Source organism: Antedon bifida, chromosome 7 (assembly GCF_963402885.1).
Source record: "Antedon bifida chromosome 7, ecAntBifi1.1, whole genome shotgun sequence".
Lineage (NCBI taxonomy): Eukaryota > Metazoa > Echinodermata > Crinoidea > Comatulida > Antedonidae > Antedon > Antedon bifida.
Window position 1 is genome coordinate 10,094,204 of NC_136232.1, and position 72,089 is coordinate 10,166,292.

The 72,089-nt window shown below is 32.6% G+C and overlaps 1 protein-coding gene across 1 annotated transcript; it reads left to right on the forward strand.

The window, feature by feature from the left end:
- Window positions 1-17,603: 17,603 nt before the first annotated feature.
- LOC144847487 (transmembrane 7 superfamily member 3-like) lies at window positions 17,604-24,876 on the forward strand. Its single transcript, XM_078703881.1, has 11 exons — window positions 17,604-17,757; window positions 18,080-18,385; window positions 18,687-18,870; window positions 19,486-19,600; window positions 19,752-19,941; window positions 20,230-20,316; window positions 20,864-20,944; window positions 21,603-21,758; window positions 21,961-22,058; window positions 23,073-23,235; window positions 24,170-24,876. Exons 1-11 carry the CDS (start codon window positions 17,691-17,693, stop codon window positions 24,397-24,399), a joined length of 1,677 nt encoding a protein of 558 aa, XP_078560007.1. The 5' UTR covers window positions 17,604-17,690; the 3' UTR covers window positions 24,400-24,876.
- The last annotated feature ends 47,213 nt before the right edge of the window (window positions 24,877-72,089 follow it).

Below are 72,089 nucleotides of genomic sequence, written 5' to 3' on the forward strand. Positions count from 1 at the left end.
TCAATCGCTCCATAAGAATTAGGTTTGTGATTTCTGATTTTATTTATTCGTTTAATGTCCATATTTTATCTATGAGAATGTCACAGCTGGGATATATAAAAATTGTCTTTCATATGAGAGTTAGGTATTTAAATTTACACAAAAGATACATGCAACAAACACAGACATATTAATGTTTAGTAGTCTATAAATAATTTTCTATACTTTTTAAAGGTTCCCACTTAAGGACGCGCGACGTAAGCGCGATTGAACGCAAGAGGTAATTTGACCAATCACGACGCGCGATGAATAATCAAAGACTTAATAAATGAAGTTGTGCTGCCCCCAATGTTTGGTAAGGATACTAACTTTGAATAAGTTTTCGGTAAGATTTCAGATCTTTATAATATAAGTCTGTTGTTTGAACATGAAAAGGTAAATATATAATATTTAGTGTTTACGATATTCATTGTAGAGCTTATCGAAGTATATTCGTTTCGATGTGGCTAGACAGTACTTCATCTCAAAATATGTACTTTTTACAACATTTAAATGACATTATAATGCTGTTGCTACTTACTTCAATTGATCATCAAAATTGTGCTATTTACAAAGCAAGCAAATGTCGTGTTACGTGGTTGACTATATAAAACGCGTGTACACGTGTAGTAACGAGTGTACACGTGTCGCTCTTTGTACGAGTAAACATATATTTGAAGAGCTGTGACCCGTTGATACATCCACTGTTTGCGTGTGCAAATAGAAAGCATCCGTTACTAAACGCTCTTTAGTATTACATCACGGTATTATAGTCCGGGAACCAAAAAAGGTATCTTGTTTGACGACGGCGGCCTTTTGCTTAATTAGTAAGGATATTGAAATTGAGAGACTGATTCGTGGGATTTCCTTTTTTGTGCTGTCACTATCTTATTTGCACTACTACTAGTTTAACACATATCTATGAGAAGCTGAACACTTGGAGTACGTTCACAGTTCAGGAAGGGTTCGTCAATTTTCAACAACCCGAACACTTTTTGACACTGGGGACACACACTTTGCTTAATTACCAAATTCGTCTAAAGCTCTGTCCACACTATCAAACTTTATGTGACAAAAAAAATGTGATGTGCCCATATATGGACATGATGATGTCATATCACTACTATATTTGGGCATATCACTACCAAATTTGGGCACATCACACTTTTTTTGTTAATGAATGGATCATACACACAAGATGAGTACCACACTTATTCATGTTACTTCAGGGATTCAGTTTATTATAGTTTATTATAGATATAAATTATGCATATTTTTTAAGTACCGTTGAATACATTGTTATTATTATACTGGGTAGCCTCTTCACCCAAAGACTGTTCTCCCAGAGTGCCCAGTGTATAGTATAGTAGTATGATGAGTTCGTGACAGTGGCTGTGTGTGAACTAGTACACTGGTGTAACCCCCTACTCGTCTCGAAAGGTTCTTTAAAGTGCACATGAACCTACACCGAACCTACAGTTTATAATCCATATCCGAAAAGACTTGTTCTTCCCCCAGAACCATTGATTTTCAATCTAGACCTCTGCCTCTCACAAATTGCACATGGAAGCTAAAACCCCATATCCATAACAAGTGTCATAATATAGCAATAATCATGTCCTCATTGTTCGGGGCAATTGGATAACAAAAGCACATAGGTATATCTTTCAATAACGGGTAACACAGATGTAATGGTTCCCTGCTAGGACGAAATCGATTGCCGAATTGACGCCTGGCTATTTAGCTCTTTATAAGGTCTATTTGCTTATTATTCATGCTAAATAGACGTGAATTATGTCGCCTATATCACGTTTCAATGAATTGATTTCTACCTTATATTGGATTGTTTTTCCCGGGAAGTGATTTTAACTGTACAGCTTACGGAAACTAAACATAATACTAAGTAAGCAATACTCTGATTGGATTGCTCTAATTAAGTTGCCATGACTTTAAAGTGGTTTATAACAAGCGTTTTCATTAGCCACGCATGTTCGTAAACGCGAGGTTTACGCGCTGCTTATTAACCAATCATTTCTTCATTTTTTTTACAATACAGTATTGGCTTATTACGGAATTCGGGAAGAAGAAACTATCCCCCTTTTGACTTTAAAGAGGAATCAACTTGTTGACTGTTACTGCAATCAATTATTCACACGAGGTACAGTTCCGTTGTTAATTGATACTACAAACACAAATTGCTTTTGATTTACATGTATCGCATCTGATCGATGATGTGACGTCGTCTACATGTTAGTTTAGTGACGCCATTGAAATAAGTATGTGTCCACACGGGCACACGTGATATCGTTGCATCAACTCAGTCTATTGGTTAAAAGTTTATTATAAGGACAAGGCAATGTTAACAAATGCCTTGGTAAGCTTTTTAAAGAATAAATTGTCGTATTCTATTGGGACGTTTACCGTTGAGTATAGTTTTGTCCGTTGAGTACATATTTAACGGAGTATTTTGAGCGTTAAATTGTTCTTCACGAAAAAGCTTGCGTTGTCAACGTTTTCTATTCGAAGACTTTCTGTTGAGCACAATCCGTTAACAAATTTTCGAATACAAAATGTACTCAACGAATTTTTATGTTGACAACGAAATTTCCCATTCGAATACGACAAATGTTGTATTAAACATTCTCAAATAAGGCTGTGTGCATATTAATAATGTAATGTCGCCATATATATTGGGGACAGTTATCACCAAACAATATTGGGGACATTTCAATTTGTGACGACATAGGAACTGGTTAGAATGAATAAAATGTAAATGGCGTTTCATGCTAAAATGGTATGTCTTATAAGTTGCAAGAAAGAACATTTTCTATTACGTTTGGCTTCATATTTATAGATACTGGAATTACGGTACGCGCGCGTATAAAGCCCGTACCGCTTTTATCAAAATGTGAACGCGCTCGGAAGATGTTTTCCTTTTTTGCATGTTCATAATGTTCAGAATTATTAAACGCATTCTCACTATATATTTATTATGAAACAAAATCACACACTGCTATCTTTTATTGACATATTAGAAATAAAAAGGTTATACCCTTGACAGAATTAATATAGTAAGAACAAGTATTTAAAACCTATATCGCTTACGTTAATTGTATTCTCTTTGTTGATGCTGTTACATATTAGCCTGTAACGCGGTAACCATAGCTTGTAACGCTGAACTAACACAATCTGGATGTGTTACAGTAACACCCGGGCTTTATCTTGAACAAAGATGTGATGAAAAGGCGAATTGTTGTGGAACTAACATTATTACTAAAACACTTTAGTCCATTCACGTTTAAGTAATCGCATTTATGAAAAATCACTTAAGTTTTATACGAGTCAATCATGCATAAACGGCAGAATTAATTATTGTTTGCGCATTTACGCTAAATTGTAGAAAATTAGCAATACGAATAAGAAAGCATTTATTGTCATATAATTTACTATAAAAAGAAATGATGAGGTGGGGCCAAGGAAACCGGAAAGGTTTGTATGAACTAGCCCCTGATACTATGAAGTTGATGACATGAAGTTGATAACATGAAGTTAATAACATGAAGCTGATAACATGAAGTTGATAATGAAGTTGATAACATGAAGTTGATAAAAAGAAGTTGATAACATGAAGTTGATAACATGAAGTTGATAACATGAAGTTGATCAAATAAAGTTGATAACATGAAGTTGATAAAATGAAGTTGATAACATGAAGTTGATAACATGAAGTTGATAAAATAAAGTTGATAACATGAAGTTGATACCATGAAGTTGATAACAATAATGATGTAGCATTATTGATAGTGGTAACATATTGATATGGTAACGTTATTGATATGGTAAAATTATGATATGATAACGTTCATAGTTGATAATGTGGTGTTTGTGATAGCTATGATGGACGAGTCGAGGATAATAAAGTTTATAAGTAGGCCTACGATGACAATGACAAGACAGTGACGTGAATACGAACATTAATGATACTGTTAATAACACTCTCAATGAACTCTGTCTACCACAACTTTTTTACTTTTCCGTGTGAAAATGCTTGTTCTTAATTTTCGCATCGTCTCACTAACAAACATAGTAACGTATCCGATTATCTGCATAACATAACTTTCTTTGTTTTTACTGTTCACTTGGTGTTTAAAGATTATAATTACTAATTAAATCATACTAAGTGTATCAGCCTATACTTACGCTCATTAAAGCGTGCCACATACTTAGATTAATTACAGATCCTTAATTAGTTGATCATGATACTATTAATCTAATTTTAAAATACATGGTATTAAGTAGAAGGAAAGTGTTATGGTTGAAAGATTACTGAACCCGAGACGCGTGTATTTCACTCCGGGATGGATAGACGCAGACTGCGCGTCCCACTATTTCGAGTTATCGTTCGCGCGTGCGTACATTAAAGTGTACGCGTGCTTATCAACATATATACGCGCGCGTCATTTTGTGTCTAATTGTGGTTGAATTGGTTGAAAAAAAGCACGATGATGAGATAATAAAGAATACCGCACCAATAAACTTTTAATTGCCTTTATTTATGTAATTGGATTACTTAGAAAGTTAATACAATTAAATAACCCATGTGAATGTTGCACTCTTTTTTATATACTGTAATAACATTCTAATCTTAAATAATCTAATCATAAATACAAATCAATTGTGATTGTACTTTTAACATTGGCCTTCATATGTTTATTGTGTAAGTATATGCGCTTAATTATAGTTGATACAAATTCACTGTTTTATGTGCATTCAGCTGTCTGGGTGCTCTCAACTATTTTATGTAATTTTGTCTGCTTCAAAGTACCGCTTGAACAAAAGACACGACTCACAAAAGTACGCGCGCGTATAAACGTTGATAAGCATGTCGATGACTATTCGTACGTGCGCGTTAATGTTTTGACACCATAAAAGCGTAATTAGCACAAATATCTATGACAATATGTTGTTGGTCACATGTTTGATTCAGTTTATAATTTAAACATACGATTTTGTTTTCATTTTGTTTTCATTTTGTTCACGTGACCATAAAGAGTAACATTACAAATGTCCTATAATTATGACACGTATATTATTACGTTTACAATAATTAGTTCAGGTCAATGAAGTACATTACAAATCAATACGCTATGATTGCAATTATATTGGCTTATATTTCACTTATTTAATCTCAACAGTTGCTCTGACTTTAAATAAAAGCGATGTGAAAAATGCCAGGCCATTGAAGTGGTCGATTTATTTGACTGATAGTCGACGAAAGAAATCCATAACGTGCACAAATACTAAAACTAGTGAGTATAATTGAGTGTGGGAAAAAACAGATTGAACTGTTTCAACTCAACAGGTTGGTAGCTTGCAGGTTTACAATTGGAATATAGAAGTCACGGATCTAATCCTTTCCGATAAAATATGATGATAGGTCAATCTGGTGTGATCATTGATTTAATTTTTATTCAGTTTATTCACTTTATTTATAAAAATAAAGACAAAACTAAGCATAATTATGAGAGTGTGTAACCGTGCGTGGCAATTATCTTGAACAATTGGCAATGACAATAACGAAACACAAAGTGGACGCGCGCGTACAAAAGCCGTACCATTTTGTGATATTGTCATATTAGTAAAAGTGACATAACCTATATTTTATTGACCTTGGCCAAAATATCAAATTAAGAGATAATAGACATATTAATGGCTTAACAGTGACCAATTGCATGGTGTTACATTATATCAAGTAACACGTTGAAGATGCCCTAATTATTTATAATTTCTTTAGATAGTTTTGCATACTAATTAGGCTATTTAAATCTGTAACAATAATATTTTTGGTTGACTTGCACTAGATTTATTTACTAGATTGTAATAACGAATTAGGCCAACCAAACCAAACAAAAGAAATCGAAGAAAAAAGATTTAATCACAAAACAAACACAGATAATATACAAATAATCAGTTCGAAAAAACCCCAAACGAACTTGCGAGAGATTTACATATAAAATTGGTACAAGCTTTTAAACGTCAAAGTTCACAACGAGAGTCAAACAGAAAAGGTAACTATTGCATGATGCATGAAGAGAGTAAAATCGCTGAATATTAAAAAAAAAACTTAAGTAGGCGTATTGGAATGGATGACAATTATTATGGAAGAGTATAAAAATGGAACCAAATTAATCATAAGGAATAGTCCAGCTCAGCAAAATAATCATACCATAGATCCAAATGTTCTACAATACAATCAGTAATTCAATTCGAAAAAAAAACCAATTAACTATTGATAAAAGCACTTATCACCAAAGAGGTTTTACAACTTGTTACATACTCGTAGTGTACGCAAATAAAATGGCGCGTGGTTATAACAGTAAAATAAATATAGCTGTTTAGGTCTCACTTAGGCCGACATGTGTTGAGGTGTACTGATTTGTCAAATCATCGATTTTTGCTGTTCTTAAAAGAGATCGTGGTAGCGCCATTACGAGCAGTGCGTACGTCAGCTGGCCCCCGTGGGACATTTCTGTATGCTCAAAGTAATAATATTATACTGATTTGTTCTGGTATTGTTTGATCACTTTAACTTGTTCAATTAATTATTCCATAAGCATAGGAAGTTATTTTATTTACAGCTAAAAGTGCTTTACAACAAGAGTTGCCAAAACGTGGTATCACTGTACAAACATACGTCAATTGATGTGACGGTAACATTTTTGTACGCGCCCATGACATCCCTCTCTTAAGCTCAGTCTACACTATCAAACTTTATGTGACAAAAAAATGTGATGTGGCCATATATGGACACAATGATGTCATATCACTACCATATTTGGGCATATCACTACCATTGGGCACATCACACTTTTTTTTCAAACTAGTTTGATAGTGTAGACAGAGCTTAAATTATGGTGTAAATTATACTTTTCTGTATCGCAACTAACGCCCTACGCTATACGACATGGAAACTTGACTGTTAAAAACTTATCAAAGTTATGTTTGCTGTCTACGTGTGAACAAACACTGAATTTGTTCGCTGTCGTAATGCAAACACACTGTACATTGACTTTCTCTTGTTCGCATACGAGATGGAACAAAAAAGAAAAATAAATATAAAAACCCACGAGAACAATGACGTATCGTTTATAGGCTCCTTCGTTAATCTCCTTCTGTTTTTGATAATACGCGTCCGTTCACCAGCGCGCGTAACAAGTTTCACGCGTGCCACGCACACTTTGTACGTTCGAGCCGCCGCTATGGGTTTCAAATACCTGGGGATACATTTTAATATGAAATAATAGCAATGTTTTAGTCGGATAAATTCCAGTGAGGTTTATTATTTAATAATATTATATTAATAATATTTAGTTGATCCAAATATTATTTCGTTGTAATCAAATGGGAATAAATCTCAATTACCAATATGGTAGCCTTGAGATCAACACATAATGCTAAGTATGGCAATAAACCTACCATGGTTCGATTACATAAACGGAAACTTTACATGCATCTGTGAGTTTCTATAGGCAGTGTTCGTATAGTGGAATTATAACAGTGATTTGTAAAAACAATCGGAAACAATGCGTTAAACGATCTATACTGATGAACACAACGCTGCAATTATTACACCAATAACTATTGTTCTTTCTTTGTCTTTGCAAATTCGATAAAACTGAATCATCCTGGATTTGATTATATGATTTGACGCCTCTGGATTCGAACAGCGAACGTGTGGTATTGACCGTATAGTGCATAAACTGGTCTCCGCGGGTAAATAGTCGATATGTTTTAAATCATAGCTGTGACGTTTAGCGCGTTTCGTAACGCGTGATAAGTGACATCATCGCGCGTAGATTAAGACAAAGATTTATATTATTTATTTTATTTATTCGATCAACAATGATGCTAATTAATTAGTCATGTGATGATAATTATGATTATATCAATTTTGATATTGTGCTTCATAACAAACAAATTATTATTAAAATCAATAATAATAATAATTACTGCATAATCATCAAAATACGAAATTTAGTGGCATTTGGGATCTTTCAATCAGTAATTTTTATTATCGTATGACATGTACATTAAAAAAATAGATATTGAACATCAAATGACAAATAATTAAACAATTTGTGTGCAGCCAATTGCTCAAAACTTACAAAATCATCTATACTTAAAGCTCGACCACGCGATTGTAATAGAGGGGGTTTCCACTAATATAGATAAAGATATGTTATATATTATGCATCAAATAGTTAAAATTTTAAAAATTGATTTCCTTTGGTGGTACTGGTAAGTGCCTCCCATTTTTAATGTATATGTATAAATAGTAGCTTAATTGTGCATAGTATAAGTAGGGATTTATTCCAGGAATTTGATGATCGATAAATTTATACTTTCATTAATGTATGTTCAAAATAGAAACATAGATATCAAATTTAATTAGTTTCTTCATTTTGTTTAATTAGATTTTTGAATTGGCCAATTAGGAGCAGGACACTTATGTAGCATTACGTCATAATGAATGTTGTCATAGTCAGAGATTTAGGCCTACGAATCGTAATTAAAATTATAAAGTACGTCAAAACGATTCTTATCAATATAATCGACGATAGATGATGTATAATTATCATTTTATATATTACAACATACATTATTGATTTATTTTGTTTTTAATTTATGTATTTCTACATTACCGATACGTTCATAATAAGATTACGAATTGTAATTACAATTATGTATAATGTTTTATATATAACATCAATATTGAAATATTTTTGTTTTTACTTTTGTATATTTCTACATAACGGTATACGTTCATAATCAGATTACGAATTGTAATTAAAATTATAAAATACGTCAATTCGATTCGTATCAACATAATCTACGGTACATTATGTATAATAATTATTTGTATAACAACATACAATATTGATCTATTTTTGTTTTTAATTTGTATATTTCTACATTACGTTATACGTTCATAATCAGATTACGAATTATAAAGTACTTCAAATCGATTCTTATAAATGTAATCTACAGTACATTATGTATAATTATCATTATATATATTATTACAACATATAATATTTGAGTTATTTTTGTTTTTACTTTTGTTTATTTATTTCTATATTAGGTTATACGTTCATAATTAGATTACGAATCGTAATTAAAATTGTAAAGTACGTCAATTCGATGCTTATAAATATAATCTACAGTACATAATATGATTATCATTTTACAACATACATTATTGATTTATTTTGTTTTTAATTTGTGTATTTCTACATTACGATACGTTCATAATCAGATTACGAATTGTAATTAAATTTATACGTATAAGTAGGCTACGTCAATTCGATTCTTATCAATATAATCGACGGTACATGTACAATTATTTTATATAATTATTACAACATACAATATTGAGTTAACCTACGGTACATTATGTATAATTATGTATACTTATTATTTTATATAACATATAATATTGAGTTATTTTGTTTTTAATTTGTATATTTCTTCATTACTGTACGTTGCATGCTATCAACATGTTGTGTGTTCAATTATTTATACAGAGCACAAGCGCGTTCAAAAGTCTAAATTCATTGCATTTTTTATTCCAATCTCTTGAATCGATTATATGTTATTAGTATACGCTCTCATTCACAGCTGTTCCTGACTCAATTACACAATTCGTTTACGCGTACCGTACTAAGTCCTCCATTAAAAAAAGTTAATAATGGCTAGAGGGCGTGCTACAGGTTTTTACATCATTTCTAACTCACGTACTTTTGTTTTAAATCATGAACAGGATTAAATACTATTCTCTATTTAATATGTAGGTTATTACTGACGGTAACAAAGTTAGTGCATTTCTCCCGGAGTTATTGTACTCTCTTGTAAAGTCTTTTTAATGAAATAAACGATATTTGCAATATTTTTTGGAAAGTTTTTTTTTGGTCTATGAGTCGACAATTATAGGCCCCTAATAATTTACATGTTCATTGCGGTTTGTGCGTTTTATATTTTAACAACGAATTTATGTTATGTATTGTACAAATTTTAATGAATAAAATTAATAATGCTTATTAGAACAACGTTTGTTTTTTATGTGACATTCTACTTATTCTACCTTTCGGGTGGACGAAACGAGAATTAGTTAAGCGACCACAAGAGGGTGCACCATTGATATACACATTTTAGGTCCGTCTGACTGTGCCCCTAATAGGGGTTCTAAAAACAGTGATATAGTTTGTTGTGAAAGCACCATAGCTTGTTTAAAATATTGTTTATTCATAATTCATAATTTATTAATGCACAATTTTTATCGGTTTTTAGACTTTTTAATATAAAAGTTGCCCTATAAATATCTATTTTCTTACTTTCTTTTCCTTTGTCTGGCTTTTTTATGTATTTAATATTCATAATTTTTTAGTTTACCAAAGTAACTTCGATCAAGATAAACTTTCATCTTGGAGAATTAGTGCACATGCATTAATCAATTGTATTTCCATATTTATGTCCTTTGAACAGATTTTGTCAACATTTGACGTGATAAAACTATTTACTGTATATTATGATTATAATTACAAGCATATAAAATATGTGAATTTAATTATAATTACAAGCCAATAGTAAATTATAAACAATAATCAAATGAGAGGCATACATAACCCCTTGTCTAGTTTCACTTATTAATTTTAAATTTAGATTACGAGGAAAACATAAATATTGATTTAGAATCATTGCGTTTTATTGCTGATTTACTGTAATTAAATATTGTATTCATTATTTACAAAGTGTATTTTTGTTTTATGTTACTGACGGTACCACGAACGGTTGTGGATAATCCTGCTTCATTTGCGGTACAGTACTTGGAAAGTGTTTGTTTGTTTGAGCCGCCTGAGGGGGCACTGTGTTTAGAGAGCGAATAGTGTGTTAGTCCTTTAGACAATAAAAAGACTGATAGTTTTAGGGCAAAAAAAAATAATATCAGTATAAACAATCAAGAAATACAATAAAAGCATTTTAAGAATATTAATACACAAAAATAGGCCTATGAACTGTAAATGGTATCGCTTTCTCTTAGGACGAGATCCTAAACACATGATTTATGTGACCAAGACGAAGTAAAGAGGTCTTCTAACCACTTCCATGTTCTAACCATTACAGGTGCTTTTAATATAGAGACTAAATTCTTCTAATGACCGCGAGAGGTCTTTGTTCAACAACCGTAACTCTCATTTCCAGCAGGTCCTTGCTTAGCCATGGTCGGGATACCAAACTGGCCTTTAATAGGAGGGAGACCAATCTACTATAGAAGATTCAACCGCCATTAACTGCCCATGGTCCAAATACCAGCAGGTTTTGTTTCAGCTGTCAATCATCATCACTATTTGGGTTCAAAATGGACTGATAATAAGACAAATTTACCATGCAGAAGGTTCATTTTTAGTCGTCACTCATCTCACTCCCATCTCAATGGGTCTTTAATAGTGAGACGTCTCATCTACCACTATCAGGTCCTTGCGTAACGTCATTCATCTGTCTCTCATGGTCCAATGTTCTTTAATGGGATACGTGCCGTCTACTACTAGCAGGTCCTTGCTTAACGGTCCACTTCCTCTACCCATGGTCCCAAATGGTCTTTAATAAGAGGGAGAGAGGACCAATCTACCAGCAAGTCCTTGCTTAACCGTCACTCATCTCCACCCATAGTCCCAAATGGTCTTTAATAAGAGGGAGAGAGGACCAATCTACCAGCAAGTCCTTGCTTAACCGTCACTCATCTCTACCAATGGTCCCAAATGGTCTTTAATAAGAGGGAGAGAGGACCAATCTACCAGCAGGTCCTTGCTTAACCGTCACTCATCTCTACCAATGGTCCCAAATGGTCTTTAATAAGAGGGAGAGAGACCAATCCACCAGCAGGTCCTTGCTTAACCGTCACTCATCTCCACCCATAGTCCCAAATGGTCTTTAATAAGAGGGAGAGAGGACCAATCCACCAGCAGGTCCTTGCTTAACCGTCACTCATCTCCACCCATAGTCCCAAATGGTCTTTAATAAGAGGGAGAGAGGACCAATCTACCAGCAGGTCCTAGCTTAACCGTCACTCATCTCTACCCATGGTCCCCAAATGGTCTTTAATAAGAGGGAGAGAGGACCGATCTACCAGCAGGTCCTTGCTTAACCGTCACTCATCTCTACCCATGGTCCCAAATGGTCTTTAATAAGAGGGAGAGAGGACCAATCTACCAGCAGGTCCTTGTTTAACCGTCACTCATCTCTACCCATGGTCCCAAATGGTCTTTAAAGGGAGGGAGACGTCCCATCTACCAGCAGGTCCTTGCTTAACCGTCACTCATCTTATTACTGTGGTAAACTAATTACCCACTAGTGAGAAATTAAATGTTAAGTGTAAATATTGCGCGAATTTACTTCATGAACCGTTTCATTAACGGATTAATTCGACAATGAAAACAATGAAGTGTTAAGTGCGTTAATGTCAAATTTATTGTCGCGAACAAAAGAAGACAAAAGTGAGTTTCCGTTTTAGCCACATGCGAATATGGGAAATGACCTTTCTCATAGCTTGATTCCGTTGCTATGACTACTTACCATCATTCAACTCAAATCGGAAGTATTACGTATGGAACTACTAGTATATATCAAAATAAAAATTAACTATATAGCTAAGTAAAATAGTTAATAATAGATGCCACCAAAATCACAATTTAAAATTTATAATTTGGTTACTTACTTGGTGACTGGTAAATGATAGATTCTTTGTCCATATCAAAGGGCCCTCAATTTATAGAAATGACTAATATGATATTAAATTAATAATAATAAATATTGTAAAAATCATATAGACCTAATAGAATCCCTATTTTAAAAGAGTAAAACGTCGGGACTGAAAAGTGTCCCCTTGATCGGGATGTCCTCCGAGAGTTGGTCAATGGTCATAGAATGAAGCTATGAAATATAATTGTATACCTCTATGGTGTGTATCGTTCGTTTCACGGGGAACTGAGTGGCTTTACCGAATACAATTTGTAAACGTTACCCGAATTCATACAAATCATGTATGAACACCTAGTTAATAACCTATAGACTGATTTATGGCGGCCCATCTCTTGGTTTTTTGTTTTGTTTATGTCCTTTTTTACTATTGTTAATTTAATTTAAATGTATTTCTCTTGCTATTTCAGTGTTATTCTTCCAAGTAAATGTATTTGTGAGTATGTGGCAAACCTTCGACTAGCAAAAATTATTTTGTTTGCTCCAGCTATTGGTGAATAAAGAAGAATGTAATATCTAGTTATTTTACATACATACTGGTTTAAATTTATTTATTTATTAGCTGACCATTCGCCTTTGAATCGGTGGCACTCACAATGCGGTGCGGTCCAAGAAAAAAAATACTGAGAAAGGAAAAACAAGAAAACATGAATGACTAAACTAAAATGATTTACAAGCAACAATACAATAAATCAATCATTAGGAAATATTGTGTATACAAACTGTATCACTGTATGAAATATAGGGACAGAATCTCCTTCTTGAATTAAGCTGTGAAGATACATACTGATGCGTATGTTATAGACCACCACGTGAACTTTTCTGAAAAATTGATCAAATTATAACTGTGCATTCACAGAGGGAAAATGGGAAAGTAAAAACTTTAATAGGCTAAGCAAACACTCATAGATTATCAATCAATCAATCAAATCAACATTTATTTCTTCCACATAAAATAAAAACAAGTATCCTCATGATAAAAGTAATGAGTAGCAAAAGCGATTTCAGAGATGATAAGGCATAAAATTAAGAAAAACAAATACTGCGTATCAACAGCAGTAAAATTCATTTAGGTTTCATAACATTTATTTACAGACTCTGAAAATAGAAGAGAAAAAATACAATGCAATATAATAATGATATGAGGTCGGAGTTTGAAGGCAGATGCCCGGAAAGATGAAGAAAAACACAACAAATAATATCTATCTATGTATCAATTAAAATACCTTTTGTTTAAGATTTTTATTTTAAATTGTTTTTTATTAAACCTTTTATTTAATGATTAAATGCAAAACTATGTTTACTGTACATCATTTTAAAATAAAAGACACTGATTAAACAAATGAATAAAAGTTATCTAACTTTTAATGCGATTTCATAATAAATATTACTGGTTCATTAAATTGCAAATTTATTTCATCGTTTTACTATAGGCCCTAATGTTATGAATTCTTATTTCGGCAGACAGTCCGGCGCCAGTGACGTCACAGCCCCCTTGCACGGTATTGTCTTGATGGTTGTAAGTGATGGTTCTCCCTGTCAAACACCGTTACTTCAACTTCTTCCTATGTCAGTCTTTTTGTTTACATTACTTCCGTGAAGTCATTCGAGTAATTGTCCTAAAAGGTATCCCACGGATCTAACCCTATTCACCGGATGAAATTGAACAATACTTTAACGTGAAATTTAACAATACTTTCTAGAAAGTGGTAAAATAAAAGAGGCATGAACCATTTCTTTATAGGAGGGACTGTAAATTAAATAAAACAAAAGAGTGTGACAATAGGTGTGCTGTCATGTCTATTGTTTTTAATTCTAAGAACAATAGACGTGAGTGAATTTAACAAGCTCACCCACTGCCCTTAACACAATATTTTAAAGAAGACATCTGATTGGCATATGTCAATAATTGATCAAATATACGACCAATCAGAACACGAGAAATGTACTCACGTCTTATATAAACCCGAGGAATTTCGATAGATGTTATATTTTTTAAACATACTTTTGGATAAGCATATCACATTTTGATTAGCATGGCTCTTACGACTGTAGGCCTAACTGAGGAGATTATGACTTTCAAAGGACTTTCTACACCGCTGTCTCCTCCTTCAAGCGAGACTGGAAGTAATGGATCTTCTTCGCCTAGCAGTAGTCCAGTTAAAGGAACCAAACCTGTACTTTCGTATATTGCCTTGATTGCAAAGGCAATTTTGAACTCAGCGGACTGCAGGCTTCTCTTATCCGATATCTATCAATATATCATGGACAATTTTCCTTATTACAGGTACGTTATAATACATTTAGTGTTTCATGTATGATACCAGCAAACTTTCGAGTTAAAATAAAAATTGTGAGGTAGTTTGCCTATTCATCAAATGCCTCACAATTTTTATTTTAACCCGAAAATTTAGTGTTTTGTTGAATGTGTTTTATTTATCTGTACCAGTTTCCTTACTCCACGTGGTATATAAGTCACGAAAATAAACAACGATACTACTGTACCAAAGTTGTTATGCAAATGAATACTGGTGAAGCAATGATGTAAATTGAACTGTGATTTCAAGGTTCAGATGTCTTGACCATTCAGACAGGCTGAAAACAATAGTATTTCTTAGTAATAATTGTTATCACCTTATATATAGACATGTCTTGAGTTACACATTTACAATTAAAACAAAAAGTGTGATGTCTTATCTATGCAATATTATTAATATCTAATAATAGTGTTTCTCAATGATGAATTGTATACAAAATCAAGCCAATAACTTGGTTGTGATTTACCGTACGAATTTTGTACATCGATGGATTAAGTATTTGTTTACGATCTATTCGTAAATATTCATGCTAAACGTTTATTCAAACAGCTGTTGAATAATTCGATAAATTCATAGTTATTTATTGTTAAGCTTTGCATAATTTAATATATCAATCGTTTTAATTAATTTTGTTTTTTTTTATTCGTATAGGAATAATGACAGAAGTTGGCGAAACAGTATACGACACAATCTGTCACTAAATGAATGTTTTATCAAAAGTGGGAGGAGCAATGATGGGCGTGGTCACTTTTGGGCGGTCCATCCAGCTAATGTTGACGATTTTATGCGTGGAGATTACAGGCGACGAAGAGCACGTCTAAGGGTTAGAGCCACCATCACGGCTAAGGCATATGAAACGTAAGTTAGCTAAATATACATAATTTAAATGTTTAATATGAATTCTAATAATTCATGAAAATACTAATGTAGAATAATAATTAGTTTTAGTATTCATGTTTTTAATTTAGTCCTAATATTAAACATTTTTAATAATCATTTATTCATTATGCATGAATAAGCAAACATTGAATATTATTCTTGATAGAAAATCATAGAACCTATAATTAGTAGCTTGTTGCTAGTCAGAGAGAATGAACATCTTATCATGTAATTATTTTAACATTTTTGCTGTTCTTCTGTAAAACTATTACAGCATACACAATATGTCTACCATGATGAATCAAATACATTATATAGTATTACCAATAAATATTTTGTTTTCATTATTTTCTTTAGGTCTTATCATCCATACAGTACGCAAAGTCAGATGTATGGCAATCCAGGTTCATCCTACGTCACAATGAGTGGAAGTCCATCATCTATGGTAGGATTGCCATACGCCAGTTCGCCATACATGGCTCAGAATACCTTATCTGCTGCATATGATATGATGTCGTATCCAGCTTCGAGTAACTCGACGATGTCAACGGTAGCTCCTTCTTTAATCGCATCATCTTGTCCATCTTCATCGCCTGGTGGACCCTCTATGATTCCGTCATATTGTAGTGCAGCGTCATCGTTGATGACGTCATCGAATTCAAGTGCAGCTCCTTCGTTGATGACATCATCATATTCTAGTTCAGCTTCATTCCTCATGACACCGTCATCATTTTCATGTGCTTCTTCGTCCTTGATGACGCCTTCATATTCTGGAGTATCGTCCTCCTCGATGGCTGGAACTTTTCCTAGCCCTTACCTAACGACTACGTCAGCTAAGCAGACTACAGGCTCGGGAGCTGGCGTGTGCCTAGAATCGATCACCCCTCCATCAAGCCCTGAAAACCAAGCACTAGGCCAGACAACACTTCTTAATGACACGTCAATGACAGCTAACTATTCTAATACATTTACAACACATTCTAATGTGTATAACTGCAATCAAATGATACCACCTACCTCTTCATTCGTCCCGCCATACTACTCTGCTGTCGTCTGATGAGACGGTAACCGGAAACTTAAGATCGCCAAGCATTACGCATGCGTGTGATTACTAGAGTACGCGCTTGGCCACCAAAAGTAGAATTGTCTAAATTATTAATTATTTGTTTATTGCATTGTAAAGTAATAGTTAAAATAAAATATATATAATGTACAGAAATCAGAACTAGATACTTGATATATTTTTTAGATGTTTTAAAGCCATAATTTTGTGCAAGTTTTTATATGTAAATTTTAATTATTCGTTCTTTATGTAAGTACACGTTCTTAAAGTGTTTTGAACATTTTTATGTTAATTGTATAAATATTTGTCAGTAATGAATGAAGAGTTTTTTAAAGTATATATTGTTCCACATTTTGAAATAAATACACAAAAATACTAATTTTATTTTTTATTGTTTTATGTAATGTCTCTACCCTGGTAGGCCTACTACACTATCTTTGTTTACAAATGCCGACTTAAGTTTTCAACTTTTAGATAACGATGAGGGCGGTCGACGGAAGGCTAGGAAAAAATGTAAACAAAGTTCAACATCAAAACATCATACGGCCGGAAAAAGAAGTATTAAATTGCGTTTTTGCCTAACTTCAAAATATAATGATATGAAGAATTTATGCCTTTTTACTTCCTTACTTATTCTGTTTAAAATTAATTCATGCAGTAAAATTAGTAAGTACTTGTTATGAAACTACAACCACAAAAAAGCTAGGCCTAGCTAGCCCTACCAGCTGAGCTAGCGATTTTTTAGCCTACTAAAATCACAGTGATTCCTACTCTATGCTGCTGTATGTGTATATGGGGCCTAGGATTGCCTAGTAAAGTCTCTGCTTAGCGGGTTGTACTGTACGTTTGAATATTAATGATGGAGGATGAATAAACCACTCTCTTTAAAACTTAAATTATAGTTTTATTTTAATAATTGTGACAGTTCATTTGTTAGCAATAAATACAAGAACTAAACAGTTTGTTCTTATTTTTACATTATTATTAGATCTTTCAATTCCAATTGACGAAACAATCAATGTCACAATTGAACCAAATGTCACGTATCTGGTGACAGTAGAAAACATCACTACTACAGCTACGTTTGTCACTATCCAGGGACACGCTTACCGAAATGTCATTATATACGGTTCTACGACGGAGGTACCCTCAAGTGACACATCCATGATCGGTTCGACTATCGGGCTTGTCTCGTATCTGCAATTAGAACAAGACACGTTTATTTGGTACTTAAAGAACAAAGAGGCTGTTGCAATAGATGTTCTGGTAATAGTGATGCAATATGGGGCTGGTGGTAAGTTGTAATGTATAGACTTGCTTCAAACTATAAAAGAGAATAACTAGATGTTACTCCAAAAGTGCAACAAACATTGGAAAGCTCTGTCTACACTATCAGACTAATTTGACAAAAAAAATGTGATGTACCCAATGGTAGAGATATGATGTAATCGTGTTCATATATGGGCATATCATGTAAAGTTTGCTAGTGTAAACAAAGCTTTAGACCTTTTTATTTTTTTTTAAATATCTACTACCATACAGATCAACAATACAGATAAGTAATTTCTTTCTATTTTTATATTATTATTTTACAGAATTTTCTATGCCACCTGTTCCTGGAGGTTGTTGTTTGACCTCTGACCTTGAGTTAGACCCTAACATCAAAGTTCTTCAAAGCAATTATTTCCACACATCAACAGAGTTCTCGCAAGCTAACGCCGGTGTACCTCGTGGATCTGATGAAAATGTTTGTGCCAAGAGTAACGCCCCTCAGTTCAGGTACAAGTTGCTGAGAAATTTGACCAATCACAAGCGATGGATTATTCTTATTATTTATAACTGTCACTTGTCATTGGTCAACTCGCTTACATTACGTCTACGTGCTTGTGTTACGTCTCTAGTGGGAACCAAGCATTAGAACCACTATGTTCACATGACAGTATCTTAGGAAAATTCTTGAATACAACATCACATGTTTGTCACATGTTACATGTGTATCATAGGAATTATTTTTAAGGTTAAGGTACAAGTATCAGATTTATTTAGGAATTTGCTCACAATACTGTACAGCATTGTGGATTTGTGCCACTATACTGGGTTCAATTCCTGCTCTGATCACATCATTACCAGGATTTGTCTCATAGCTAAAACAATACCACCTACAGTACAGTACACCTCATATGAGACTTAGTTTAGAAAGCGTTGGTTTTTTCCTATCTTATAATTCACAAGTCATATATTTATTTTTGGATGAGGGGTGAATAAGAACAAATTATGGCACTTGCTTAGATAAGAGGATCAACTAACTATATTACATTATATTACACTATATAACAATCTTTAACATATGTAGTTTTCTACTAACATGTTCACGTTTTTAAACTCTTTTTTCAGGCTTTACTATGAGCTATATATTTACTACTTACCACGATTCGTTGACCACGATGATTACTTTAAAGGAATCGAGAAAACGATGACAGTCGATAGAATTAAAGAAAATGGAAAAAAGGTAAAGTTGAAAAGTAGATTATGTTTGGGTTTGTAGGGGTTTCTTTCATTTATAGTAGTGTATACTTGTGTACACTTAATTATGGTATAGAATACTTTTTAAATAAACATACTATTAATACATTGAATATCATCTTCATTTTATTTTAAAGGTTTCCTCATACAAGGGTAAATTTCAGGGAGAGGTCATCTTAGCATCTATTCAAGGTCAAGGGGTCATTTACAATGTCATCGTCACAGATCCTTTGACCAATCACAGTACAGCAGCTTACGTTCCAATAGTGAACTTTGCTTGTACCTATACTCCTGATTATAACAATCAACCAAGTTGCCATGACATCTGTAAGTTCTACACACTTTTAATGAGGCAGTTGTAGAATAATATTTTACAACTCCCATCTTTGAATAAAGTTGCTTATTAACTTCTTAAGGTTTGCTGTCAGGAGCTGCCCCATTTTCTTCTAAATGTTTTTAAGGAAAATGTAAAAAAAAATGACAGAGGCTTTTCTCAAATGCCTGTTATGCAGATAGAATGTTTTGTTTTTATAACGTGTTTCATATAAAAAGTTAACAAAACTTCTCTCTACCTATATATTCAAATTCATAGATAATGTATTCATTGATTTTCAGTAAATGCTGGCTACATTGCGATGTACATCGGTTTGAGTATTTATGGATTTGTCTTGTGCTTCTTGGGTCATTACTGTTTTAAACTTGGTAAGTAAGACATTCAAGAAGTTTATGCATTTACCAGCTCTGAAATTATTATTGGCATTATTACTGTATTTTTTAATGAATAAAGTACTACATCTCTATATGAAACAACAGATGCACTGATTATGTTTAAATAACATAGTATAAAACGGACTCCAAAGAGAGGCAAGCCACGAATCATGGCTTACCTCTTGCTATTTGGAGTCAGTTTAAAGCTCTGTCTACACTATCACACTTTATGTGACAAAAAAATGTGATGTGCCCATATATGGAGATGATGATGTCATATCACTACCATATTTGGGCATATCACTACCATATTTGGGCACATCACACTTTTTTTTGTCAAACTAGTTTAATAGTGTAGAAAAAACTTTATACTATACATTAATATACATGTAATTATTACTTTGATATGGTGGATTAAATTTATACTATATATTTGCTATGTCACTATACCCTGTTTCGACTGTTTCATGAATGATGATTTTTGCATTTTCTGTAGCTAAACAATATTAATTATATTTTACATTTTTATTTGTTTCTCCAGAGGTGTTTTTCTTTGGTGGTTTAACTCTAGGGATTCCAGCTTTTCTCATTTTTGCTACAAGTTCACATTTAACCACTGCTGGTAAGTATGTTAAGCAATAACTTTCTATAAGATTCTGTATAAGACATATTACTGTTTGTGCTGTATGAACTTTGTATATAAATATGTGTATAACACAAAACTAATATGTGACCCAGGCTGTTAAGACCAGGGCATGTTAAGCCTTGTCTACACTATCAAACTTTATGTGACAAAAAAATGTGATGTGCCCATATATGGACATGATGATGTCATATCACTACCATATATGGGCATACACACTTCTTTGTCAAACTAGTTTGATAGTGCAGACAGAGCTCTAAATCACACATCACCTGGACCTTCTCCCTCCCAAACACCATTCTGCCTTCCATGTCCCTCAAAATGGTGCCCTTCTCTGGTATAATCCCCCCCACCCCTAGAACACGAAATAGGGTCGACTTTTGGGACTATACCCGAGGAAAGCCTGGTTCAGGACAAAAATTATTTTTAAACCATTTCTTGTAAAAACTCATCCGAACTGGCTAGAGAGTGGCCTACAACTAGATCAAAAGTAAATACTGGGACTATACCCGGGGATATGCCTGCTTGAGAAGTCAGACATAAAGTAGGGGGTGGGATTAGACCCGAGGATATACAATAGTACCTAAACGCATATAAATACAATTCTAGTAGTCTAATTCTCTGTATTTTGTTGTAGCTACAGTGACAATTAGCTTTGTATTTGCTGGTATGGGAGGTGCAAGTCTTTACATCTTATGGTGGCTATATGGTAAAGTTCTACCCACAATGCTCTTTGTGGCTCTCAACCTTGGTTACTTGTTCGCAAGCTGCGCATTCTTTATTGGACCGTTAGGTAAGGATATTTTGTATTTAAGAATTTACTTTATGTGGCAACAAAATGTGATGTGTCCATATATGGACATAAAGATGTCATATCACTACCATATTTGGGCATATTACTACCACATTTGGACACATCACACTTTTTTTTCAAACTAGTTTGATAGTGTAGACATAGCTTAATTGTAAGTTATGTTTTTGTTTCGTAACTTTAGGGAACATGAGTGTTTGGCAAGACAATGCAGCTTATGGGTTGACCTTCACAAGTGGCATGCTTTTGATACCAATCTTCCTAATTCCATTTATGCGTAAGGTAATAATTCTCAATTATTAAATTGCTTTATAAGTTATTATTCATCTTCCATATTTGGTCATTTTGGATCTTGTTGCTTATAATTGCTCACAAAGATTATACTTTCACAGTAGAGACCCTCAAATGGCTAAGATGGTAAGAACATTCCGTAGCTTTAAAGGTCAATTTACACAGACGAGTGGTAACGGTAATACAAATATGGAATATATGTTATTCCTTATACCATTTACACACAGGCGGTTTCCGCTCAGATAGATACAAATTCTATGTGTGACAAGCTATGTGGTTTTTCTGCTTACTGTTACACCGTTCGTCTGTGTAAATTGGCCTTAAAGTAGATACTTTGCTTGTTTAGACTAAAAAAGCCAGCACATATTTTGAGATGAATATAGGTTACACTAGTTTGATTAGAGAGCATCCATAGCGACTGCATACGGTGAGGAGTGTGTGATTTGATTTTGTGTCTGCTGCCACCTATATGTATATATATTTTGTTTTAATTTGTCTACCGTATGTCTTTGTAATTGTAAATTATGATAAATTGATGGTATCCAAACTGACAAGCACCCACTTCTTTTGGTACCTTTTGTAAATTGTGAATTTGTGTCAATAAATGTGTTTTTATTTATTTCACTTATGAGTGCCATGTCGCAGTTACTTACTTGAAGTTATAGAATAGCAACTGCATACCCGCGTGAGGTGAAGAGGAGTGTGTAATAATGATTTTGTGTCTGCTGCCACCTATATGTATAATTTCTTTTGCTTGTTTATGTGTTTGTTAATGAATCTTTTATAGTCTGTATATTATGTGTAAATGATTGGTACCCACCTGCTTATTTTGGTGCCTATTGTAAATTGTGAATTTATGTCAATAAATGTTATTATTTATTTTTTAATGTTTAAACTTTCAGAATAATGTGACGTTATTTACTTGAAGTGAGTAGTTCATGGAAAGTTATAGAATCCAACAACAATGTAGTAGTTAATGTGTTTTGTTATTCTATACTTCTTTAGCTGAGTTCATTAGCCACTGCAGTATGGGGTTCATATTTAATAATGAGTCTGGTGAGTTATGTATCAATGTCAACCCTTCATCTCATCATCATGTACCCGCTAGCTAGAACAGTGTACAGTGAATTCAACAAGGATCTTATATTTCTACCGTACAATACGCAAGGTAACATTTTTGCAAAAACATATTTATTCTTTCTGACATTTGATCCAGTATTGATTTTGTTCCAAGTAATATGGATGATTATGATATGCACACTAGGTCTTTTGAATTTATCGGTTATAACAATACACCAGAAGTACATTATAATGTTGTATATAGCCGTTGACATGGCAACGCTGATGACTCATACTAGACACAGCTGTTTGTTGCTTCTCATTTATTAAATATTGAGTTTATTCCAAGTAATAAGGAATAATTATGATATGCACACTAGCTCCTTTTAATTTATCGGTTATAACAATACACCAGAAGTACATTATACATGTTGTATGTATCTGTTGCCACAGCAACGCTGATGACTCACGCTACACATTGTTTGTTTTTTTGTTGCTTTTCATTTATCAAATTATATTCAATATTATTTTGCGAGTTATTGCTCCTGCAACATTGATCCATTATTGATTGTATTCAAAATGATATAGAATGACTATGATGACTAATAAACATGAAGTACATTGTACATGATGTATATAGCCGTTGCCACAGCAACGCTCATTATTTTGTAAACAGTAGCGGAGTTGTGGCTTGGTGGTTATGATGCTTGGCTACCAATTCAAGGGTCCTGGGTTCAAGTCCTGTCATATGTCAGGATTTTTTCTAATGACAATTTACAACTCCACTCCCAAAGACTTGTAATAAGACTTTGTTTATGTAGAGCATCTTGTGTATATGTTTGTCTTGTGAACAAGATTGAAACCTTTAAGAAGTATAGTGAATGAATTAGCTTATGGTTATCCTTGGCAATTTGCCTAAATATATAAAAGAAAGAAAGAAATAAAAAAGTATGTCTAGAGTCCGACATAATTTCTACAAAAACATAAAACTGTAGACCTATAATTCACAGACATAATTATTTACTATTTTCTGTGTGTTTCAGATATTATCATAATCGTGGTATGGGTGGTGCTCATAGTTGCAGGATTAACCACACAACACTTTCTCACACACAAGGACCGACGCGACTTTCCCGAATGTCCAGCCAAGTTATACGCCAAAACAAATGAATTTTTAAACACGGAAGAACAACAAATTCCACCTATAGTTGATGTTACAGAAAGAACACCACTTTTACAAAACACAGCAAGTTCAATAGATAAATATGAATGATATTATTTGTTAAATTTTATATATACAGGTAATCCAAGATTTAAAAAAATAAAATAAAGCAAAGAAATCAAGCCATTCAAATATTTTGTCAGCCCAAAACGCCCTCCCCTCTACTTAGACCTTCCCACATTTGTCAGAGGTTGTCTGCATTGAGATATAGAGATTCGCTCATTATTATAATGTAGCGTCTTTGATCATCATTTTGTATATAAATTATTTGTATAATAACCAAGATTGAATAGAATAAAATTAAGTTATATAGTTGATAATATAATAGCAATTTAGCAATTTTGTTGTATGTTCCTGGTAAAAGTATTATTTTTAACAATACTTTAACCAATCTACTAGCTTCAACATTTAAGAACTATTGTTCTTGAAAGCTTATCATTTTCCTAATCAAAAAGTATATATTAGGCCTATTAATTTGCTCATATTATCATCTTATTTATTGACATAAATAAACATAGATAAACTTTATTCGTCAAAAAGTGAGTGTTTTGTTTTATTTTGTAACTAAAAAAAGAAATATAAACATGACTTGAATTGAATAAATTTTAATTGTCAACAGTGAAAAACTGAAATGGAATCAAAGTTAATGTCTTAACTGTCTTGCTTAACTTGTTCAGTGCAGAGTTATTGAAATATACAATACACCACTCGAATGCTGATATAAATAATGTGAAAAGATAAAGACGAGAAAAAGGTATAATGCCAGAGGGGGATATTCTCGTTCACCAGGGGAAAATGTTACACCTATCCATGGATAACATGTGTTCCTGTTATTGTAGAATAATTGACGTTTCAATTGTTTTACACATTGTTCTCAGATAACACCAATGGTTTAAACGTTTTAATTTTCACAACTCAGATTTTCTGTGTTTTCATCGGTGTTTTAAATGACACTCTGCATAACAGTCTCATACATGCTTCATCAGGCCTATAATATGTTATTGATGCATTACTTGTTATCAATCCGTTTTCATCAGGCAATTCACAGAATATAGAATGTCACTAAACTATAATGTTGCACCTAGAACAATGTTGTACATTATTTAACAATAATATTGATACTGTGCCATCTGGTTTGAATGATGTTTTTCACCGCTCGTTTATAAATACACTGTAAATATAGGTGTATAGGCCATTTAATACTATAATAGACGAATCATATATTCGATAAGGGACAACCATACACTACATCACGATGGCACCGCATAATATTGTTAAAGCTACTTGTAGGATTGGTGAAAATAACTACAATCTTGTAACTTACAATTTTGGAGACTCAAGACGACAGGCACCTGACAACTGGAAGATAGACGAATCTAAACGCGGACAATCTGATATTATATTCTGTCAAGCAATCCGAAATAGCGTAATCAGACGTTTTCCAGAGTACAACCACCACTTCAATAGAGATAGGTTGAGTAAAGGATACACGGGAATAATGGTAACAGATAGGTTTGCTGGTGTACAAATAGCAGAAAATGAATTTGATCGTGTTTTACAAAACCACCATGGCCGTCATTGTACAGTGAAACTGAATTATGTAGGCCTAATCGTTATTTCATGGCACGGCAAGTATAGAGAAAGAGGTCTAACTCAAGAAATAAAAGAAGAGTTTTTTAAAATACTTCTAAGATATGCATTTATGCTAGCAAATGATTTCACATTACCAGTTATCATTGGTGGAGATTTTAAGGTAACAGCAGAAAGAGCCGAAATATTGCTGAGAGATGTGAATATTGAGAACAATAGACCTAACTATGTTCAGCACCGGTGCATTAAACAGCCAGAGGACATCCATGGACGTACAAATAATTTTGATTACTTTTGTGTTTTGAACGGAGAAGTTAATGATCTAATTGGTGAAGTGTCCGCGATTCATCCACCACCACCACCACCACCACCACCACCACCACAATGGCGCATTGGTCGCTTCGCTGTCAGACCAGTCTTTTAACGACATCGGTAACGTACTATTACGGAGAAATTTACCATTTAGCAGTCATTCTAAGAAAGCAATGAACACACGGCATGGCAATAGTGTCGTACGTGACGTGATAGAAGAAGAATAGTTCTTGCTCAATTAGTTAGTATTTTTAGAATTTTAAATTATTTCAAATGTTGTACTAATTCTTAAAACAATTATTTTGAATTTGATTCAACAGTTTAAAACAAAAATGATGTTTACCTTTATACTATAAGATGTGTTAATTGTTTTTGCATTGTTTTTTAGTGTATATTTCATATTTTTAGATATTAGTACTACAATCAATGGGCAATCAGAACTGTTCATTTAAATTTGAATAAGTATTGAGTGTTTAGTATAGCATGATTTAGTAAGCTTATGTCAAATATTACCGTAAAAGAAGTGTTTGTATCTGAAACTTTAAAACGTCTATATATTAACATGAGTAACATTGTTATCACAATTAACGTATTTGTTAAAAATTGCAGGTTTTATCCATAAGATTTTGTTAGGCCTAATAAGATTAGTTAAGTTAAAACGCTTACTATTTTATTTATTTATTTATTTGGAATTACACATTTGGATCGGTGGCACACTTAGCACAAAGGTCCATCCTTCACAATAACAATATAAAATATAACAATTAATGAATTACATAAAGAAAAATATAAAGGCAAAAACAACTATCAGCCCCTATCGTACGCCCCCCCCCCCCCTTCCAATTTAAATCGATACATACAGTAGATCATTACTTTACACAAATGAATACAAAACAAATTATGCTCTTTTTAGGTACCTTTTACAAAAACTATCCAAAATATTTTCACACTCTTCATCAATTAAATTATTTGAGTATCCCAAATATATTTAAGTTTGTCATTTTCATGAGAAGTATAAAATGTATCAAACATAGCTTTGCTGCCATTTCTATACATCACATATAAATTAAATAATTTTTGATTACGTATATTATTTAAAGCTGGACATTTAAGGATGAAATGATGGATGTCTTCGTCCGAATTTGTACCGCATAATTTACATTTTTTATTATTATCAATATTCCAATTTGCAGTTCTACCATTCAAAGGTAGAGTATTTGAACGAACTTTAAATTTTAATGCAGCACCTTCAAAATTAGTTTGATCAATTAAGTAGTTTTCAAGTCCAGGTTTTGATTTTAATGTTTCATAGATGTGGAGACTTGATTTTTTTTTGTAATTCAATTCTCCATTCATCTATCATTATAGAGTTAAGTTAGTCTTAAAATTTCAGAAATTGGAAAGTAGACTTCTTTGTAATTTGAGAGAGTGGTGAAAATATTTTTGGATTCACAATTACACTTCAAGAAATATCATTTATACGAGATAGAAACTTATACCTTAATTAAGTTGTAGCATTCCAATAAACATAATTTTTGGCCATCGATAGTTTTCCATCTTTATAATTCTATTCTATTTTAATCTTGTAAATAGATCTTTTACATATAGTAGGTAATGCTAGTCCTAATTACATATATAGCAGATTTGTTATTTACACATTTCAGGGGCTTAGAATTTCTTTTAAAAAATTGTAAAATTAAATGTTGGCAATTATAGGCCCCGAATCGCGCAAACAAATTCGCCTAGTGGAAAATAGGCTTTATGTACGGTAATATTAGCATACAACGCATTTCAGTCATTTGTTGTATTTAGGTGGTTGGTAATAACATTTTAATTACCTTTAACGTTTTAAACTAGCTTGCGTGTACGTCTTTTCAGTAGTAAATAAAATGAACTAAAATGTATGTGTGAATGTTTGTGGGTTTTTGTTATTAATTCGCTCGATATCGGTATCCATTAATGTTACAGAGCTCAGTGATGCTGCACCCGAGTCTACTACGGATAGCTCAATACCACCGACATTGATCATCAATACAGTATGATTGAAGGAAGACGACAATGTCAAAACAATGTTTGTCTTTTAAAAACCATGGTTTGTATCACAGAATAGGTAGTTTGTCGAACGGCACCCCGTATGTAATAGTGCTTTCTATACTACACTTTGTCCTCCTTAAATAAGTTTTACGATAACGCATAATAATAGAGATATTGATTGACATATAACATAACCAACATAGAGAGACTGAAGCTACTAGTCACACCTGATCCGTTTTGCGAACAGAAGACGGTGCAGTTTTGTTAAAGCATGGAAGAGGGAAATTCCATTGTTTTAACAAAACGTCTTCTATCATGGAACAGTGTGAATGTAGCTTTAGACAAATTGTGTTAGTGCATCGTCTAATTACCGCAAATATTTCTGCTGTTTAACCTGCACCATCGATGTTATCGATTTTTATTCCAATACATAATAACAACATAGTCATACAGTAGTTAATAATATAATAGAAACAGTGGTATTCATAGCTATTATGATTGTACTAGCTGTCTTGCTTAACTTGTAGGCCCTATTATTGTTTTTGTATTATTATGTAGTATGGAGTGTTTATGTCTGTAGTATTACAATACTGTACAATAAATGACTCGAGCTGAAATAAATAAGTGAAAATATAAAGATGAGAACATCTGATTAATTGCCAATTAGAAAAAAAGTAAAATGGGAAAGGATGTTCTCGTCTCCAGGGTGTAAATTCACACCTTTCCGTAGGTTTCTCCTCCTTGTTCACAAACCCAATGGTAGCAATCATTGCATTACGTTACATAGCCCATGGAAATGAATTCATTAATCCATGCATACTCTTTCCAGTCTTTTCTATGAATTGGAATTCAATACCAAACACACAATATCTATAAGTACGGGTATACCAGAGCTCCTGTTATTGTAAAATAATTGATGTTTCAATTGTTTTGCAGAAATGGTTCAATACTTGGCCATCTGTGGTTTAAATGTTTTCATTTTCTCATACATGCTTTTTATCAGGCTTTTATGTTATTGATGCATTGATGTATGAAATCCTAAAATACTATAACTATCTATTATTAGTTATCCGCTTGGTATACCAAGCGGATAACTCCTTGTAATTGTATGAGATCAATATTTTTTGGTTATCCGCAACTTATAAAGTTGCGGATAACCCTTGTGATTGTAAATATCTTTTTTTTTTTTCATCTTTATTCTTCTTTCTTTCCCGGATTTTTGTTGCAGCTATATCTCAAATTTTTGTAGACATAACTTTGTGTAACTTTGTCATAAGATTGACCTGTAGCTGTAGATGTGCAGGAAACTTCGTTATATAACGTTAGAGTCGCGCAGCGTAAGTTACGCGCGATTTTACGAATTTCAATGATTGATCATAGATTATAAACCAAAAGTCATTTTTTATTGACACTTGGTGAAAATTTAAGTCATATTACGGGCGAACTTTCTATGGATTAAAAATGGCATGTTTCACAAGAAGTTACGCGCGCACGCGCATTTAAAATTTCAAAATGCGCAAAATTAATTTTGACTTTCTACGCTGATCATGACATTTTGAGCATGTCAAAAATTCCCACGCGCGCGAAAAAATTTACGCGTAAGGTGCGCACGGAGCATGAAAATCATGTGTTTTTCTCTTGAATTATGATTTTACAGCCTTTCCTAGTCATTTTAAAAAAGATTGACATAATTTCAAATTAAAATGATGTCATACGAACACGTTGATTTAGACCATTTGCGCACGTTTTAGTTGCAAAAGTGACAAAATTTTATCAAAATTATGCCTATTTTGAATCTATTATAGCTCCTCAGGATCAACCGTTACCCCCAATTTTTTTAATTTAATATAGAAGCAGATATGTTGTAGATATGAATTCATGCAGAATCTTTACCCCTCGGATGTTATGACGTCATCGTATGGCCACACGAATGTAAAATATTGGATTTTTTACTGTTTCGTTATTGCTCATTACATTAAATAGAGCGCATCTCGCTTATACGTATTCCATTTCCTCATATATTTTAATACTGTCTAGGACAATCAACTATCTTTCGCATGAGTTAAAAATATTTTAATTTTTATGACGTCATCATGTCTAAAAATGTAAATAACGTGGGTCACCTATTTTTATCTTTACAGTAAATTTCAATCTGTTATAACTCGTCAGAATAAAAAGTGATAATCATGATTAAAACGTTTTCTGGAAGCTATTGGATTGTAGATACAAATTCATGTGAATATTTTGCCAATCAGATGTTGTGACGTCATCATATGGCCAGTTGAATTCAAAAAGTCATATTTTCATCTCTTGCGTAAAAGTTCATTGCATTTAAACGAGAGCGCATCTCACTTTTACGTGCTCAAAATTCTTCAAATTTGTATTAATGTAATTATTTAGATAATTATCTTCAAAAATTGTTATCTTTATATGTCAATTTGATGACGTCATCTTGTTAATAATTGCATTTAAAAGATGGGTCTCGTAATTTCGTCTATGCTGCACTGCATATAACATACAATGTATTCTGTAAATACTGTAATATGCTGTATGCTACAAAATAGGTACAATTCAGCACTGTAAACATATTTAATTCATGTCATAGGATGGCATAATAATTGTCGGCGTTCATATATTTTAAACGTATGTGCATGTTGCGTTTGCGCGGATAACCCGAACTCGTCAAAGTGACGAGTTCAAATCTAGTTTTCTGTATTATTAGTTATCCGCTTGGTATACCAAGCGGATAACTCCTTGTAATTGTATGAGATCAATATTTTTGGTTATCCGCAACTTAGTTGCGGATAACCCTTGTTATTGTCACGTTTCTTTTTCTTCATCTTTATTCTTCTTTCTTTCCCGGATTTTTGTTGCAGCTATATCTCAAATGTTTGTAGACATAACTTTGTATAACTTTGTCATTATATGGACATTTACCTGAAGTTGTGCACCTCCATATTTTGAATGACGTCAGAGTTGCGCAAAGTGACTTACGCGCGATTTTATGAATTTCAATGATTGATCATAGGATAAAAAATAAAAGTCATTTTGTATTGACACTTGGTGAAAATTAAAGTCATATCAAGGGCAAACTTTCTATGGATTAAAAATGGCATGTTTTACAAGAAGTTACGCGCGCACGCGCATTTAAAGTTTCAAAATGCGCAAAAATAATTTCTAATCAACTTTCTGCGCTGATCATGACATTTTAAGCATGTCAAAAATTCCCGCGCGCGCGAAAAAAAATACACGTAAGATGCGCACGGAGCATGAAAATCATGTGTTTTTCTCTTGAATTGTGATTTTCTAGCCTTTCCTAGTCATTTAAAAAAAGATTGACATCATTTCAAATTAAAATGACGTCATACGAACACGTTAATTTAGACCATTTGCGCGCGTTTTAGTTGCAAAAGTGACAAAATATTGTCAAAATTTTGCCTATTTTTAATCTATTATAGCTCCTCAGGATCATCCACGACCCCCAATTTTTTTAATTTAATATGTAAGCAGATATGGTGTAGATATAAATTCATGCAGAATCTTTACCACTCGGATGTTATGACGTCATCGTATGGCCACACGAATGTAAAATATAGAATTTTTTACTCTTTCGTTATTGCTCATCACATTAAATAGAGCGCATCTCGCATATACGTATTCCATTTCCTCAGATATTTTAATACTGTCTAGGTCAATCAACTATCTTTCGCACGAGTTAAAAATATTTTAATTTTTATGACGTCATCATGTCTAAAAATGTAAATAACGTGGGTCACCTATTTTCATCTTTACAGTAAATTTCAATCTGTTATAGCTCGTCAGAATAAAAAGTGATAATCATGATTAAAACGTTTTCTGGAAGCTATTGGATTTTAGATACGAATTCATGTAAATATTTTGCCAATCAGATGTTGTGACGTCATCATATGGCCAGTTGAATTCAAAAAGTCACATTTACATCTCTTGCGTAAAAGTTCATTGCGTTTAAACGAGAGCACATCTCACTTTTAAGTGCCCAAAATTTTTCAAATTTGTAATAATGTAATTAATTAGATAATTATCTTCTAAAATTGTTATTTTATATGTCAATTTGATGACGTCATCGTGTTAATAATTGGATTTAAAAGATGGGTCTCGTAATTTCGTCTATGCTACACTGTATATAACATATACAGTGTATTCTGTAAATACTGTAATATGCTGTATGCTACATATTAGGTACAATTCAGCACTTTAAACATATTTATTTCATGTCATAGGATGGCATAATAATTGTTGAGGTTCATAGTTTAAAGTATGTGCATGTTGCGTTTGCGCGGATAACCCGAACTCGTCAAAGTGACGAGTTCAAATCTAGTTGGTTATCCGCAACTTAGTTGCGGATAACCCATGTGATTGTAAATATCTTTTTTTGGTTATCCGCACTTGGCGGATAACCCCTTGTTATTGTCAGGATCTTTTTTTTCTTTTTTTTTTTTTTTTTTTTTTAGTTATCCGCTTAGTAGCGGATAACTCCTTGTTATTGTAGTGGATCATTATTTTTTTTCTGTATTATTCTTATTTCTTTCCCGTTTTTTTGTGGCTCACGTATCTCTAAAATGTGTAAACATAATATTTCATAACTTTGACAACATGTGGGCATTTACGTGAAGTTGTGCACCTCCTATTTTGAATGACGTCAGAGTTGCGCAACGTGACTTACGCGCGATTTTATGATTTTTAATGATTGATCATAGCTTAAAAACCAAGCGTAATTTTTATTTTACCCTTTATGAAAATTTAAGTCATATCAAGGGCAAACTTTTAGTTAACTAAAAATGGCGTGTTTTACAAGAAGTTACGCGCGCACGCGCATTTAAAATTTTAAAATGCGCAAAATTAATTTCTAATCAACTTTTTACGCCATTCATGACATTTTGCGCATGTCAAAATTTCCCGCGCGCGCGAACAATTTTACGCGTGCAGTGCGCACGCAGCATGAAAATCATGTTTTTTTCTATTAAATTGTGATTTTCCAGCCTTTCCTAGTCATTTTTAAAAAGATTGACATCATTTCAAATTAAAATGACGTCATACGTACACGTTGATTTAGACCATTTGCATGCGTTTTAGTTGCAAAAGTTACAAAATATTGTCAAAATTATGCCTATTTTGAATCTATTATAGCTCCTCAGGATCAACCGTTAACCCCGAGTTTTTTAACTTAATATGTAAGCAGATATGTTGTAGATATGAATTCATGCAGAATTTTTTCCTTACGGATGTTGTGACGTCATCGTATGGCCACACAAATGTAAAAAATAGGATTTTTGTCTCTTTCGTTATTGCTCATCACATTCAATGGAGCGCATCACGCTTATCCGTCTTCCATTTTCTCCGAGATTTTAATATTATCTAGGTCAATCAACTATCTTTCGCATGAGTTAAAAATATTTTTATTTTTATAACGTCATCATGCCTAAAAATTTAAATTACGTGGGTCATTAATTTTATCTTTACAGTAAATTTTAATCTGTTATAGCTCGTAAGAATAAAATGTGATAATCACGATTAAAACGTTTTCTGGAAGCTATTGGATTGTAGATACGAACTTATGTGAACATTTTGTCAATCAGATGTAGTGACGTCATCATATGGCCAGTTGAATAAAAAAAGTCGTATTTTCATATTTTGCGTCATAGTTCATCACATTTAAAAGAGCGCGCATCTATATTTTACGTATCCAAATTTCTTCTACACGCTAATATGTTGTTGCTGAGATAATATCCTTCCGAAATTGGTATTTTAGTGTTTCATTTTGATACCGTCGCCATGTTAAAAAATGGAATAAATGGCGGGTCCCGTAATTTCACCTATTCTACACTGTATGTAATATGTATACAGATTATACTGTTTATACTGTATATACTATATGACACAAAATTGACAGAATTCAGCACTAACAACATATCATATTCTTCAGATCAGGTCATAATGCCATACTCTTTTTCTGGGTGCAAAATTCTAACGTATGACGTGCACGTGGCGTTTGTCGTGCGGATAACTAACTCGTCCGTAGTGACGAGTTTCATGTCTAGTTTTTTTTTTCTGTATTCTTCTTTCTTTCTGTCATTTTTGTGTCACACGTAACTCAAAAACGTGTAAACATAACATTTTATAACTTTGTCAACATGTGGGCATTCACGTGAAGTTGTGCACCTGCTATTGTGAATGACGTCAGAGTTGCGCAACGTGACTTACGCGCGTTTTTATGAATTTCGCGTATTTAACATAGATCGAAAACCATATAACATTTTAATTTGAAACTTAGAAAAAGTTTAAGTTATATCTTGCGCTAACTGACTGTGGGAAAAAAATGACATGTTTCACACAAAGTTACGCGTGCACGCGCGTTTGAAATTTCAAAATGCGAAAAATCAATTTCTAATCAACTTTCTACGTGTTTCATGTCATTTTGAGCATGTAAAAAATTCCCACGCGCGCGCATTTTTTTACGCGCGCGGTGCGCACGTAGCGTTGAAAACAATTTTTTTCTCGTGATTTATGTTTTTCCAGCCTTTTCTAGTAATTTTACCAGCTTTTGAACAATTTCGATATAAAATTACGTCATACGGGCACGTCGAATTGGATAATTTACGTGCATTTTTTATTAAAAAGTTCAAAAAATCGTCAAAATTTGTCAAAATTATGCCCTTTTTTAAACAGTCGTAGTTCCTAAACTAAACGGTGAAAGTTATTTTTTTTGCATATTCTGGAAGTTGATGAGTTTTAGATTTTGGATCATGCGTTAATATGGCTAACCGGACATTGTGACGTCACCGTATGGCCACGCGAATATAAAATATAGGATTTTTGTATCTTTCATCATAGCGCATGACATTTAATAGACCGCATCTCCAATTATCTGTTTTCCATTTTTACCTAAATTTGTATATTATCTAGGTCAATCAACTATCTTTCGCATGAGTTAAAAATATTTTAATTTTTATGACGTCATCATGTCTAAAAATGTAAATAATGTGGGTCACTTATTTTCATCTTTACAGTAAATTTCAATCTGTTATAGCTCGTCAGAATAAAACGTGATAATCATGATTAAAACGTTTTCTGGAAGCTATTGGATTGTAGATACGAATTCATGTGAACATTTTGCCAATCGGATGTTGTGACGTCATCATATGGCCAGTTGAATAAAAAAAATCGTATTTTCATATTTTGCGTAATAGTTCATCACATTTAAAAGGGCGCGCATCTATATTTTACGTATTCAAATTTCTTCTACACGGTAATATGTGGTTGCTGAGATAATGTCCTTCCGAAATTGCTGTCTTAGTTTTTCATTTTGATACCGTCACCATGTTAAAAATAGGAATAACCGGGGGTCCCGTAATTTCACCTATTCTACACTGTATGTAATATGTATACAGATTATACTGTTTATACTGTATATACTATATGACACAAAATTGACAGAGTTCAGCACTAACAACATATCATATTCTTCAGATCAGGTCATAATGCCATAATCTTTTTCTGTGTGCAAAAGTCTAACGTATGACGTGCACGTGGCGTTTGTCGTGCGGATAACTAACTCGTCAAAGTGACGAGTTACATGTCTAGTTTTTTTTTCTATATTCTTCTTTCTTTCCACGAATTTTGTTCGCAGCGTATCTCAAATTCTGGCTAACATAAGATTGTATAACTTTGTCATAAGATTGACCTGCAGCTGTAGATGTGCAAGAAACTTTTTTTTAAGAATTTTGAGTCGCGCAGCGTAAGTTACGCGCGATTTTATGAATTTCAATGATTGATCATAGATTAAAAACCAAAAGTCATTTTGTATTGAAACTTGGTGAAAATTTAAGTCATATCAAGCGCAAACTTTCTATGGATTAAAAATGGCAGGTTGCGCAGAAAGTTACGCGCGCACGCGCGTTTAAAATTTCAAATTGCGAAAAATCCATTTCTAATCAACTTTCTACGCGTTTCATGTCATTTTGAGCATTTCAAAAATTCCCACGCGTGCGCAATATTTTTACGCGCGCGTGCGCACGTAGGGCAAAAACATGTTTTTTTTTATTGATTTTTGTTTTTTCAGCCTTTTCTAGTAATTTTACCAACTTTCAAACAATTTCGACTTAAAATCACGTCATACGAGCACGTAGAATTGAACAATTTGCGCGCGTTTTTGATAAAAAATTTGTCAAAATTATACCTTTTTTTAAACAGTCATAGATTCTAAACTACATGGTCAATTTTATTTTTTTTTACATATTCTGAAAGTAGATGAGTTGTAGATATAGAATCATGCATCCATTTGGCTAACCGGACATTGTGACGTCATCGTATGGCCACTCCAATATCAAATATAGGATTTTTGTCTCTTTCGTCATAGCTCATCACATTTAATAGAGCGCATCTCTACTTATCCATATTCCATTTTCCTCAATTTTGTAATATTGTCTAGGTCAATCAATTATCTTTTACATGATTTACCATTTTTAAAATTGTGATGACGTCATCATGTTCAAAAGCGTCAATAACTTTGGTCACTTATTTTCACCTATTCTGCACTGTATGTAGTACGTATACATTATATAGTGTATACCGTATATACTTAGACGTGAAGCAAAATAGAGGGCACACTAACACTTTTTCAATGGCATAATCGTGTTTCTGTGCGCAATATTCTAACTTATGTCGTGCGCGTGGCTTTTGCGCTGCGGATAACCTAACTCGTCCGTAGTGACGAGTTCAAATCTAGTTTCATCTTCTTCTTTGTTATTCTTCTTTCTTTCCCGGATTTTTGTGCGTCGCATATCCCCTATTGCTTGTGAATATATCTTTTGTATAACTTTGTCATTATATGGACATTTACCTGAAGTTGTGCACCTCCATATTTTTAATGACGTTAGAGTCGCGCAGCGTAAGTTACGCGCAATTTTATGAATTTCAATGATTGGTCATAGATTATAAACCAAAAGTCATTTTGTATTGACACTTGGTAAAAATTTAAGTCATATCAAGGGCAAACTTTCTATGGATTAAAAATGACATGTTTCACAAGAAGTTACGCGCGCACGCGCATTTAAAATTTCAAAATGCGCAAAATTAATTTCTAATCAACTTTCTACGCTGATCATGACATTTTGAGCATGTAAAAAATTCCCACGCGCGCGAAAAAATTTACGCGTAAGGTGCGCACGGAGCATGAAAATCATGTGTTTTTTTCTTGAATTATGATTTTACAGCCTTTCTTAGTCATTTTAAAAAAGATTTACATCATTTCAAATTAAAATGACGTCATACGAACACGTTGATTTAGACCATTTGCGCGCGTTTTAGTTGCAAAAGTGACAACATATTGTCAAAATTAAGCCTATTTTTAATCTATTATAGCTCCTCAGGATCATCCACGACCCCCAATTTTTTTAATTTAATATGTAAGCAGATATGTTGTAGATATGAATTCATGCAGAACCTTTACCACTCGGATGTTATGACGTCATCGTATGGCCACACGAATGTAAAATATAGGATTTTTTACTCTTTCCTTATTGCTCATCAAATTCAATAAAGCGCTTCTCGCTTATACGTATTCCATTTCCCCCGAAATTTTAATATTGTCTACGTTAATCAACTATCTTTCGCATGAATTAAAAATATTTTAATTTTTATAACGTCATCATGTCTAAAAACGTAAATAACGTGGGTCACTTATTTTCATCTTTACAGTAAATTTCAATCTGTTATAGCTCGTCAGAATAAAAAGTGATAATCATGATTAAAACGTTTTCTGGAAGCTATTGGATTGTAGATACGAATTGATGTGATTTTTTTGCCAATCAGATGTTGTGACGTCATTATATGGCCAGTTGAATTAAAAAAGTCATATTTTCATCTCTTGTGTAAAAGTTCATTGCGTTTAAACGAGAGCGCATCTCACTTTTACGTGCCCAAAATTCTTCAAATTTGTTTTAATGTAATTTTTTAGATAATTATCTTCTAAAATTGTTATCTTTATATGTCAATTTGATGACGTCATCCTGTTAAAAATTGGATTTAAAAGATGGGTCTCGTAATTTTGTCTATGCTACACTGTATATAACATATACAGTTTATTCTGTAAAATACTGTAATATGGGGTATGCTACATAATAGGTACAATTCAGCAATGTAAACATATTTATTTCATGTCATAGGATGGCATAATAATTGTCGAGGTTCATATAGTTAAGTATGTGCATGTTGCGTTTGCGCGGATAACCCGAACTCGTCAAAGTGACGAGTTCAAATCTAGTTTTTCTGTATTATTAGTTATCCGCTTGGTATACCAAGCGGATAACTCCTTGTAATTGTATGAGATCAATATTTTTTTTCTGTATTATTACTTATCCGCATAGTAGCGGATAACTCCTTGTAATCGTCCTGTTACTTTTTTTAGTTATCCGCTTAGTAGCGGATAACTCCTTGTAACTGTATGAAATCATCTTTTTTTTCTGTATTATTCTTTCTTTCTGTCAATTTTGTGTCTCGCGTATCTCAAAAACTTGTAAACAAAACATTTTATAACTTTGTCAACATGTGGGCATTCACGTGAAATTGTGCACCTCCTATTGTGAATGACGTCAGAATTGCGCAACGTGATTTACGCGCGTTTTAACGAATTTCGCGTATTTAACATAGATCGAAAACAATATAGCAATTTAAATTGAAACTTAACAAAAGTTTAATTTATATCTTGCGCTAACTGACTGTGGAAAAAAAATGGCATGTTTCACACGAAGTTACGCGCGCACGGGCGTTTAAAATTTCAAAATGCGAAAAATCAAATTCTAATCAACTTTCTACGCGTTTCATGTCATTTTGAGCATGTCAAAAATTCCCACGCGCGCGCATATTTTTACTCGCACGGTGCGCACGTAGCGTTGAAAATAAATTTTTTTCGCTTGATTCATGTTTTTCCAGCCTTTTCTAGTAATTTTACCAACTTTTGAACAATTTTGACCTAAAATTACGTCATACGGGCACATCCAATTGGATAATTTACGTGCGTTTTTGATGAAAAAGTTCAAAAATTTGTCAAAATTCGTCAAAATTATGCCTTTTTTTAAACATTCATAGATTTTAAACTACGAGGTGAACTTTTTTTAAAATTATATATTCTGGAAGTTGATGTGTTGTAGATATGGAATCATGCATTAATATGGCTAATCGGACATTATAACGTCATCGTATGGCCACGCGAATATAAAATATAGGATTTTTATATCTTTCGTCATAGCGCATCACATTTAATAGAGCGCATCTCCACTTATCCGTTTTTTATTTTACCCCGATTTTGATATTGTCTAGGTGAATGAACTATCTTTCGCATGAGTTAAAAATATTTTACTTTTTGTGACGTCATCATGTCGAAAATTGTAAATAACCTGGGTCACTTATTTTCATCTTTACAGTAAATTTCAATCTGTTATAGCTCGTAAGAATAAAATGTGATAATCACGATTAAAACGTTTTCTGGAAGCTATTGGATTGTAGATACGAATTCATGTGAACATTTTGTCAATCGGATGTAGTGACGTCATCATATGGCCAGTTGAATAAAAAAAGTCGTATTTTCATATTTTGCGTAATAGTTCATCACATTTAAAAGGGCGCGCATCTATATTTTACGTATTCAAATTTCTTCTACACGGTAATATGTTGTTGCTGAGATAATATCCTTCCGAAATTATTATTTTAGTGTTTCATTTTGATACCGTCGCCATGTTAAAAAATGGAATAAATGGCGGGTCCCGTAATTTCACCTATTCTACACTGTATGTAATATGTATACAGATTATACTGTTTATACTGTATATACTATATGACACAAAATTGACAGAATTCAGCACTAACAACATATCATATTCTTCAGATCAGGTCATAATGCCATAATCTTTTTCTGTGTGCAAAATTCTAACGTATAACGTGCACGTGGCGTTTGTCGTGCGGATAACTAACTCGTCAAAGTGACGAGTTTCATGTCTAGTTTTTTTTTTAGTTATCCGCTTAGTAGCGGATAACTCCTTGTAACTGTCCTGTTTCATCATCTTTTTTTTTTTTCTGTATTCTTCTTTCTTTCTGTCATTTTTGTGTCACGCGTAACTCAAAAACGTGTAAACATAACATTTTATAACTTTGTCAACATGTGGGCGTTCACGTGAAGTTGTGCACCCGCTATTGTGAATGACGTCAGAGTTGCACAACATGACTTACGCGCGTTTTTATGAATTTCGCGTATTTAACATAGATCGAAAACCATATAACATTTTAATTTGAAACTTAGAAAAAGTTTAAGTTATATCTTGCGCTAACTGACTGTGAGGAAAAAATGGCATGTTTTACACGAAGTTACGCGCGCACGCGCGTTTAAAATTTCAAAATGCGAAAAATCAATTTATAATCAACTTTCTACGCGTTTTATGTCATTTTGAGCATGTCAAAAATTCCCACACGCGCGCATATTTTTATGCGCGCGGTGCGCACGTAGCGTTAAAAACAATTTTTTCCGCGTGATTTATGTTTTTCCAGCCTTTTCAAGTAATTTTACCAACTTTTAAACAATTTCGACTTAAAATTAACGTCATACCAGCACGTCGAATTGGATAATTTACGTACGTTTTTGATGAAAAAGTTAAAAAATTCCTTAAAATTTGTCAATATTATACCTTTTTTAAAACAGTCGTAGTTTCTAAACTAAACGGTAAAAGTTATTTTTTATACGTATTCTGGAAGATGATGAGTTGTAGATATCGTATCATGCATCAATATTGCTAACAGGACATTGTGACGTCATCGTATGGCCATGCGAATATAAAATATAGGATTTTTGTATCTTTTGTCATAGAGCATCACATTTAATAGAGCGCATCTTCGCTTATCCGTTTTTCATTTTAACCCAGATTTTGATATTTTTTAGGTCAATCAACTACCTTTCGCATGGGTTAAAAATATTTTAATTTTTTTGACGTCATCATGTCTAAAAATGTAAATAACGTGGGTCACTTATTTTCATCTTTACAGTAACTTTCAATCTGTTATAGTTCGTCAGAATAAAAAGCGGTAATCATGATTAAAACGTTTTCTGGAAGCTATTGTATTGTAAATACGAATTCATATCAAAATTTTTCCAATCCGACGTTGTGACGTCATCATATGGCCAGTTGAACAAAAAAAATTGTATTTTCATCTTTTGCGTCATAGTTCATCACATTTAAAAGAGCGCGCATCTATATTTTACGTATTCAAATTTCTTCTACATGTTAATATGTTGTTGCTGAGATAATATCCTTCCGAAATTGGTATTTTAGTGTTTCATTTTGATACCGTCGCCATGTTAAAAAATGGAATAAATGGTGGGTCCCGCAATTTCACCTATTCTACACTGTATGTAATATGTATACAGATTATACCGTTTATACTGTATATACTATATGACACAAAATTGACAGAATTCAGCACTAACAACATATCATATTCTTCAGATCAGGTCATAATGCCATAATCTTTTTCTGGGTGCAAAATTCTAACGTATGACGTGCACGTGGCGTTTGTCGTGCGGATAACTAACTCGTCAAAGTGACGAGTTTCATGTCTAGTTTTTTTCTTATTTCTTTCTCCCTCATTTTTGTGTCTCACGTATCTCAAAAACTTGTAAACATAACATTTCATAACTTTGTCAACATATGGGCATTTACGTGAAGTTGTGCACCTCCTATTTTTGAATGACGTCAGAGTTGCGCAACGTGACTTACGCGCGATTTTATGATTTTTAATGATTGATCATAGCTTAAAAACCAAGCGTAATTTTTTTTTTACCCTTTATGAAAATTTAAGTCATATCAAGGGCAAACTTTTAGTTAACTAAAAATGGCGTGTTTTACAAGAAGTTACGCGCGCACGCGCATTTAAAATTTTAAAATGCGCAAAATTAATTTCTAATCAACTTTTTACGCCATTCATGACATTTTGCGCATGTCAAAATTTCCCGCGCGCGCGAACAATTTTACGCGTGCAGTGCGCACGCAGCATGAAAATCATGTTTTTTTCTATTAAATTGTGATTTTCCAGCCTTTCCTAGTCATTTTTAAAAAGATTGACATCATTTCAAATTAAAATGACGTCATACGTACACGTTGATTTAGACCATTTGCATGCGTTTTAGTTGCAAAAGTTACAAAATATTGTCAAAATTATGCCTATTTTGAATCTATTATAGCTCCTCAGGATCAACCGTTACCCCCGAGTTTTTTAACTTAATATGTAAGCAGATATGATGTAGATATGAATTCATGCAGAATTTTTTCCTTACGGATGTTGTGACGTCATCGTATGGCCACACAAATGTAAAAAATAGGATTTTTGTCTCTTTCGTTATTGCTCATCACATTCAATGGAGCGCATCACGCTTATCCGTCTTCCATTTTCTCCGAGATTTTAATATTATCTAGGTCAATCAACTATCTTTCGCATGAGTTAAAAATATTTTAATTTTTATAACGTCATCATGCCTAAAAATTTAAATTACGTGGGTCATTAATTTTATCTTTACAGTAAATTTTAATCTGTTATAGCTCGTAAGAATAAAATGTGATAATCACGATTAAAACGTTTTCTGGAAGCTATTGGATTGTAGATACGAATTCATGTGAACATTTTGTCAATCAGATGTAGTGACGTCATCATATGGCCAGTTGAATAAAAAAAGTCGTATTTTCATATTTTGCGTCATAGTTCATCACATTTAAAAGAGCGCGCATCTATATTTTACGTATCCAAATTTCTTCTACACGCTAATATGTTGTTGCTGAGATAATATCCTTCCGAAATTGGTATTTTAGTGTTTCATTTTGATACCGTCGCCATGTTAAAAAATGGAATAAATGGCGGGTCCCGTAATTTCACCTATTCTACACTGTATGTAATATGTATACAGATTATACTGTTTATACTGTATATACTATATGACACAAAATTGACAGAATTCAGCACTAACAACATATCATATTCTTCAGATCAGGTCATAATGCCATAATCTTTTTCTGGGTGCAAAATTCTAACGTATGACGTGCACGTGGCGTTTGTCGTGCGGATAACTAACTCGTCAAAGTGACGAGTTTCATGTCTAGTTCTTCTTTCCTTCCTTCCTTTTTGTGAGTCGTGTTCCTCTAAAATGTGTAAACATAACATTTCATAACTTTGACAACATATGGGCATTTACGTGAAGTTGTGCACCTCCTATTTTTGAATGACGTCATAGTTGCGCAACGTGACTTATGCGCAATTTTATGAATTTCAATGATTGATCATAGATTAAAAACCAAAAGTCATTTAGTATTGACACTTTGACAAAATTTAAGTCATATCAGGGGCAAACTTTCTACGGATTAAAAATGGCATGTTTGACAAGAAGTTACGCGCGCACGCGCATTTAAAATTTCAAAATGCGCAAAATTAATTTCTAATCAACTTTTTACGCGTTTCTTGTCATTTTGAGCATGTCAAAAATTCCCACGTGCGCGCAATTTTTTATGCGCGCGGTGCGCACATAGCGTTAAAAACATATTTTTTTCTCTTGAATTATATTTTTCAAGCCTTTCCCAGTGATTTTGAAAACAATTTAGACCTTTTCCAGTTTAAATAACGCCATACGAACACGTTGAATTAGACAATTCGTGCGCGTTTTTTATGAAAAAGCTTAAAAAATCGTCAAAATTATGTCTTTTTTTAAACAGTCATAGTTTCTAAAGTAAACCGTTAACCGTTTATTTTTATTACAAAATCTAGAAGTTGATGAGTTGTAGATATCGGATCATGCATCAATAAGGCTAAAAAAACATTGTGACGTCATCGTATGGCCACACGAATGTAAAATATAGGATTTTTGTCTCTTTCGTTATTGCTCATCACATTCAATGGAGCGCATCGCGCTTATCTGTATTCCTTTTTCTCCTACATTTATATATTGTGTAGGTCAATCAACTTTCTTTAGCATGAGATAAAAATATTTTAATTTTTATGACGTCATCATGCCTAAAAATTTTAATTACGTGGGTCATTAATTTCATCTTTACAGTAAATTTTAATCTGTAATAGCTCGTAAGAATAAAATGTGATAATCACGATTAAAACGTTTTCTGGAAGCTATTGGATTGTAGATACGAATTCATGTAAACATTTTGCCAATCGGATGTTGTGACGTCATCATATGGCCAGTTGAATAAAAAAAGTCGTATTTTCATATTTTGCGTAATAGTTCATCACATTTAAAAGGGTGCGCATCTATATTTTACGTATTCAAATTTCTTCTACACGTTAATATGTTGTTCCTGAGATAATTTCCTTCTGAAATTGCTATCTAAGTGTTTCATTTTGATACCGTCGCCATGTTAAAAATTGGAATAAATGGCGGGTCCCGTAATTTCACCTATTCTACACTGTATGTAATATGTATATTATACTGTTTGCATGTATATACTATATGACACAAAATTCAGCACTAACAGCATGTCATATTCTTCAGTTCTTGTCATAATGCCATAATTTTTATCTGTGTGCAATATTCCAACGTATGACGTGCACGTGGCGTTTGTCGTGGTGCGGATAACTAACTCGTCAAAGTGACGAGTTTCATGTCTAGTTCTTCTTTCCTTCCTTCCTTTTTGTGAGTCGTGTTCCTCTAAAATGTGTAAACATAACATTTCATAACTTTGACAACATATGGGCATTTACGTGAAGTTGTGCACCTCCTATTTTTGAATGACGTCATAGTTGCGCAACGTGACTTATGCGCAATTTTATGAATTTCAATGATTGATCATAGATTAAAAACCAAAAGTCATTTAGTATTGACACTTTGACAAAATTTAAGTCATATCAGGGGCAAACTTTCTACGGATTAAAAATGGCATGTTTGACAAGAAGTTACGCGCGCACGCGCATTTAAAATTTCAAAATGCGCAAAATTAATTTCTAATCAACTTTTTACGCGTTTCTTGTCATTTTGAGCATGTCAAAAATTCCCACGGGCGCGCAATTTTTTATGCGCGCGGTGCGCACATAGCGTTAAAAACATATTTTTTTCTCTTGAATTATATTTTTCAAGCCTTTCCCAGTGATTTTGAAAACAATTTAGACCTTTTCCAGTTTAAATAACGCCATACGAACACGTTGAATTAGACAATTCGTGCGCGTTTTTTATGAAAAAGCTTAAAAAATCGTCAAAATTATGTCTTTTTTTAAACAGTCATAGTTTCTAAAGTAAACCGTTAACCGTTTATTTTTATTACAAAATCTAGAAGTTGATGAGTTGTAGATATCGGATCATGCATCAATAAGGCTAAAAAAACATTGTGACGTCATCGTATGGCCACACGAATGTAAAATATAGGATTTTTGTCTCTTTCGTTATTGCTCATCACATTCAATGGAGCGCATCGCGCTTATCTGTATTCCTTTTTCTCCTACATTTATATATTGTGTAGGTCAATCAACTTTCTTTAGCATGAGATAAAAATATTTTAATTTTTATGACGTCATCATGCCTAAAAATTTTAATTACGTGGGTCATTAATTTCATCTTTACAGTAAATTTTAATCTGTAATAGCTCGTAAGAATAAAATGTGATAATCACGATTAAAACGTTTTCTGGAAGCTATTGGATTGTAGATACGAATTCATGTAAACATTTTGCCAATCGGATGTTGTGACGTCATCATATGGCCAGTTGAATAAAAAAAGTCGTATTTTCATATTTTGCGTAATAGTTCATCACATTTAAAAGGGTGCGCATCTATATTTTACGTATTCAAATTTCTTCTACACGTTAATATGTTGTTCCTGAGATAATTTCCTTCTGAAATTGCTATCTAAGTGTTTCATTTTGATACCGTCGCCATGTTAAAAATTGGAATAAATGGCGGGTCCCGTAATTTCACCTATTCTACACTGTATGTAATATGTATACAGCTTATACTGTTTGCATGTATATACTATATGACACAAAATTCAGCACTAACAGCATGTCATATTCTTCAGTTCTTGTCATAATGCCATAATCTTTATCTGTGTGCAATATTCCAACGTATGACGTGCACGTGGCGTTTGTCGTGGTGCGGATAACTAACTCGTCAAAGTGACGAGTTTCATGTCTAGTTATAATGGATACAATATTTTACGGGCTGTCTATAATATTAGGTATCCCCGTGACAGATTTCACCTTAATATAACAGTTAATAACTATATCTATTATAAGGGATACAATAAATCAAATGTTAATATAAGTTTTCGGTACACCACGTATGTTAGTTTTGAAAAAAACTGTTGAGTTTCTCGACGTTTCGATCAATATGCTTTGATCGTCCTCAACAAAATACACGTTACTTTGAATTGAATTAATTGAAATTATTGTAATTGTCACTAGAGGAAAACTTTAAACATGGAAATGGAATTAGAGTTATTGTATACTGTCGCTTATCGCTAACTTGTATTATTGTTTTCGTATTTTATGTACTATAGAGTGTTTTTGTCTGAAGTATTACAATACTCTACAATTAACCACTTGAATGTTGGAATAAATAATGTGAAAAGAGAAAGATGAGAAAATTACATTAATTACCAATAGACGTCTAATTAGAGAAAGAGTAAATGCCACGGATGTTCTCTTTCACCAGGGGATAATTGACACCCATCCATGGATAACAAGTGTTTCTGTTATTGTAGAATAATTGATGTTTCAATTGTTTTGCATAAATTGTTCAAACACACCAATGGTTTAAATGTTTTAATTTTCACAACTCAGATATTTCTGTGTTTTAATCGGTGTTTTAAATGACACTCTACATAACAGTCTCAACATGCATCATCAGGCCTATAATACGTTATTGATGCATTTACTTGTTATCATTCCGTTTTCATCAGGCAATTCACAGAATATAGAATGTCACTGAACTATAATGTTGCACCTAGAACAATTGATGTTTTTCAATAATATCGATACTGGCCCATCTGGTTTGAATGATGATGATGATGATGATTCAAATATTTCGGTGTGAACCGCTAGTTTAGGCCTACAAATGACACTATTAAAGGCCTATATGTAAAAAAGTATAATTCAGCTTCTAATGACTTTTCGAAGTTTACGAAGAACACATAATTGTAAATTAATTGAACTAAAAAAGTCTTTAATTGAACCAAAAAGATGTACGGTAAGTTCACAAAAATAACAACACGTTTTAAACAAGTACTCAATAAACGAAATAGATGTTCTTAAGAATGTATTAAACAAGAAGACGTATAACCATTTATGCCATAATTTTATACCGACATGTTTTAATTACGATGCTAGAAAGAAGTACATTATATTATGATTATTGTATTACATCACCTACCATTTGCATTTTCGCTTAAAAGATAAAATAGTACTTTTATATAACCCATTTCTGCAATTAATTTTGAATTAATTTTAATGTATTACTGTTATAAATGTATACACTTACTTGCTTATAGCTTGTATGATGATAGCTGAAGTACATAAGTATTAATATGATCATTGTATTAAATATTATTTGTTTCAAAGCCGATTTTGATATGCAGGCCTATACATTTACTTCAAACATAATGCTAAAGCCAAGTTATTACACGTCAAAACTATTTCTTAACACGAACATTGGAATGTATTATTGGTTTATTAGAAAGTAAACGCATTGTTGCTCCAGTCTTTTCTATCGTGAAATTAGAATAACACTAAACACGCAATATCTAAAGATATATGTTCTTTTATCAATTATAGAATAATTGATGATGTTTAGTTCGTAAATTTCATGCCGGTACTGTCCTCGATGGAATGTTATTTCACAACTGGAATATTTTATTTGTAAACAGTTCGTTTCTGTACACAATTTAAAGTTCAGGCTTCATCTGGACAATTATGTTATTATATTTCCTATTATCAATTTGTTTTCATTCAAGACAACGGGAAAATAAAAGAAACTAGTTTCTCTGAAATCTGCATCATGTTTGTATTTTTATAGACACCGACATTTTAGTTTTGTTATAAAATAACAGCGGGAATTGTTTTCCCAACAAGGCGTTTTTATAAAGGTGGGATCAATAAAATTAATTTAGGCCCCTATGGTACTGTATTTTTACCGTCTATTCTAACTTCTTACTACAGTGTAGTATTGAACTTAGTTACTACTTGTTAATAAAATTGATAAGTTACAGAATTAGTTACTAAAGGATGCTCTCGGTATTCCTAAGTTTGGCAAAAGTCTATTATTCCCGATGAAGTATTATACTATTATACTATTTATTTATTATACTACAATTCAATTTCTTTCAATGTCCATAATAATGTTGCCATTATCGTATTATAATCTGCCATGTAAGGTAAGGCACACCACTAGTATTCCTAACCCATGATACGCGACAGCTCACTTGAGCCGTAAAATGAATATAAACGAAATCCAATCAGTCGAGCCGTCGCTTGCCATTGGTCAAATTGTGTTTACGTAATATTGTTGATGCTTCTATAAGAAAAGAATAAATAATACAACACAAACATTATATTCATTCAATTCGCTTGGAAACACTTTTAATAAACCCGCAATATACCTGAGTGAACATAATAATTATAGTCCTGGATAATATTTATTCAAACGAACAATTTCTGATACCTACTACAATGGAAGAAGAAGATATAGGCCTAGAGGAATTTCCAGAAACATCACCTCGCCCTGTGACAGTATATACAGGAATACCACATTATCCTATAAATGCTAAATTTACGATTTGCTCGAAAAACTACACGTTTTCAACTTATAATTACGGCCGTGGACAAGACGTTGAAATAAAAGAGTGTAGGAACTGGAAGCTGAAGAAATGTAAATCTTCAGATATTATATTTTGTCAAGAATTTACTCTGGATGCAATAGACTCTTTTACAAATTTTGATAAGCACTTGAGTAAGGGAGTAAATGGATACACAGCAGTTTTGGTCAATAAATTAAAGTTTCCTTTTCAAAGTGTACAGTTACCGGTAAATTTGTTAGATGATATTTTACCAGACCACCAAGGCCGTCATTGTACAGTAAAATTGGATGGTTTTATCGTTATTGCATGGCACGGCAAGTATAAAGACAAAAAAAAAGACAGTTTTAAACTTCTTCAAAATGGCGCTACTAAGCTAGCAAATCAATACAATTTACAAGTTATCATCGGTGGAGATTTTAACTTACCAGCAAAGGATGCCAAACGCTTAATAGCGGAACGAAAAAGTCATCAGTTCATCAACAATCCACCATATATAATCAGACCTAATGATTTTGATTATTTCTATATTGTATTCCCTCAATTTGAATGCTATACAGCTACCCCTCTACCATCACCCCTTCAGATTGAGGACACTATTATAAAAGACATTCAGTGCTTATTTAAAGACGCTTAGGAAGTTTTAATGGACTTTGTCAATACGGCTCTTCGCATCTGGACGGTAGAAATTCTCCGGTTAAAATCCATTGAAAAAAACACCACAGTGTATAAGCATGGGAAGTATAAATTTATCTAATTTATAGGTCCATGATAATAATAAGCATAGTGACCGTGACTGCGGAAAAACGGTGATGACAAACACATATGCTTATACACTGTACTGTTTTTTTTTCGATGAATATTGTTTTCAATCATACAGTGATGTAGACCAATCTTTTACGAACATTTTACAGTCATTTTTTTAGTCGTGACATAATACGTCACGTAGGACAAAAAATAAATTCGTTAAAATTAATAAATTAAAATTGTTAGGATATTTTTGCTATGATAAATCCAAGTGTGATGTATACTATACTTTTTACCAAGGAAGGGCATGCATGAATATTATGTAATATAAACAACAGTTAACGAATCTTTAGCTGACCAAATTTATTTGTATCGCATTGCTGTTACCTATTGTTACTGTTACTATTATTCTTTATGATGAATAAATAAACGGACAAAAATATCGAATGAATTGTTTGTGCAAATATGACGAACTAATAAGGAAGTTAACGTCAACATTCAATAACACACCTAATATAGTTCTATCAGTATTAACAGTCACTTTAGGACTTTATCTGTGTTTATTGTATTTTTGTATACAGTCTAGTTCAACAATAATTCTTTACAAGCATAATGAATAGCATTAGTAGGCATAAGTGTTACACATTCCTCTCTATTATTATATTTTACAAACTAAAGTCATCTCCTTAGGCCTACATTAATGATATAAGAAAGTGCTTGTTTTATATAGTAATTGTATCATAATATAGTAAATGTCTTTCAGGTATGAAGCGTCTCACATACACACAGAGCCAAAATAATTCCTTGGACCTGCACTATGTATGGACTCTAAACTTACGGTTTTCATTAAACACATCATTTCATGCTATCCGTTCTAAACTTCTTATTTTCAAACTTTTGCATTCCTCTCGTTCATCTCATCCATTTTTCTCTTGGTGAAAAGGGAGGGTATTTTATATTCCTCCCCTGAGTTTATTGCCTCTCTACCCGAACACGAACAGAATAGAATAATGACTACTGTCATAACTACGTTTTTAAATCAATTTTATGATCTTTTTATTGTCATTTATATATCTTAATTAATTGTATTTTTTTTAATGTAAATGAGGGAAAATGTGGATTTTAACACTGAATTCAATCATCTTATGTGTATACAATGTAAACTATATTAATTGATGGTACCTGCTTTTAACAATGTATCATATAAATTAGCGAAAAAAACAATATGTTTAAAAATAATATTTAAATGTACACACATGTATAAATATGTATTGTTATACTTATAACAGAGCATAATACGTAAATACGCCTACTGTATAATATTTTTTTTAATGTCGCCCTCTATTGATGGGTGTTTCTAAAGACCATAACAGAGAGAAAACCGCGCGCGGAAAAGCCAAGGAAGACCCTACGAATTGGTAGTGTGCACAAAATACAACTCAAAATCGTACAATCAATCAATGATAACATCGCTTTTACTTACAGAATCTATAAAAATATTTTAATTTTAGTCTTTCGATTTTTGATCCAGAAACGAACGCATTTACTCCTCACAATAATTGTGAATCACGTTAATCCATAGTATAGAAAGTAAATTGACTATGGTTAATCATGATCAATTTAATTATAGATTTTCAAAGATAATAATACAAAAATGATATTTTTAAGAATATTGATAATATTAGGGACTATAAAGTATACTTAAAACCAGCTCACGATAAAGGATTCACAATAAAATCTATTCAGTAAAATTACCGTAGTCGAGTAAATAACGTTTTTATCCTTAATCACTTCAGTATTAACTTAAGTGACGAAAACAGGGGACGAAAACGCAAAGTTAGGTAAAATCATTCTTTGTTTTTGAAAAGACTAAAAACGAAATGTGTTTTGTAAGTAAATGTAGTCGACGGTGTATTTCATTGAATTTGTACGATTTTTAGTTTTATTTTGTGCACACTACCATTTCGTATGGTCTTCCTTGGCTTTTGCGCGCGCGGTTTTCTCTCTGTGTGGTCTTAGCTTTAGAAACAATAGAGGGCGACATTAACAAAAAATATGATACAAATTTGTTTTCGGTATTTAGATTTTTTTATTTTGTTTTCGGTTTGTTTTCGGTTTATTTTCGGTTGTTTACGGTTGTGCTCGGTTGTTTGTGGTTGTTTTCGGTTGTTTTCGGTTATTTTCGGTTGTTTTCCAATCTGTGAGTCAAGTGACTTTTCAACAGATTCATTGGTTCAAATATTAAGATGTCCTGCTATTCTGAACCTGGTAATCCAATTACCACTGGGCTTGGTCAAAGTGTGAAGCTACAGTGGTTAAAAAATAAAACATATCAAGAAAGATGCAATGATGACAACAGCAGATACAGCTGCAGAGTTTTGATCAAATTGGACGTTATGTCACGCATGAAATTGTATCGCAAACACATCATTATGAAGGTCATATTGAACCAGTGTATGAATGAACAAAAATAAATAAATGAACATATATCTTTGAAATTGATAATTACATTATTCAGTCATGTATACTGTGTGTAAACGCTAATACACAAGGTACGATACAGTGAATATGTAAAAATTAGGCCTATTGACTGCTGCTGACTCTTTTAAAGCTACCTAAAGTTATCTATTTTTGCATGGAGGAAGTAAAAAATAAAATGAAAAGTAAAGGGTATGCCTAAACTGATTCTAGCGGAATGGACTTGTGTATCGCATTGCTGTTGTCGCATTGCTTATACTGTTGTTTGTTGTTAAAATAATAAAACGAACTAGAAATCAATGAGGTTGTTTATTTAGGTTGTTTACCAGGGAAGAATGAAGTAACTTCACCCTTCCATGGTTTTACACAAATATTAACAGTGAATAGTTAATAAGAAATTGGCATGTCATCCTAACCCTGCATACCTACAGTGAAAAGTGTAATACGTCATACGAACGTTTCTTCACAATTGTGCATTATTATTACTAGATCTAGCTCGTGCCCAATGGTTCTCGAATACATACCTGTAGTAATTTCAGCGTAAAAAAACTTTTTTCAAATGTACGCACCGCATGACTATAAAACATTGTCGTTTACAGAAACAAATAAATAGACACAATGATTTATGTAGTCAACCAAAATTAGCACCCTGGGAATTACTTCCGAAAGACAAACTTGTCACAAAATGAGTCCAAATTTTTGATTTGGACTCATTTAAACAAACCCAATTTGTGTTTTGTATCTAACATTAGGGTTGAGGGTTGGGGATGAGGATAGTTACAAAGAGGAACAATTTTTTAATATATTCTTTATATTAAATTATTCTTCATTTTTCTTTATTATCCACTCAGTAACGAAATATTTTTTTTTATAGGCCTATAAATAATATACCACTAAATAGAGTAAAACATTTCCGATTTAATAACTTTGTTAAAATTGTCACTGTCATAGTCGATTGAAATAGTAAAGTACGTTTATATTTTTTGTAATTATTAATTAATACAAACGTTGAGAAGAAAACATATGGAAAGGCACGGCGTATCATAGCTGTGGCACCACAAATAGTAGAGGTGTAACAATCCTATATAAAGCAAATTTTGATGTCAAAAATATCGAGTGTAAATACATTGATGATGAGGGAAGAATGATAATTCTTTGTATAAAATATGGGAAGAAAATAATTAATTTAATTAACCTTTACTCACCTAACAATTACAAAGAGAGAGCGTTGTTCTTTAAAAAAGTAGAGAAAAAGATCGACACTCTATGTAATACAACTGACGATTATACCATTTTAAGTGGAGACATGAACTGCGTTCTTGATAGAAAATTTGACCAAAGAAATAGTGTCCACAATTATGACAACTCACCATTGATTCTTAAAAGGTGCATGAAAAAACATAACCTATTAGATATATGGAGACATTGTCATAACTGTAAATCACAATTCACCTGGCGCCGTAAAAATACATACAGAAGATTAGACTTCTGGTGTGTCTCAAAAGCCCTACATAAGAATGGTGACATTATGTCAACAGATATAAGGCCCTCAATTTGTTCCGATCACTTAGCTATTTCACTCAAATTGTTAAACGAAGACAACGACCGAGGACCTGGAATCTGGAAAATAAATAACAGTGTCCTTAACGATGAAAATTACAGTATTGCTATAAAAAGAATATTTGAAAAGGAAAAAAAAAATAAGCATAACCTAAACTCAGAAATGTTATGGGAATATATAAAAATAAAAATTAAAGAATTTTCTATAAAATATTGTGTAAAAAAAGAAAAAACGAAAAACATTCAAAAAGAAATATTGACCAAAGAAGTCAAAATACTAACTAATCAATTAGATAGCAGTTATGATGAAGGCATAGATAAAGAACTTAGATCAAAATCAAAAGATCTCGAGGAAATATACCAAATTGAAGCACAAGGTGCCAAGATAAGATCCAGAATAGAATGGTTTGAGAACGGAGAAAAAAACACCAATTTTTTTTTGCGGTTAGAAAAAAACAATGCAAAAAGAAAACATATTACTGTTATAAAGAAGAAAAATGGTAAATATACCTCTGATAAAGAAGAAATTTTAAAAGAACATGTTCTTTTCTATGAACAGTTATATGAAGACAAACAGATAAAAATAGAAAATATAAAAGATTACCTAGAAAATACAAATGTGAACACACTTTCACAATGTGATTCTGCAAAATGTGATGGAATTATTCTAGAAAAAGAACTCACGAACGCTGTTGAGAAAATGCATCTAAACAAAAGTCCAGGATCGGATGGATTAAGCGTCGAATTTTATAGAACCTTCTGGAATGAAATTAAACACATTTTACGCAATTCTTTAAATTATAGTTACAATCAAAATAAATTATCCTGCTCACAGCGAGTAGGAATAGTAAATCTAATATTCAAATCAGGTGAGAGAGAAAATTTAGAAAATTGGAGGCCAATTACTCTACTTAACGTAGATTATAAAATTATGGCGCACGCCCTTTCTAACCGAATGCACGACGTTATTGGTTTGATAATAAGCAATGACCAAAAAGCATATATAAAAGGAAGGGTCGGCGGAGAAAATATTAGACTAGTAGACGACTTACTAAATTTTACAAAAGATAAAAATATACCTGGTGCAATGATCTTTCTTGATTGTGCTAAGGCTTTTGATTCCATAGACAGAAAGTTATTGCTTAAAACACTCGAGAAATTTGGCTTCGGCAAATCGTTCATAAAATGGATTAACTTAATTTATACTGATACACAATGTAAAGTGATAAACAATGGTTGGGTCTCTGAGAGCTTCAAAATGAATTGCGGAGTTAGACAAGGGTGTCCACTGTCTGCCTTATTATTTATCTTAGTTGCCGAAATTATGTCAATAAAGGAGCGAATCCACTCTGCAAAGGCATCACACTACCAAGTACAGAAAATGCTGCAGATAAAATTGTTAAAATTGCCCAATTAGCAGATGATACTGTAATTTTCACGCGTGATGGACATAGCTTAAAATATTTTTTTGATGAAATTAAAAAATTCTGTGATATATCAGGCTTGAAATTAAATTTTAAAAAAACAAATGGCATTTGGATTGGATCAAGCAGATTTCTTGATTCCTCTCCATATAATATTTTATATTGAAAAATTGTTAAATTGAAAAAAAACTTTACAGCTATGGAAAACAAGACACTTATCTTTCTTTGGAAAAATAATAATAATTAAAACTCTAGCTATATCTAAGCTCATTTACAATGCTAGTGTAATAAATGTACCAACATATATCTTTCCTATTGTTGAAAAGGAAATTTATAATTTTTTATGGAGCGGAAATCGAGAAAAAATTAAAAGAACAACACTTATTAATAAAAACGAAGACGGAGGTCTCAACATGGTTGATTTTAATGCATTAGTGAAGTCTCTAAAACTGAGCTGGGTCAAGCGTTTGCAAAGCCCAGATCCAGGGAAATGGAAATTTATCCCTAGACATTATATGTACCCAATAGAATGTACACTTAAGATTAGTAAAATTAATACTGAAAATCATACAATTTTAAAAGATATGCCAGTGTTCTATCAACAATTATTAAAAGCTGTTGTGATTCTAAATAACATATTCACTACAGAACCACACACTGTAAACGAAATTAAATCTCAACAATTATGGGAAAACAAGTATGTAACACTAGATGGCAAATCAATGTACTTCTGCTCCTAGTTAAATTCTGGTATCAAAACAATAAATGATTTAATTGTTGATAATGAACTAATAACATATCAAAGGTTGATTCCAATGCTATGTAACAAAGAAAACGGGTTGATTGAATACTTTGCTGTTATCAATGCCATACCGCATCAATGGAAAACAATTGTTAAAACACCGAATGTTGAAAATGAAATAGATAAAACCTTTGACATGCTTACATTTTATAAACAAAATAAATCATCTACGTTTTATAGATATCTTATTAATAGTAAAGTCTCTATCCCAAGATCACAAGTGAAATGGGAACAGGAATTTGGTGTCGATTTAAATTGGCACGCAATATGGTGTAATAAAGTTTTAAACACCAAACATATTGTAAAAGTTGCTCAATTCAACTTTAAATTGTTACACAGAATTATAGCATGTAGGAAAAAATTAAAACTATGGAAATTAGCTGATAGTGATATATGCCAAAAATGTAAAATAGAAGTAGAAAACGAAAAACATATGCTTTATACATGTAATACAATTCAGCCAGCCTGGAGAAAGTTCAATTCAATGATTGTTAAGTGTTTTCCTGTTAACGAAACACAACACAACTTTTCAAGTTGGACTAATATAGTCACTGGAAATACAAATAGCAAACTCATCAATGAATTAATTTCTGTTTTTTGTTTTTCAATATATAAATCATGTATAACATATAAAATAACGTTGAAAAACGAAAATGTACAAAGAACGATATGGAACCTATACAGAATAGAACTTTTTAATTTAATTAAGAATGAATACGCATGTAACATTATCAATGCTAGAAAAAATGGGCTAACGTCAAAGAAAAACTGTCAGAATTTTTTCAGTAAACTTTAATGGAAATAAAATATATTGTCTGTATGTATACGTATATTATACTTTTAATTTGTGTATATACATTTCCATTTTATTACTTGACAGTTTTTATAGGTTTTTTTATGCCCGTTTTTTATCGTTCTTGGTTTTAATGTTAATTTTATGCATAGGCCTATGTGTATATATTGTATGGGTACGTGTATGTATATATATGTTTGATATATATAGTATGTATTTCTATATATATACGTGTGAATGTGTTGATATTATATATATATACAAATATGAATGAAAAAAATCAAGACTCAGGTTAATAATTCAACATATTTATTAACACTACAAACTGTTTCATGAGAGAGATAAAATACCTCCTCAATCTTCAAGTGTTAGGCTCTGAGTAAAGTAATTAGAAGTACAATGATCAGTAAGAGACTGTTTATAGTTAATATATGCAAGCAACAAAACAATAGTTGTTTATTCAACCGTTCTATTTATCAATAGGTGTCTTTAATTAGTAACCTTGATATCTCAATAAGAATTTTCTTCTGTGTCTGCATGTGCTAAATAATTCGTTTCTTTGATTAAGAGAGCAAATATCAGGCTTATATATAATGAAATATTTCTCTTGCAGACATAGTTTGCAGCGTTTACTTATATTGGAATAAGGCTTACATTTGGCTAATACTCGCCATTTAATATTATATTTAATGTTGTCATCTTTAGTTTCCAAACATGTTAGCTAAGCGCTGTACTATTTTTATACTTTTCATTACAGAATGAGCTTGTATGCCCATTGTATCTACACTTAAATGTATTTTCTGTCAGTCCAACATATGTTTCAATTTTGTTAGTGCCATTTCTTGTGACAGTGGCCTGGTATACTACACCACTTGTTAAGCATTTCCCTAAAGGGCAAATCAAATACAAATATATAAACTGAAAGATACACAATTATGATAAATAAGTTAACAAACGTTTCATAACTAAACAACTTTTTTCATTAAACATGCAATATATTTTGTAATAGATAACATAACAAAAAAATATGCAGGAAATAATGTAAATATATATATGAGATTCTGTAATTGTTGAATAAAGGTGGTAGTGTACCACAAAAGATAAAAAAAAAAAGTACACATAATGGTAAATTACTTGAATTGAAGTAAAAAAGTCTTTAATATTTGAACCAAAAAGATGTACGGTTCACAAAAACAACAACACGTCTTAAACAAGTAACACAAGATTTAATAGTAGACATTATGCTTCATCAGATTTATTATTTGTATTGATTTGATTTGTATTGATACATTTATTGTTATATTACTTATTTACTGTTTACGTCAGTTACACGCATTCGACACTGAATCTGCCGTGCCCTAATAATTGATGAATAATCTGTACAATCTTATTACGTGTTATTGTTTCTACAGTTTAACCATATTATTTTTTTCCAATTAATATGTAATGATTTATGATATTGCACACTAGGTCTTTTAAATGTATCGGTTATATAACAATACACTACTATACATGTTGTATAGACGTTGGCACAGTATGTTGTTTGCTGCTTCTCATTTGTCAAATTAATTATTGTCATGTAAAGATGCAATATCTGAGGGGCTGCGATATTAAAAGTTATTGACCAATTAATTTTATTTTTAAAAAACATGATTACAATGTATAGAGTCCGTGTACAGATGATATACACACCCAACATAGCAACAATCAATATGATTTTGAGAAAATCAGATTGTTGATCTCCTGGTACTGTATTACACTTTTACTACTAAATAGTTGATTAGTTATAGTAAAAATACAATACCGGGAGACTTTCTTATCCTACTGCTTGGACATTCCCACCCATCAATATTCCTAATTACACTTTCATAAACTCTTGTGATGCTCGTGTCCTGCAATGTGGTGTACAATAATCCATTACTGCAAAAAGCAATGTTTTTGGACTAAATCAAAAACATTCTAAACCGATTGATGTGGTCATAGGCCTATTGTTTTATATACAGTACAGTAAGTATAATATACCCCCTGGTTACCGCATATGTTTCTGAAATCTGCAAGAATGTTGGTATCTGTTGAGGTTTGCCTTTTAACTTTATTTAAACATAAAATGTAGGTACATCTCTCCTACACTGTATGTAAATGCTTTTTTACTTGTCTTGCGGTTGTCTAATCTATTCTGTTAATAATTTCGTTGTTTATCGGATATGCTATAAATTATATCGGAATCAGTATTCCGTCATATTTTAGGCTTATACGCAACCCTATATTAATTTGGCCAATGATAATCGACGGAATTTTTTAGCTATGAAAAGGATCATTACGTAAAATCAATCATCCGTACTATCGCTTGTCATTGGTTAAAATTGTGCTCATGTCTATGTAATAAATATTATAATTTTAAGCAAAGTATACATTGTTCAAACAAATTAATAACGCACTCAGTCTTGATTAAACGTAACGGACACACACTTACAACTGAAGATAACATACAGTATCAACATAACAAGAAGCAATACCTGACAAAACGTAAGAGACGAATTGTATTGAGACAAACTATTCTGTAATCAATAGGAACATTCAAACAGGCATTAGAATGGGACCGCATAATCCTGTTTCTGCTACTTGTACGTTGGGCGGGAAAAAATACAAGCTTACAACTTACAATGCTAGTCTTCAAGACAATGACGATTACAGAGATGAGAAAATAAGCGAATGCAAAAAATCTGATATTGTTTTCTTTCAAGAAGTTAATCAAGAAACTATCAACTCTTTCTACGACGAGTTTGACTCCTTTGAAAATAAACTTGGAAATGCACACACAGCAGTATTGATAAAAGTAAACACCTTTAACGGAAACAACAAGAAAATAAATGATGATAAAAAAATTCCAGATGTTTGCAAAGATGTTCGTCACTGTACAGTGGAAATGAAAAGTATGATCGTTATTTCATGGCACGGTAACCAGATAATAAATAAAAAAGGCACACCAAAAAATGAAAGAAAAGTTCCAAAAGAAGCAAAGAAGGCCATATTCAAAGCTCTTCAGCGTTACGCATTTGACCTCGTAAAGCAATACAGTTTACCGGTTATCATTGGTGGAGATTTTAATATACCAGTAAACGAACTAACTCAATTAGAGACATTACCAGAAGAGTGCGATCATCATTACTTTAAAAGTTCATGTGAACTAAACGTCGACGAAAAAGAGAACATTAGAAGTGATATTGATTACTTTTATGTAGTACTCCCTAATTTACTCGATAGAGCAATCCCATTTCTACCACATCTTGCACAATCACAAACAAATGAGAACACAGAGGGAGCGAGTGCATCGCCACAACAAGATGAAAACGACGATGAGGAAATTACACCTGGTATGGCAGGTATGAATATAGACGAAGACGAAGCTACCACATAATTGTTAGATGTATAATACATTCTGTTTTTTCCCTTGGATGGATGTTGAATTAAATTTAAAAGACTTTGTGTAGTATATGATGATTTTAGTTCTGTAGGCCTAATAGGTCTGGTTAAACATTTCTTTACAAACAAAATGCTAGTGTATATTAGTAGTTCTAAGTAGTACACAGATAACAATCTATTATATTGACAAACACAATTTATGTTTTTATTCACAACGTTATTGTTGTTATTGTTGTTGTCATTATTTTAATGATACGTATCACGTGTAATATAGTTTACGTTTTTTCCTATACATGATACACATTTTAATGTTTATATATACGAACTATGTAGCTAAATCTAATGAAAAATATAAGAAAAATATGAAATAAGGAAGATATAATTAGATAACAATGGATTTAAACAAATAATATTAAATGTTATATTATACAAAATATTAATGATATGAATTAATGAATAAAAGTAGTGGTTCACGCCACAGAAGAGAGTTACATTCTTATTTGCTGTTTTATGATTGCTTATTGTTAATTCAGTTGAAGGTGATCCAGGATTTATTCCAACAGAGGCTATATATAGTTCTTATAATTCAGAGGGTAGTAAAGCCGGCCAACAATAATGCTCAGTATAAAACCTGACCGAATACAACCTCATGGTATTCTTATTATCGTGAACGACAATGTGAATTAGTCTTAAATTCATCTGAATGATGGATAAAAATAAGTCTGGACTGTTTAAAGCACATTTGGCTGGTCCCATCAACCAAGGGCTTCTCCCGTCCAGTGCCCACCTTAACCAGAAGAGAGGCATAAGCCAATACGTGTGAGGCAGATACTAGATGCAGGGGCTACCATAAGAGTCAGCAGTGTTGATTTCAAATGCCTAATGGGACACCATAGCACCTGATATACCCAAGAAGCTATAACCGGGCCCAACGTTGCTCTTCTGTGACCTGACGAGAACCGGTGTTTCAACGTGGTAAAATCTCATGGTATAGAGAAACAACAAATGGTGACAGAACGATCATTTACAGAGATTGAATTGTATCTACTGACGTATTTTGTGATTATCTCGATCAAAATTATGCAAGAATGATATGAAGTAAGCCACATTATACATGTACAATAACTGGCTAATGCAGCGAATTTGAAATGATTATGTATTTCATTTAATATGTTTTTCTTACGTGCCATTTTTCAGTAAAATACAAACTGTTTTAGCTTGATGTTATTGTTTTATAACATTGTTTAATAATAAATAATAATAATCAATAAAAGCGTTCAGAATAGTCAAAGTTATAATGCCTATGACCACCAAGACGTGGACAATATATTACCCATAATTGTCTTGATATGATACGGTATTGGTAATCTGTAAACATGATACTGTTAATTCATGAGAAGGTTTATCCAATGTTCAGGTGACAAACCACCCTAACCTCATCTGCATAATGCCTTCTATAGCTCTTTTAAGCAAGGTTTTCAATGACCGCTGCCGCACATCAAATATTTTTTTCAGAAATATAGATACATGAATACGCAATTAAATAAAGTTAACGAGGTTTGTTGATTCATTATCATTATTGTTTTATTTCCTCTTAATGTTGAATTGTATTTTGAATTCATGTGGATCATTAATATGGTGGTCCCTGTAATCGTCAATATCAGTTTCCGTTTGGTATGGAAACACCAATAATAAAATAACGGTGTCTAAAATAATAAGGAAATAATAACATGAAAACAATATTTAAAATATAGACTTGCCCAAAAAGGAAAACAGAATCAACATACAATTCGAAATGGAAGAACGTTTTGTAACACTGGTTTTTGCTGTTTTAAGGCTGCTTGCAGTTAATTCAGTTGAAGATGACCTAGGATTTAGTGCAAATACAGGCGCTATAACTATGGGTGAGGGTGTAACAGGCCGACTAAAATGCTCAGTATCAGACATGACCAAATATACAATCTCATGGTATAGAGAAACAAGAAATGGTGACAGAACAATCATTTACAGAGATGGAATGTTGATACTGAACAACTTGGGCAGAGAACAAGAAGCATACAGCAACCATAGTACACATGATGTTCAAATAAGACAAGTACGTGGACGAGATCTTGGTTATTTACTTAATGGTAATAATTACACATGTGAAGTAAGTCTCAGATATACAGGTGAGATAGTACGAATATCAACTGGTGCTATTGTACTTGCTAAATATACACCATCACAGATTTACCCAATCTGTGAGTCAAGTGACTTTTCAACAGATTCCATTGGTTCAAATATTAAGATGTCTTGCTATTCTGAACCTGGTAATCCAAGTGCTATTGGACTTGGTCAAAGTGTACAGCTACAGTGGTTAAAAAATAACAAAACAATTCAAGATGTTGTGCAGAAAGATACAACTACTTTCACTTACTTAAATTACACGTTTACACTAACAGTATTATGATGATGCACAAATTGAATCGCAAGAACATCATTATGAAACCCATATTGAACCACAGTATGACTATGCTGATTCTGGAGCTGTTTGAAACCTCTGGTTATGATGTCAACAAATCCATCACATATTTCTGAATAAACTATTATATCTCATCTTTAATCATGTAAACTATAGTCGATCCTATACAATTGAATAATATTAAATAAACCACAGCTAGTTAGATTATGATTAAACAGATACGACTAAATATTTTTGTGGAAAATGACACGTTATGATGAATCTAGTATTCTCTGTCGTGACATAATACGTCACGTAGGAAAAAAAAAAAATCGTTAAAATTAATAAATTAAAATTGTTAGGATATTTTTGCTAAAAAACATCCAAGTGTGTATGTATACTGTACTTTTCACCAAGGGCAGCATGAATATTATGTGTATATAAACAACATAATTATTGGGCCGTTAACTTTTAAAGTTACAGTATTATAAATAATCTTTAGCTGACCGAATTTATTTGTATCGCATTTGTTGTTACCTATTGTTACTGTTACTATTATTCTATGATGAATAAATAAACGAACTAAAATATCGAATGGATTGTTTGTGCAAAAAAGGCGAACTAAGTTAACGTCAACATACAGGGAAATAACAATTCAATAAGGAAAGAGTTAAATATTTAAAATACTAAAGCAAATGGCAAGTCATTCAAACACACCTATTTACAATGAACTGTTTAAAGTCATACCATTCAGATTCAATGCATTTTACGAAATGATTCATTATCATTATCATTATCGTTTTTTCTTAATGTTCTTTTCTTTTGAACACACTACTGAAAATAAGAATAAAATTTAGTAAATGTTTACTGTCTAAAACATAACGACATGGCGTCAGTGATATTTTTTAAAAGATTTTATTTTTAATGTTTTCTTAAACAAGGCCAACAGCCGCGTGCTCTCAGAAAAAAATGAACTTTCAAAAAGTAATGTACTTTAAAACTTTTCTGTACATCAAAACAGTTCAAAAAGTACAGAAAAGCAATAAAACGCATAGTGATACCGGACCGACAGACCGACAGACCGACCGACCGACCGACATAGTGAACTATTGAGTCGCGTCCACGCGACTAAAAAGGAGTAGTCCGGTGGCAGGAGGTGGGAATCACCACCCGAAAGGGGACAAATTGCCATCCAACTTTTCTAGACCAGAATTTTCCGTAGATTACGAATATGGAAGGTAATCGATCAGGATAGGAAGCGTTTTCGAGATATAAGGGGTCAAAGTTCAAAATTGACCAATTACAACAATGTATTATGTATTTGTATTATAACAAATTTATTGAAGCACAATTTGGTCTTTTATTACATTTTTATGATTATAAGTCTATTCAATCACCTTATGAAAAATTCTTTGTAATTAAGGGTCAAATGTCAATATTGACCAATCATAGAACGTACCTATAAAACCAAATAAAAACTTATATTTAATAAAAATTGGATGTTTTCTCATCCTGTTAATCAATCATACGCAATGTAAAAGAGCGAATACATCATTTCATCAGTTGACATAAGGTCAATTTCATCAGTTGACATAAGGTCAAAGGTCAACATTTTAATACACGTATTAGTTAACAAATAAATGCAAAGTTGTCCAAACTATGATATTGATGGTTTTACAAGTAATCAAATTATTTGATTAGTGAAGTTATGTTATTTCATTATAATTTTGATTAATATAATTATAATACTGTATTTAATCAAATCAGACTTTGATCAGGATAGGAAGCGAATAGGAAGAGATAAGGGGTCAAAGTTCAAAATTGACCAATTATAACAATGTATTATATACATATGTATTATAACCAATTTATTGAAGTTCAATTTGGTCTTTTAATACATTTGTATGGTTATAGGTATCTATTCAGTCGCCTTATAAAACAAATACTTTTCAATTAAAGGTCAAATGTCAATATTGACCAATCACACAATTTGCATATAAACCCAAATAAAAACTAACATTTAAGACAAAATGTTATGTTTTATCATTCTGTTAAGACATCTATCAATCATACACAATCAAAAGAGCACATTTATCATTACACAAGTTGACATAGGTCAAAGGTCAACATTTGAACAAGTGATATACTAAATAATGCAAAGTTATTCAAACTATGAGATCGATGTTCATAAATGTAATCACGTTATTTGATCAGTGAAGTTATGGTATTTTTATATTTTTTCTAGTGCGCATTATTTTAAATGTATTAATATAATACTGTAAAATAAATAATAAAATTATTAATATTATTAATATTATGACAGTTAAAATGTTATGATTTTAAAATGTTACGCTGACCTTCAATGATTTGCCACTATACAGTTGCATTTATTAGGGCTACAATATTCGTTTTTGGAAAATAAACTACTATTCATCAGAACCAGAGAATACCAATTCGTACAGGATAGGGCATAGGCAGATCCAGGTGCCAAACTCAATCCACAACTCACTACACAGACAGACCACAATTTTTATATAGCCACAGATAGTTTGGCCCATACAGGAAAGAGTTTCCTGTACACAAAAGATTCTAAAATAACCCATATGGATTTGCCCGAATGAACCCTCTAAGGACCCTTTTGGGATCTCTATGTGGTGTGCTACATAAGGCCCTGTATTAGAAATTAATATGGGGTAAATAGTTCATAGATGAACTATGGAATAAAACTAAAATGTTCACCCTCAATCTTTAAATAACATTTATGGATTTGCCCAAATGAACCCAAGGGCCGATCCTTCATGGACCTTTCGGGGTTCTCTATGTGGGTCTACAAGAGACCCTATATTGGAAATACTGTATGTGGGGTGAAAATGTGGGTTCATAGAGATATAATAAATATCCCTGTGCACCCTCGATCATCCATAAGGAACATTTTATGGATTTTCCAAAATTAACCCCGCAAAGGCTGGTCCTCCATGGATGGACATTAAGCCCCATAATGGAAATATAAGGGGTGACAATGTGTGTTTATATAGACAGGCACATGGAATAAAGCTGCCTGTGCACTCTCGATCCTTAAGGAACCGATTTGGATTTTGCCTAAAATGAAACAACAGCAGGTCATCTATTTAGACCCTTCTGTGTTTCTCTACTGTATGTTCAGTTCTACATTTAGCCCCTGTATCGGATCAATGCATTAGGCTACATAAGTTACTGTGTTAGAAATATATCGGGTAACTAAAACTGTAGGTTCCAATATTAAGCCATGGGAAAAGCCTGTCTGTGCACCCTCAATCCTTTTTAAAAGAACCCATATGGATTTGCCAAAATGAACCAAGGGTAACTTCTGAATTCTCTATGAACCGTACATTCCGTTTATTGGAGATACATGGATACCTGATTGAAATTGCTCAAATGTTTCTGAAAGACATTGTACTGTATAGTAGTAGTATTCCCCTTCCACACCTCTTTGCATTAAATCCGCACGATAGGCTCTTATGTACAGGATTTCAAAGCAATAATCACACTTGTATTTTTCAAGCAGTATAATCTATTAGATTGAATAAAAATATCTATTATAAACAATTTGCCGTTAGAAATCTCTATGCCATGTCGTTATTTAGATGAGAAAAACAGGTCAAAGGTTAAAATTACAGAAAAATAGTGTTTCAGTCACTTTTTGAAAAAAATGTTGCATTATGGCAAGTATAAACATATATATTGTGAACAATTTGATACCAAAATTGGCTCCTTACGACAAATATTTATTAATTTATGTTTTTATAACCTTATTCAATTATGTCAAAGGTTAATAACCACACTTCCGGTCATTTTCAAGCAATATCATCTGTTACCCTGAATATAAATGTATATCTTGGGAACAATTTGCTCCTATTTTTAATTCTCTCCGACCTGCCGTTACTTAGATATAGCAAAAAAAGGTCAAAGGTCAAAATTGCTAAAAATGGGGTTTCCGGTCAATTTTACAAAGAAAGTTCTGTTAGAGCTAATATAAACATATACATTGTGAACAATTTGACACCAAAATTATCTCACTAGGTCCAGAATTTCCAGAGATATAGCATGTTTTTATATTGGTCAATTTTGAACTTTGACCCCTTATATCTCGAAACGCTTCCTATCCTGATCGATTATCTTCCATATTCATAATCTACGGAAAATTCTGGTCTAGAAAAGTTGGATGGCAATTTGTCCCCTTTCGGGTGGTGATATCCCTCCTGCCACCGGACTAGAGGGGTGATTTTGGCAGTTGTAAAGAACTCGATTGATAAAAATGTACCATAGCACCTACCGTACTGTAATAACACATCTCTGATTATTTCCAATAATAGACTAGACATGAAACTCGTCACTTTGACGAGTTAGTTATCCGCACCACGACAAACGCCACGTGCACGTCATACGTTGGAATATTGCACACAGATAAAGATTATGGCATTATGACAAGAACTGAAGAATATGACATGCTGTTAGTGCTGAATTTTGTGTCATATAGTATATACATGCAAACAGTATAAGCTGTATACATATTACATACAGTGTAGAATAGGTGAAATTACGGGACCCGCCATTTATTCCAATTTTTAACATGGCGACGGTATCAAAATGAAACACTTAGAAAGCAATTTCAGAAGGAAATTATCTCAGGAACAACATATTAACGTGTAGAAGAAATTTGAATACGTAAAATATAGATGCGCACCCTTTTAAATGTGATGAACTATTACGCAAAATATGAAAATACGACTTTTTTTATTCAACTGGCCATATGGTGACGTCACAACATCCGATTGGCAAAATGTTTACATGAATTCGTATCTACAATCCAATAGCTTCCAGAAAACGTTTTAATCGTGATTATCACATTTTATTCTTACGAGCTATTACAGATTAAAATTTACTGTAAAGATGAAATTAATGACCCACGTAATTAAAATTTTTAGGCATGATGACGTCATAAAAATTAAAATATTTTTATCTCATGCTAAAGAAAGTTGATTGACCTACACAATATATAAATGTAGGAGAAAAAGGAATACAGATAAGCGCGATGCGCTCCATTGAATGTGATGAGCAATAACGAAAGAGACAAAAATCCTATATTTTACATTCGTGTGGCCATACGATGACGTCACAATGTTTTTTTAGCCTTATTGATGCATGATCCGATATCTACAACTCATCAACTTCTAGATTTTGTAATAAAAATAAACGGTTAACGGTTTACTTTAGAAACTATGACTGTTTAAAAAAAGACATAATTTTGACGATTTTTTAAGCTTTTTCATAAAAAACGCGCACGAATTGTCTAATTCAACGTGTTCGTATGGCGTTATTTAAACTGGAAAAGGTCTAAATTGTTTTCAAAATCACTGGGAAAGGCTTGAAAAATATAATTCAAGAGAAAAAAATATGTTTTTAACGCTATGTGCGCACCGCGCGCATAAAAAATTGCGCGCCCGTGGGAATTTATGACATGCTCAAAATGACAAGAAACGCGTAAAAAGTTGATTAGAAATTAATTTTGCGCATTTTGAAATTTTAAATGCGCGTGCGCGCGTAACTTCTTGTCAAACATGCCATTTTTAATCCGTAGAAAGTTTGCCCCTGATATGACTTAAATTTTGTCAAAGTGTCAATACTAAATGACTTTTGGTTTTTAATCTATGATCAATCATTGAAATTCATAAAATTGCACGTAAGTCACGTTGCGCAACTATGACGTCATTCAAAAATAGGAGGTGCACAACTTCACGTAAATGCCCATATGTTGTCAAAGTTATGAAATGTTATGTTTACACATTTTAGAGGAACACGACTCACAAAAAGGAAGGAAGGAAAGAAGAACTAGACATGAAACTCGTCACTTTGACGAGTTAGTTATCCGCACGACAAACGCCACATGCACGTCATACGTTGGAATATTGCACACAGAAAAAGATTATGGCATTATTACCTGAACTGAAGAATATGATGTGTTGTTAGTGCTGAATGCTGTATATTTTGTGTCATATAGTATACACAGTATAATCTGTATACATATCACATACAGTGTAGAATAGGTGAAATTACGGGACCCGCTATTTATTTCAATTTTTAACATGGCGACGGTATCAAAATGAAACACTAAGATAGCAAATTCGGAAGGAATTATATCAGCAACCACATATTAATGTGTAGAAGAAATTTAAATACGTAAAATATTGATGCGCGCTCTTTTAAATGTGATGAACTATTACGCAAAATATGAAAATACGACTTTTTTTATTCAGCTGGCCATATGATGACGTCACAACATCCGATTGGCAAAATGTTTACATGAATTCGTATCTACAATCCAATAGCTTCCAGAAAACGTTGTAATCATGATTATCACTTTTTATTCTGACGAGCTATAACAGATTAAAATTTACTGTAAAGATGAAAATATGTGACCAAGGTTATTTACATTTTTAGACATGATGACGTCATAAAAATTAAAATATTTTTAACTCATGCGAAAGATAGTTGATTGACCTAGACAGTATCAAAATCGGGTGAAAATGGAAAACGGATAAGTAGAGATGCGCTCTATTAAATGTGATGAGCTATGAAGAAAGATACAAAAATCCTAAATTTTATATTCGCGTGGCCATACGATGACGTCACAATGTCCGGTTAACCATATTAATACATGATCCGATATCTACAACTCATCAACTTCAAGAATATGTCATCCACAAAAAGTTGACCGTCCAGTTTAGAAATTACGACTGTTTAAAAAAAGGCATAATTTTGACAAATGTTGACGAATTTTTTAACTTTTTCATCAAAAACTCGCGAAAATTATCCAATTCTACGTGCCCGTATGACGTGATTTTAAGTCGAAATTGTTTAAAAGTTTGTAAAATTACTAGAAAAAGGCTGGAAAAACATAAATCACGCGAAAAAAAAAGTTTTTTTGCGCTACGTGCGCACGCATGCGTAAAAAAATTGCGCGCGCCTGGGAATTTTTGACATGCTTAAAATGACATGAAACGCGTAGAAAGTTGATTAGTAATTGATTTTTCGCAATTTGAAATTTTAAACGCGCGTGCGCGCGTAATTTCGTGTGAAACATGTCATTTTGTGTCCACAGAAAGTTAGCGCATGATATAAATTAAACTTTTGCTAAGTTTCATTTGAAATTGTTATATGGTTTTCGATCTATGTTAAATACGCGAAAAACGTAAAAACGCGCGTAAGTCACGTTGCGCAACTCTGACGTCATTCACAATAAAAGGTGCACAACTTCACGTGAATGTCCATATGTTGACAAAGTTATGGAATGTTAACTGTACACGTTTTAGAGATACGCTCTGCACAAAAATGACGGAAAGAAAGAAGAATACAGAAAAAAAAAAGATGAAACAGGACAGTTCCAAGGAGTTATCCGCTGAATGCGGATAACTAACTAGACATGAAACTCGTCACTTTGACGAGTTAGTTATCCGCACCACGACAAACGCCACGTGCACGTCATACGTTGGAATATTGCACACAGATAAAGATTATGGCATTATGACAAGAACTGAAGAATATGACATGCTGTTAGTGCTGAATTTTGTGTCATATAGTATATACATGCAAACAGTATAAGCTGTATACATATTACATACAGTGTAGAATAGGTGAAATTACGGGACCCGCCATTTATTCCAATTTTTAACATGGCGACGGTATCAAAATGAAACACTTAGATAGCAATTTCAGAAGGAAATTATCTCAGGAACAACATATTAACGTGTAGAAGAAATTTGAATACGTAAAATATAGATGCGCACCCTTTTAAATGTGATGAACTATTACGCAAAATATGAAAATACGACTTTTTTTATTCAACTGGCCATATGATGACGTCACAACATCCGATTGGCAAAATGTTTACATGAATTCGTATCTACAATCCAATAGCTTCCAGAAAACGTTTTAATCGTGATTATCACATTTTATTCTTACGAGCTATTACAGATTAAAATTTACTGTAAAGATGAAATTAATGACCCACGTAATTAAAATTTTTAGGCATGATGACGTCATAAAAATTAAAATATTTTTATCTCATGCTAAAGAAAGTTGATTGACCTACACAATATATAAATGTAGGAGAAAAAGGAATACAGATAAGCGCGATGCGCTCCATTGAATGTGATGAGCAATAACGAAAGAGACAAAAATCCTATATTTTACATTCGTGTGGCCATACGATGACGTCACAATGTTTTTTTAGCCTTATTGATGCATGATCCGATATCTACAACTCATCAACTTCTAGATTTTGTAATAAAAATAAACGGTTAACGGTTTACTTTAGAAACTATGACTGTTTAAAAAAAGACATAATTTTGACGATTTTTTAAGCTTTTTCATAAAAAACGCGCACGAATTGTCTAATTCAACGTGTTCGTATGGCGTTATTTAAACTGGAAAAGGTCTAAATTGTTTTCAAAATCACTGGGAAAGGCTTGAAAAATATAATTCAAGAGAAAAAAATATGTTTTTAACGCTATGTGCGCACCGCGCGCATAAAAAATTGCGCGCCCGTGGGAATTTTTGACATGCTCAAAATGACAAGAAACGCGTAAAAAGTTGATTAGAAATTAATTTTGCGCATTTTGAAATTTTAAATGCGCGTGCGCGCGTAACTTCTTGTCAAACATGCCATTTTTAATCCGTAGAAAGTTTGCCCCTGATATGACTTAAATTTTGTCAAAGTGTCAATACTAAATGACTTTTGGTTTTTAATCTATGATCAATCATTGAAATTCATAAAATTGCGCGTAAGTCACGTTGCGCAACTATGACGTCATTCAAAAATAGGAGGTGCACAACTTCACGTAAATGCCCATATGTTGTCAAAGTTATGAAATGTTATGTTTACACATTTTAGAGGAACACGACTCACAAAAAGGAAGGAAGGAAAGAAGAACTAGATTTGAACTCGTCACTTTGACGAGTTCGGGTTATCCGCGCAAACGCAACATGCACATACTTAACTATATGAACCTCGACAATTATTATGCCATCCTATGACATGAAATAAATATGTTTACAGTGCTGAATTGTACCTATTATGTAGCACTATAGCATACACCATATTACAGTATTTTACAGAATAAACTGTAAATGTTATATACAGTGTAGCATAGACAAAATTACGAGACCCATCTTTTAAAGCTCAGGTACAGGCATGAATTTTAAATATAATATTTGGTTAATTGTACATAAATCAAATATTTGTAACA

What these genes read in the sequence shown, in the direction of transcription:
- LOC144847487 (XM_078703881.1), top strand. Translation starts at nt 17,691, where the DNA reads ATGAAGAATTTATGCCTTTTTACTTCCTTACTTATTCTGTTTAAAATT. An exon ending in GATGCAATATGGGGCTGGTG is followed by an intron (nt 18,386 to 18,686) that starts GTAAGTTGTAAT and finishes ATTATTTTACAG; the next exon opens with AATTTTCTATGCCACCTGTT. An exon ending in ACCAAGTTGCCATGACATCT is followed by an intron (nt 19,942 to 20,229) that starts GTAAGTTCTACA and finishes ATTGATTTTCAG; the next exon opens with TAAATGCTGGCTACATTGCG.